Below are 72,089 nucleotides of genomic sequence, written 5' to 3' on the forward strand. Positions count from 1 at the left end.
TTGCACTTGCTCCTAAATCTGCGAGTCCATTATATACAGCACCATCATTAAGTAAGCAAGAAATGATAAATTTACCCGGGTCTCCTGCTTTAGTAAGTCGAGTTGGTTTGTAAACCTTTTTCGGGTGTTCTTTCCTTGGTTCTTTCATTTCTATTTGAATTTCTTGTTCACATTTTTCTTCGTTTCTTGGAATGGGAGGTTTGTATAGGAATTCTTCTTCATCACTCAAATTTGAATCCTCCCTATATTCCAGTTTTGATTTTTCATATGTTGTTGATAACATATTTATGTTTTCATTTTGAAGGTTTTCTTGGGTGGTGAAATTATGATTAACTTCATTGTCAACTTCCATCGGACCATGTATGTAATGTTTAACTCTGTGACCATTAACTTTAAATTCAATCCCATTTGAATTTATCAATTCTATCGTTCCGTATGGGAAAACTCTTTTGACTATGAATGGTCCAGACCATCTTGATTTCAATTTTCCAGGAAATAGCTTGAATCGTGAATTGAAAAGAAGAACTCTGTCTCCTTCTTTAAATTCTTTTGAACTTCTGATTCTTTTATCATGCCATTTCTTCGTTCTTTCTTTATAGATTAACGAATTTTCGTATGCTTCATGTCTTAATTCTTCTAATTCGTTTAGTTGACTTAATCGTAGACGTCCGGCTTCATGTAAATCAAGATTACATGTCTTCAAAGCCCAAATGCTTTGTGTTCAATTTCTACTGGAAGATGACATGCTTTTCCATAAACAAGTCTAAAAGGTGTAGTTCCAATTGGAGTTTTGTAGGCTGTTCTAAAAGCCCAGAGTGCATCCTCCAATTTAATGGACCATTCCTTTGGATTTGATCCTACGGTTTTCTCTAGAATACGTTTTAAAGCTCGGTTGGTATTTTCAACTTGTCCACTTGTTTGTGGATGATATGCGGTGGAGATTTTATGAGTTACTCCATATCTTTTAAGAACTTTCTCAAGTTGATTATTACAGAAATGAGAACCCCGATCACTTATTAAAGCTTTCGGTGTTCCAAACCTTGCAAAAAGACGTTTTAAAAAGTTGACTACAACTCGTGCATCGTTAGTTGGGAGAGCTTGTGCTTCCGCCCATTTAGATACATAATCAATGGCTACGAGTATATATAGATTATTATGAGATTTTGGAAATTGACCCATAAAGTCAATACCCCAAATGTCAAATACTTCACATACTTGGATGACATTTTGTGGCATTTCATCACGTTGACTTATTTTTCCGGCCCTTTGACAAGCATCACAGGATTTGCAAAGAAGGTGTGCGTCTTTGTAAATTGTAGGCCAATAGAATCCAGCATCATAAACTTTTCTTGCTGTTAGATGAGGCCCATAATGCCCTCATGTTGGTCCTGTGTGACAATGGTTTAATATTTTACTAGCTTCATCTCCAAATACACATCGGCGTATTATTCCATCTGGACAACTTTTAAACAGATGTGGATCTTCCCAAAAATAGTGTTTTATATCACTGAAGAATTTCTTTCGTTTTTGGTACGATAATCCTTTCTCAAGGAATCCACAAACTAAGTAGTTTGCATAGTCTGCAAACCATGGGATTTCATTATAATCTATCTTCAATAGATATTCATCAGGAAAGTTGTCTTGTATGGCCGATTCATTTAGAACTTCTAACTCAGGATTTTCAAGACGAGAAAGATGATCAGCGGCGAGATTTTTTGCTCCTCTTTTATCTCGGATTTCAATATCAAACTCTTGTAAGAGTAAGATCCAACGGATTAATCTTGGTTTAGCATCTTGTTTTGAAAATAGGTATCTAAGAGCAGAATGGTCGGTATAGACCACCGTTTTTGCTAGAACGAGATATGATCGAAATTTGTCAAAAGCAAAGACAATAGCAAGGAGTTCTTTTTTAGTAGTTGTATAGTTTGTTTGTGCTCCTTGTAACGTCTTACTAGCATAATATATAGGTTGAAATCGTTTTTCAATCCTTTGTCCTAAAACGGCTCCCATTGCAAAATCACTTGCATCGCACATTAGTTCAAATGGTAGATTCCAATTTGGTGTTATCATGATCGGCGCATTAGTAAGTTTTTCTTTAAGAATATTAAAAGATTTGATACACTCATCTGAAAAGATGAATGGAGCATCCTTTTCTAGGAGTTTATTCATAGGAGTGGCAATTTTAGAAAAATCTTTTATGAAACGTCGGTAAAAACCGGCATGCCCTAGAAAACTCCTAACTCCTCTAACATTGGTAGGATGTGGAAGTTTAGCAATTACATCTACTTTAGCTCTATCCACTTCAATTCCTTCTTTTGAAATTTTATGACCAAGAACGATGCCTTCTTTAACCATAAAATGGCATTTCTCCCAATTAAGTACTAGATTTGATTGTTCGCATCTAATAAGCATTCGTTCAAGATTAACTAGACATGATTCAAATGTATCACCGAAGACTGAAAAGTCATCCATGAATACTTCCATGCATTCTTCTATCATGTCATGAAAAATCGCCATCATACACCTTTGAAACGTTGCAGGGGCGTTGCAAAGTCCAAATGGCATGCGTTTGTAAGCAAAAGTACCATAAGGGCACGTGAATGTGGTTTTCTCTTGATCTTCGGGTGCTATTGGAATTTGAAAATATCCGAAAAATCCATCTAGAAAACAATAGTAACTATTTTCGGCTAATCTTTCCAACATTTGATCTATGAAAGGTAAGGGAAAGTGATCTTTTCTGGTGGCGTCATTTAATTTTCTATAATCAATACACACACGCCATCCTGTTACAGTCCTAATAGGAATAAGCTCATTTTTCTCATTTGTAATGACAGTCATGCCACCCTTCTTAGGCACGCATTGAACTGGGCTTACCCATGGACTATCAGAGATTGGATAAATTAAACCTGCATCTAGCAGTTTAATAATCTATTTCTTAACTACATCTTACATATTAGGATTTAGTCTTCGTTGGCGTTGCACATACGTTTTATGACCTTCTTCCATAAGGATTTTATGTGTGCAATACGAAGGACTTATTCCTTTAATATCATGAATCTTCCATGCAATGGCTGGTTTATGAGCTTTCAACACAGAAATGAGTTGTGATTTCTCATTTTTAGTAAGAGAGGACGATATTATTACAGGTAATTCAGATTCACCATGTAAATAAGTGTATTCCAAATGGTTTGGAAGTGGCTTTAACTCTAATTTCGGAGGTTCTTCTATCGATGATTTGTATCGATATCTGTCTTCTTCTTTTAGCATTTGAATTTCTTCTGTTGTTGGTTCATATCCATTAGCTATTAGTGTAGCTAACATTTCAGCTTCATCAATTGGTTCATTACCTTCTCCTAAAGAACATTCTCCTGTTCCTTGTAATTCTGGGAATTCTTCTAATAATTCTGCATGTGCATCTATAGTTTGAATATAATAACATGTATCATCTGCAGATTGTGGTTGTTGCATTGCTCTATCAACTGAAAAGGTAACACTCTCATCCTCTATACTTAGGGTCAATTTCTTACCGAACACGTCTATCATTGCTTTAGCCGTGTTTAAAAATGGTCTTCCTAATATGAGAGGAACTTGAGAATCTTCTTCCATGTCCAGAACAACAAAATCTACTGGAAATACTAAAGTACCAACTTTAACTAGCATGTTCTCCATTATCCCTCTAGGATATTTTATTGATCTATCGGCTAGTTGTATGCTTATTCTGGTTGGTTTCAATTCTCCAAGGTCTAGTTTAGCGTATAGTGAATACGGCATTAGATTTATACTAGCACCTAAGTCTGCCAATGCTTCTATTGAACTAAGACTACCCAGAAAACATGAAATTGTGAAACTTCCTGGATCAGATAGTTTTTCTGGTATCTTATTCAACAGCACTGCTGAACAATTAGCATTCATAGTAACAGCCGAGAGTTCTTCCATTTTCTTTCTATTTGAGATTAGATCTTTCAAGAATTTAGCATATCTAGGCATTCCTGAAATCACATCAATGAAAGGAAGATTTATATTTATCTGTTTAAACATATCCAAGAATTTGGATTGCTCGGCTTCAAGTTTCTCTTTCTTCATTTTACTCGGGTAAGGAAGTGGTGGTTGGTATGGTTTAACATAAGATTTAGCCTTAACTGTGTTATCTTCATTAACCTTTTCAACTACCGGTTCTTTTTCCTTATCTTGATCAGGTTGTGGTTCTTGTGGAGTAGGAATAGCTTCATCAGAAGTTACAGGTATTTCCGGTGGTTTAAGTGTTGTACCACTTCTTGTGGTAATGGCTTTAGCTGTTTCATTCCGGGGGTTAGCATTTGTATCACTAGGTAGACTTCCCGGTTTTCTTTCACCTATTAACCTTGCTAGGTTACTTACTTCTTGTTCCAGATTTTGAATAGAAGCTTGTTGATTTCTAAATGCTTGAGCATTTTGTTCATTGGTTTGTTTTTGAGATGTGAAAAACTGCGTTTGAGTTTCAACTAGCTTCGTCATCATATCTTCTAAATTCGGCTTTTTATCATCGGTTTGTTGTGGTGGTTTGTTTTGAAAATTAGGTCTTTGCTGATTGTAAGTATTACTGGATACTTGTTGATTGCTAGGACCTTGTTGGTTGTTGTATGGAATATTTCGGTTATAATTCTGGTTTTGATTGTAAATTGGTCTTGGCGGTTGATAATTATTCTGATAATTATTTCCAGGCCTTTGGTTTATATATGAAATATTTTCTCTTTGTTCCATTGTTAATTCAATACTGAGACAATCTTTTGTCAAATGTGGTCCTCCACACTGCTCACAACTAATTCGTATTGAGTGAATATCTTTAGTCATCTTTTCCATTCGTCTCTCCACAGCATCTATCTTTGCGGAAATGGAATCTAAGTCATGGCTAGAATCGGCTCTAGCTGCTTTAGATGATCTAACGATATCTTTTTCTTGGTGCCACTCATGTGAGTGGGAAGCAGTGTTATCAATAATTTTGTAAGCATCCATTTCGGTTTTCTTCATAATAGAGCCACCAGCTGCTATATCTATGTCTTTCCTTGTAGTGATGTCGCATCCTTGGTAGAATATTTGTACTATTTGACAGGTGTCTAAACCATGTTGCGGACATCCTCTTAATAACTTTCCATATCTAGTCCATGCCTCATATAGAGTTTCATTTGGTTTCTGTGTAAACGTAACAATTTCTGCTTGAAGTCTTACGGCTTTAGATGCCGGAAAGAATTGTTTAAGAAATTTGTCAACTAAAACGTCCCATGTATAGATCGCCCCTTCAGGTAACGATTCCAACCAATCTTTGGCTTCTCCCTTTAAAGTCCAGGGAAATAACATGAGATATATCTGTTCATCCTCCACTTCTCGGATTTTAAATAGTGTGCAGATCCTATTAAAGGTACGTAGATGTTCATTTGGATCTTCCTTCGGCGCACCACTAAATTGGCATTGATTAGTCACCATGTGTAGAATTTGTCCTTTGATTTCATAATCTGGCGCATTAATGTCTGGATGAGTAATTGCGTGACCTTGGCCAGTGCGTTTAGCTCTCATTCGGTCTTCCATACTTAAAGGTTCCAGATTCTCCATAATTGAATTTGTTGAATCGGTATCACTAGATGATTCTGATTTAATGGTTCGTTCCTCAACAATCTCTGTTTGAATGATTGGTGGTTCCGGAGGAAAGTTTAGTGGTTCAGGATCTACGAATCGTTCCTGAATATTCTCCGGATTCTCAATTGTGAGGTCGGGTTCAAAAAATGGATTATCGGAAATTTGTACTGAAGTACTTGGTCGACTGGATGACGATTCTAAAGAAAAATCAACGGCAGTAATATTTGCTAAATGTCTTGATCTAGTTACAGGTGGTGAACGTACAAAAGGTGGTGATCGTCTTGCTCGGTGCATTCACTGAATATCCTATTAGTTTTTAAAAGGAAAGAAAAATTATAATAAGTTATCCAATCAATAGACTTTTATGATTTTGCCCACGTTTCGAATAGCCAAAAGATGCAGCAGAGGGGCAGGATTTGTTTGGTCTCAATATAATTGAGGACTGTTTGGCTCCAATAACCCGGTCCACGTACAAATCCAACTATTACTACGAACCAGAAAATTTTTATGTCTATCAATTTAACCACTTAAAATAAATTTTTGTAATTTTAAGAAATTTAGATAAGAAGTAGAATAAAAATCTATGTCCTAAAAACTAGAATAGCGAGAAATAAGAAAGAAAAAGAGCGCGTAGGAAAAAAATCAAAAAGAAAAATGGTTGAAAAATAAAAGTTGACGGAAAAATAAAAGAAACTTATAAAACTTAAAAATACTTGACTAACCTAACCTTATTACTACAACTAGCTTAAAATTATAATCGCAAATTGAGATTACTAATTGGAATGATAATTGATACATAGGTAAAAGTCGTCTAAAAATATTAAAGCTTACAAGGAAAACTAAATCCCAAATGGAAATAACTTAAAAAGAAACTAAAACTTAAAAAGGCGTCGCAAAATTCTAAAGTACCTAAATCTTAGTCTAAAGAAAAAGCACCTAAGGGATTTTACGGCAAAGCCTAAAAATCTAGAAGTAAAAATAACTATGGCAAAAACTAAGTTTAAAACTAAATATGAGCTAAAAATACAAATATTACGCTAAAACAATTAAAAAGGGACAAAATATAAAAATATACAAAAAGTTGTAAAAATTACAATTTTTATAAATATATTATTTTTATATTATTTATTTTATAAAACTATTAATTTTATAATTTAATTAAACTAATTTACTAAATAAAACAAATTAAATAAAAAGTAAAACTTAAAATAAAACTAATTATAATAATAATAATAATTAGGGTTAAATAATAATAATAATAATTAATTACCCGTGATTAATTCAGTTTAGGGTTTCTGTCAGCGCGTCAGAGAAACTCCGCGACTTGCGGTATTCAAAGCATCAAACCCCGCGAGTCGCGGGGTTCCAGTTTTCAACTGACAGGTTATTTAAATTCGACGCGTTTTTCTTTATTTATTTATTTATTTATTTTTTTTATTTTCTGTTTTTAATTTTTCTGTTTAAAAAAAAAATATATGTGTATAATAAAAACTAATATTTAAAACTTAAATAAATAGAATTACTTTATAATTTTATAAATAAAAATCTTAAAACTAGATTTATATATATATATTTTTTTATATGTTTTTAAATAAAAACAAAATACTTAAATAAAACTTATATAAAAATAAAGAAACTTTATAAAACTTAAATATTTAACAAAATCTTAAAAATACATAAATTTTTGTTTTTCTTTTTTTTTTTTGTTTTATGTAGCGTTGCGCTTCCGGCTTTTAAGAGACTCCCCGGCAGCGGCGCCAAAAATACTTGATGTTTTAGCAGAGTAGTATATAAAATAGCTTATTTTATCAGAAAATACTATTAAATACGATACAATTTTACACAAGATATTTATTTATTTATAGAATGGATATACTTAAACCTTGCTACAACACTTATAGGCAGTGTACCTAATCGTACAGTAGTGTAGTTTTTAGTAAGTCCGGTTCGTTCCACGGGGAATCTTTTTAAACAAAGCTTAACGCTATATTAGTTTACTTTTATAAAAATACAAATATATATATATATAAGTAATATTATTATTATAAAGGGGGGTTTTTACCGTTTAATGACCGGTTTGTCGATTTTAAAACTTTAGTCGCAGTTAAAACCAAATAAATACAAGACTTTAAATTAAAGCATAAAGTAAATAACGATAATGAAATTGCGAATAATAAAAGTGCGATAAAATAAACTTGCGATAATTAAAAAGTACGATAATTAAAAGTGCAATTAAATACAATAACAATAAAAATGCGATAATTAGAAGTGCAATTAAATATAAAATAAAGGAAATTAAATATGAAATAAAAGAATTATGCTTATTTAAACTTCCGTAATCATGATGTTTGACGTGTTGATTTTAGTTTTATGCCCATGGGTTAATTGTCCTTTGTCCTGGATTATTTAATATGTCCATACGGATTTGTCCATAATAGTCCATCAGTCATAAATATAAAGAGCGAAAGCCTTCGTCAAATTATTCTTATTCCCGAAGTCAAATATTCCAACTAATTGGGGATTCGAATTGTAACAAGGTTTTAATACTTTGTTTAATGAATACACCAGGTTATCGACTGAGTGTAAACCAAGGTTTTACTACTTTGTTAACAATTACACCAATTACCCTTGAATGTAATTCACCCCTGTTTCAACAAGTCTATTAACTATTAATCCAGTTCCGTATCCGGTAAAATGAATAATTATTGGTATTTATAGATATCCCGCCCACCGTACCCAGTCAAGCGTATGTGGTTATATATAAATACGTCGAATTATAAGTTTGTATATTAAATTAACAAGGTATTGTTTAGTTAATATAAAACCCATTAATAGCCCATAGTCTAATTTCCACAAGTGTCGTTCTTTTGTCCAAACCCCAATTATGGTACAAAGCCCAATTACCCAATTTTAGTAATTAGCCCAATATCATGATTACTTCGGATTAAATAAGCATAATAATAACTTAGCTACGAGACATTAATGTAAAAAGGTTGAACATAACTTACAATGATTAAAAATAGCGTAGCGTTACACGGACAGAATTTCGACTTACACCCTTACAACATTCGCTAACATACCCTTATTATTAGGATTAAAATTAAAATTAAAATTAAAATTAAAATTAAAATTAAAATATAAATATAAATATATACGATATAGATAGAGAGATGGATATATTTGGTGATTTTTGCGATCAGAATTCGTTTGCTTTTATAGGGATTTTCGACTTTTGGGGCTCCGCGACTCGCGGCATTTTTGCCTTCAAACTCCGCGAGTCGCGGAGTTTGAAATTACAGCTCAGTCCCTTTTGGAGTCTTTCTTGCCGACGGTTTATAATATATATATAATATATATATAATTAATATAATTAATTATATATTATATTATATTTATATACATAGTTAACTTGTAATTTTTAGTCCGTTGCGTCGAGCGTTGAGAGTTGACTATGGTCCCGGTTCCGGATTTTCGAACGTCCTTGCGTACAATTTTATATTTTGTACTTTGCGTTTTGAATCTTGTACTCTTGTAATTTCGAGACGTTTCTTATCAATAATTGGAACCTCTTTGATTGTCTTTTGTACTTTTGAGCTTTTTGGTCGTTTGCGTCTTCAATTCGTCGAATCTGTCTTTTGTCTTCACCTTTTATTATTTAAACGAATATCACTTTTAAATAGAACAATTGCAACTAAAAGCTTGTCTTTCTTGAGGAATAATGCTATGAAATATATGTTCGTTTTTAGCATTATCAACAAGTGTAAAAGAAATGGTCATAGCGCGGTGAAGTGTGAGGTCTACGGACCAGGGGTTAATAGAACGAAAGGAACAAATAGTGTCGGAACTAGTAATGGCGGAGCAAGTAGTGTCGGAGCAAGTTATGCCAATGTAGTTTGTTATAAATGTGGAAAACCGGGCCACATTATTAGAAATTGCCCGAACCAGGAGAACATGAATGGACAAGGCCGCGGAAGAGTTTTCAATATTAATGCGGCAGAGGCACAGGAAGACCCGGAGCTTGTTACGGGTACGTTTCTTATTGACAATAAATCTGCTTACGTTTTATTTGATTCGGGTGTGGATAGAAGCTATATGAGTAGAGATTTTTGTGCTAAATTAAGTTGTCCATTGACACCTTTGGATAGTAAATTTTTACTCGTATTAGCAAATGGTAAATTAATTTTAGCAGATAATATATGTCGGAATCGAGAAATTAAACTGGTTAGCGAAACATTTAAGATTGATTTGATACCAGTAGAGTTAGGGAGTTTTGATGTGATAATCGGTATGGACTGGTTGAAAGAAGTGAAAGCAGAGATCGTTTGTTACAAAAATGCAATTCGCATTATACGAGAAAAAGGAAAACCGTTAATGGTGTACGGAGAAAAGGGCAACACGAAGCTACATCTTCTTAGTAATTTGAAGGCACAAAAACTAATAAGAAAAGGTTGCTATGCTGTTCTAGCACACGTCGAGAAAGTACAAACTGAAGAAAAGAGCATCAATGATGTTCCCATTGCAAAAGAATTTCCCGATGTATTTTCGAAAGAATTACCGGGATTACCCCCACATCGATCCATTGAATTTCAAATAGATCTTGTACCAGGAGCTGCACCAATAGCTCGTGCTCCTTACAGACTCGCACCCAGCGAGATGAAAGAACTGCAAAGCCAATTACAAGAACTTTTAGAGCGTGGTTTCATTCGACCAAGCACATCACCGTGGGGAGCTCCTGTTTTGTTTGTCAAGAAGAAAGATGGTACATTCAGGTTGTGTATCGACTACCGAGAGTTGAACAAACTTACCATCAAGAACCGCTACCCACTACCGAAAATTGACGACTTATTTGATCAACTACAAGGCTCGTCTGTTTATTCAAAGATTGACTTACGTTCCGGGTATCATCAAATGCGGGTGAAAGAAGATGATATTCCAAAGACTGCTTTCAGAACACGTTACGGTCATTACGAGTTTATGGTCATGCCGTTTGGTTTAACTAATGCACCAGCTGTGTTCATGGACCTTATGAACCGAGTGTGTGGACCATACCTTGACAAGTTTGTCATTGTTTTCATTGATGACATACTTATTTACTCAAAGAATGACCAAGAACACGGTGAACATTTGAGAAAGGTGTTAGAAGTATTGAGGAAGGAAGAATTGTACGCTAAGTTTTCAAAGTGTGCATTTTGGTTGGAAGAAGTTCAATTCCTCGGTCACATAGTGAACAAAGAAGGTATTAAGGTGGATCCGGCAAAGATAGAAACTGTTGAAAAGTGGGAAACCCCGAAAACTCCGAAACACATACGCCAGTTTTTAGGACTAGCTAGTTACTACAGAAGGTTCATCCAAGACTTTTCCAGAATAGCAAAACCCTTGACTGCATTAACGCATAAAGGGAAGAAATTTGAATGGAATGATGAACAAGAGAAAGCGTTTCAGTTATTGAAGAAAAAGCTAACTACGGCACCTATATTGTCATTGCCTGAAGGGAATGATGATTTTGTGATTTATTGTGACGCATCAAAGCAAGGTCTCGGTTGTGTATTAATGCAACGAACGAAGGTGATTGCTTATGCGTCTAGACAATTGAAGATTCACGAACAAAATTATACGACGCATGATTTGGAATTAGGCGCGGTTGTTTTTGCATTAAAGACTTGGAGGCACTACTTATATGGGGTCAAAAGTATTATATATACCGACCACAAAAGTCTTCAACACATATTTAATCAGAAACAACTGAATATGAGGCAGCGTAGGTGGATTGAATTGTTGAATGATTACGACTTTGAGATTCGTTACCACCTGGGGAAGGCAAATGTGGTAGCCGATGCCTTGAGCAGGAAGGACAGAGAACCCATTCGAGTAAAATCTATGAATATAATGATTCATAATAACCTTACTACTCAAATAAAGGAGGTGCAACAAGGAGTTTTAAAAGAGGAAAATTTAAAGGATGAAATACCCAAAGGATCGGAGAAGCATCTTAATATTCGGGAAGACGGAACCCGGTATAGGGCTGAAAGGATTTGGGTACCAAAATTTGGAGATATGAGAGAAATGGTACTTAGAGAAGCTCATAAAACCAGATACTCAATACATCCTGGAACGGGGAAGATGTACAAGGATCTCAAGAAACATTTGTGGTGGCCGGGTATGAAAGCCGATGTTGCTAAATACGTAGGAGAATGTTTGACGTGTTCTAAGGTCAAAGCTGAGCATCAGAAACCATCAGGTCTACTTCAACAACCCGAAATCCCGGAATGGAAATGGGAAAACATTACCATGGATTTCATCACTAAATTGCCAAGGACTGCAAGTGGTTTTGATACTATTTGGGTAATAGTTGATCGTCTCACCAAATCAGCACACTTCCTGCCAATAAGAGAAGATGACAAGATGGAGAAGTTAGCACGACTGTATTTGAAGGAAGTCGTCTCCAGACATGGAATACCAATCTCTATTATCTCTGATAGGGATGGCAGATTTATTTCAAGATTCTGGCAGACATTACAGCAAGCATTAGGAACTCGTCTAGACATGAGTACTGCCTATCATCCACAAACTGATAGGCAGAGCGAAAGGACGATACAAACTCTTGAAGACATGCTACGAGCATGTGTTATTGATTTCGAAAATAGTTGGGATCGACATCTACCGTTAGCAGAATTTTCTTACAACAACAGCTACCATTCAAGCATTGAGATGGCGCCGTTTGAAGCACTTTATGGTAGAAAATGCAGGTCTCCGATTTGTTGGAGTGAAGTGGGGGATAGACAGATTACGGGTCCGGAGATTATACAAGAAACTACCGAGAAGATCATCCAAATTCAACAACGGTTGAAAACCGCCCAAAGTCGACAAAAGAGCTACGCTGACATTAAAAGAAAAGATATAGAATTTGAAATTGGAGAGATGGTCATGCTTAAAGTTGCACCTTGGAAAGGCGTTGTTCGATTTGGTAAATGAGGGAAATTAAATCCAAGGTATATTGGACCATTCAAGATTATTGATCGTGTCAGACCAGTAGCTTACCGACTTGAGTTACCTCAACAACTCGCGGCTGTACATAACACTTTCCACGTCTCGAATTTGAAGAAATGTTTTGCTAAAGAATATCTCACTATTCCGTTAAATGAAATCCAAATCAACGAAAAACTTCAATTCATCAAAGAACCCGTCGAAATAATGGATCGTGATGTTAAAAGACTTAAGCAAAACAAGATACCAATTGTTAAGGTTCGATGGAATGCTCATAGAGGACCCGATTTCACCTGGGAGCATGAAGGTCAGATGAAGAAGAAATACCCGCATCTATTTCCAGAAGATTCGTCAACACCTTCAACAGCTTAAAATTTCGGGACGAAATTTATTTAACGGGTAGGTACTGTAGTGACCCGAACTTTTCCATGTTTATATATATTAATTGAGATTGATATTTACATGATTAAATATTTCCAACATGTTAAGCAATCAAACTTGTTAAGACTTGATTAATTGAAATATGTTTCATATAGACAATTGACCACCCAAGTTGACCGGTGATTCACGAACGTTAAAACTTGTAAAAACTATATGATGACATATATATGGATATATATATATATAGTTAACATGATACAATGATAAGTAAACATATCATTAAGTATATTAACAATGAACTACATTTGTAAAAACAAGACTATTAACTTAATGATTTTTAAACGAGACATATATGTAACGATTATCGTTGTAAAGACATTTAATGTATATATATCATATTAAGAGATATTCATACATGATAATATCATGATAATATAATAATTTAAAATCTCATTTGATATTATAAACATTGGGTTAACAACATTTAACAAGATCGTTAACCTAAAGGTTTCAAAACAACACTTACATGTAACGACTAACGATGACTTAACGACTCAGTTAAAATGTATATACATGTAGTGTTTTAATATGTATTTATACACTTTTGAAAGACTTCAATACACTTATCAAAATACTTCTACTTAACAAAAATGCTTACAATTACATCCTCGTTCAGTTTCATCAACAATTCTACTCGTATGCACCCGTATTCGTACTCGTACAATACATAGCTTTTAGATGTATATACTATTGGTATATACACTCCAATGATCAGCTCTTAGCAGCCCATGTGAGTCACCTAACACATGTGGGAACCATCATTTGGCAACTAGCATGAAATATCTCATAAAATTACAAAAATATGAGTAATCATTCATGACTTATTTACATGAAAACAAAATTACATATCCTTTATATCTAATCCATACACCAACGACCAAAAACACCTACAAACACTTTCATTCTTCAATTTTCTTCATCTAATTAATCTCTCTCAAGTTCTATCTTCAAGTTCTAAGTGTTCTTCATATATTCTACAAGTTCTAGTTACATAAAATTAAGAATACTTTCAAGTTTGCTAGCTCACTTCCAATCTTGTAAGGTGATCATCCAACCTCAAGAAATCTTTGTTTCTTATAGTAGGTTATCATTCTAATACAAGGTAATAATCATATTCAAACTTTGGTTCAATTTCTATAACTATAACAATCTTATTTCAAGTGATGATCTTACTTGAACTTGTTTTCGTGTCATGATTCTGCTTCAAGAACTTCGAGCCATCCAAGGATCCGTTGAAGCTAGATCCATTTTTCTCTTTTCCAGTAGGTTTATCCAAGGAACTTAAGGTAGTAATGATGTTCATAACATCATTTGATTCATACATATAAAGCTATCTTATTCGAAGGTTTAAACTTGTAATCACTAGAACATAGTTTAGTTAATTCTAAACTTGTTCGCAAACAAAAGTTAATCCTTCTAACTTGACTTTTAAAATCAACTAAACACATGTTCTATATCTATATGATATGCTAACTTAATGATTTAAAACCTGGAAACACGAAAAATACCGTAAAACCGGATTTATGCCGTCGTAGTAACACCGCGGGCTGTTTTGGGTTAGTTAATTAAAAACTATGATAAACTTTGATTTAAAAGTTGTTATTCTGAGAAAATGATTTTTATTATGAACATGAAACTATATCCAAAAATTATGGTTAAACTCAAAGTGGAAGTATGTTTTCTAAAATGGTCATCTAGTCGTCGTTCTTTCGACTGAAATGACTACCTTTACAAAAACGACTTGTAACTTATTTTTCCGACTATAAACCTATACTTTTTCTGTTTAGATTCATAAAATAGAGTTCAATATGAAACCATAGCAATTTGATTCACTCAAAACGGATTTAAAATGAAGAAGTTATGGGTAAAACAAGATTGGATAATTTTTCTCATTTTAGCTACGTGAAAATTGGTAACAAATCTATTCCAACCATAACTTAATCAACTTGTATTGTATATTATGTAATATTGAGATACCATAGACACGTATACAATGTTTCGACCTATCATGTCGACACATCTATATATATTTCGGAACAACCATAGACACTCTATATGTGAATGTTGGAGTTAGCTATACAGGGTTGAGGTTGATTCCAAAATATATATAGTTTGAGTTGTGATCAATACTGAGATACATATACACTGGGTCGTGGATTGATTCAAGAAAATATTTATCGATTTATTTCTGTACATCTAACTGTGGACAACTAGTTGTAGGTTACTAACGAGGACAGCTGACTTAATAAACTTAAAACATCAAAATATATTAAAAGTGTTGTAAATATATTTTGAACATACTTTGATATATATGTATATATTGTTATAGGTTCGTGAATCAACCAGTGGCCAAGTCTTACTTCCCGACGAAGTAAAAATCTGTGAAAGTGAGTTATAGTCCCACTTTTAAAATCTAATATTTTTGGGATGAGAATACATGCAGGTTTTATAAATGATTTACAAAATAGACACAAGTACGTGAAACTACATTCTATGGTTGAATTATCGAAATCGAATATGCCCCTTTTTATTAAGTCTGGTAATCTAAGAATTAGGGAACAGACACCCTAATTGACGCGAATCCTAAAGATAGATCTATTGGGCCTAACAAACCCCATCCAAAGTACCGGATGCTTTAGTACTTCGAAATTTATATCATATCCGAAGGGTGTCCCGGAATGATGGGGATATTCTTATATATGCATCTTGTTAATGTCGGTTACCAGGTGTTCACCATATGAATGATTTTTATCTCTATGTATGGGATGTGTATTGAAATATGAAATCTTGTGGTCTATTGTTACGATTTGATATATACAAGTTAAACCTATAACTCACCAACATTTTTGTTGACGTTTTAAGCATGTTTATTCTCAGGTGATTATTAAGAGCTTCCGCTGTCGCATACTTAAATAAGGACGAGATTTGGAGTCCATGCTTGTATGATATTGTGTAAAAACTGCATTCAAGAAACTTATTTTGTTGTAACATATTTGTATTGTAAACCATTATGTAATGGTCGTGTGTAAACAGGATATTTTAGATTATCATTATTTGATAATCTACGTAAAGCTTTTTAAACCTTTATTGATGAAATAAAGGTTATGGTTTGTTTTAAAAAGAATGCAGTCTTTGAAAAACGTCTCATATAGAGGTCAAAACCTCGCAACGAAATCAATTAATATGGAACGTTTTTAATCAATAAGAACGGGACATTTCAGTGGTGGCATGGCTTTTCTTGCCCATGTGGTTGATACTCGTGAAGAGCCACCATCCATTCATGAAATTCCGGTGGTTAATGAATTTGAAGACGTTTTTCCGGATGAATTACCGGGTGTTCCGGCAGAAAGACAAGTTGAATTTCGCATCGAGTTGGTTCCGGGGGCTACTCTCATTGCTAAAACTCCTTATCGTTTAGCACCAACGGAAATGCAAGAGTTGTTAAATCAAACCCAAGAGTTGCTTGAAAAGGGTTTTATTCGACCGAGTGCTTCGCCATGGGGCGCTCCAGTTTTATTCGTGAAGAAGAAGGATGGTAGTATGCGGATGTGCATCGATTATCGGGAGTTGAACAAAGTGACGATCAAGAATCATTATATGTTGCCTCGGATTGACGATTTGTTTGACCAACTCTAAGGTGCGACGTATTTTTCTAAAATTGACTTACGGTCCGGCTATCATCAAATGCGGGTCTGTGAGGAAGATATTGAGAAAACGGCTTTTCGAACGCATTACGGGCATTTTGAATTTGTAGTTATGCCTTTGGTCTTACGAATGCACCGGCGGCATTCATGGATCTTATGAACCGAGTGTGCTAACCTATGTTGGACAAGTCAGTGATAGTGTTCATTGATGACATACTTGTCTATTCGAAGAGTATGAAGGAACACGAACATCATTTGCGTGGTGTGTTAAAGGCGTTGCGAAAGGAGAAATTGTATGCAAAATTCTCCAAATGTGAATTTTGGCTAAGGGAAGTTCAATTCCTTGGCCATATTGTGAACAAGGATAGTATTCAAGTAGATCCGGGGAAGATAGAGACGGTGAAGAGTTGGGGACGACCGACTACGCCTACGGAAATCCGAAGTTTTCTCGGATTGGCCGATTATTATCGTCGGTTTATCCAAGACTTTTCTAAGATCGCTTCCCCATTGACGAAGTTGACGAGAAAGAACACGAGATTTAATTGGGAGAACGAGCAAGAAATTGCTTTTCAATTGTTAAAAGAAAAGTTGTGTCGAGCTCCGGTGTTAGTATTGCCGGAAGGTGTAGAAGACATGACGGTTTATTGTGATGCTTCTTTAAATGGGATCGGGTGTGTTCTAATGCAATGAGGTAAGGTCATCGCTTATGCCTCTCGACAATTAAAGGAACACGAAAAGAGATATCTGACTCATGATCTTGAATTGGCGGCGGTGGTTCATGCGTTGAAAATTTGACGCCACTACTTGTATGGTGTCAAGTGTATGATTTATTCGGATCATAAAAGTTTAAAACATCTCTTTGACCAACGAGATTTGAATTATCGTCAACGTAGATGGATGGATGTGGTAAAGGATTATGATTGTGAGATACTTTACCATCCGGGTAAGGCGAATGTGGTCGCGGATGCGTTGAGTTGAAAGAGTCAACATCCGGCGATACGATTAGGATCATTGCGCATGATTATTACTAATGATTTTCTTGTAAAGCTTGGTGAGATTCAAATTGAAGCTTTTGTTAACAACAAGTATGAAGAACGAATTGTGGGGTAAACGAAGTCTATTACCTTCGGCCTGCATGGTTTGTTGTCCTTTTAAGGAAGAGTGTGGGTGCCTAAGATGGGGGATTATCGACGAGTACTACTTGATGAAGCACATAAGTCAAAGTATTCCATTCATCCGAGCGCGACGAAAATGTATCTTGATTTGAAGAAAGAGTATTGGTGGTCGGGCATGAAACGTGATGTTGTTAAGTATGTTTAGCAATGCGTCACGTGTTTGCAAGTTAAGGCAGAGCATCAAAAGCCGTATGGTATGTTACAACCGTTAGAAATCCCGAAATGGAAATGGGAGCACATTACCATGGATTTTATTACAAAGTTACCAAAGAAGGCAAGAACCCAATTGGATACGATTTGGGTGATAGTTGATCGGTTGACGAAAAGTGCTTTGTTTCTTCCCATTCGGGAAACGATATCGTCGGAGACTTTGTCAAAGTTGTTTATCAAGGAGGTGATATCGAGATACGGGGTTCCTATATCTATTGTTTCGGATCGGGATACTCGTTTCACATCTCGGTTTTGGAAAAAGTTTCATGAAGATATGGGTACACAATTGAGAATGAGCACGGCGTACCATCCTCAAAAGGACGGTCAAACCGAACGTACGAATCAAACATTGGAGGTTATGTTACGGGCGTGTATTATCGATTTCGGTGGTAGTTGGGATGAGCACTTGCCCTTGGTGGAATTCTCGTACAATAATAGTTATCATGCTAGTATTAGAATGCCACCTTATGAGATGCTTTATGGGTGAAAGTGTCGAACTCCAATTTTTTGGGGTGAAGTGGGACACAGGGAAATCGGGAGTACCAATTTGGTTTTAGAGACGAATAGTAAGATTGAGATGATTCGGACTCATTTGAAAGCGGCTCAAGATAGACAATAGTCGTATGCCGATAAGCGTAGACGACCGATTGAGTTCCAAGAAGGTGACATGTTGATGCTTAAGGTTTCTCCATGGAAAGGTATTATTCGGTTCCGAAAACGGGGAAAGTTAGCTCCTCGGTTTATTGGAACATTTAAAATTTTAGCTCGTGTTGGTGAAGTTGTGTATCGTTTGGAATTACCCGAAGAACTTGCGGGGATCCATAATACATTTCATGTTTCCCATCTCCGTAAGTGTCTTGCGGATGATTCTTCATGGGTGCCATGGACGAGATTGAGCTAAACAATAAGTGAGAGTATGTTGAGGAGCCGATTGCTATACTCGATGAAAAGGTGAAAAGGTTGAGAAATAAAGAGGTGAGAACCTTTAAAATTCAATGGCGTCGTAGTAAAGATTCCGAGTTTACTTGGGAGCCCGAAGAGTTTGTGTTAGTTTATCTTCCCTCTTGTCATGCGGCTTGGATAGCGAGGACGCGCTCCGATTCAAGTGGGGGAGAGTTGTAAGACCCGAATAATTATTGTACAGAAGTGTAAATAGGGTACATAAAGTGTGGAAAGCGGTGTGTAATTAAACAGAGGTCAGAGACTACCCAGGCCCTTGTGCGCGCCGTGCAGGGTAAGTGTGCGCGCCGCGCACTGATGCTGTTGACAGTTTCTGTTTTTAATTTAAATTGAACGTGGGGCATTTTGGTCTTTTCACTTGAGGCCGGATTTAAAGCCACTAAAAGGCTGGTTGGAGTCTTTAGTTCACATCCACCAACCTTATCATCTCTCCCATTCAATTTTAGAGTGAGAAACACTTTGAGAGAGAGAAAGCTCAAATCAAGGAGGAAGAAGTTGATTTTGGGCCAAAGCGCGTGTATTAAAGTTGTTCATCTATCCACTAGCTACGTTTTGATTGTGGTGGTATGTCCTAACTTTGATTTCTTTACTTTAATTTATAAAAGGGTTAGGGTTTGGGTAAATGGTGAACATAAAACCCATATTTGGTGATTTTGGGTGTTCTTGGGTAAGATTGAGTCATGAGGACTCAATAGTAACTAACCTAGGGTTTCAAAGTGTTAATTGGTGGTTATGAGTCTTAAAAGGTTAGTTAATCACTAGCACACTTGATTGTTATGTGAATGGGTGTTATTTGGGTTAGTGGATGACCCGAAATGGGTGTGTTGACTTTAAAATGGTCAAATGGGTAATGATTGACCTAGTTGGGAAAGATGGGTATGAAATACCCCAATTTTTGCATTAGTTAGTGTTGTTGGACCTTAATCATTAGCTTTTAGTGATAATTGATGGTCTTGACCTTAAATGGACGGTTTTGGCATAAATGGGTCATTTAATGCATTTAAGTCATTAAATGCACAAAAGTGTATTGTTGGTGTTTAGTCCAACTAGTTTGTGTGTTGATTGAGTACTTAATGTATTAGGTACTTTGCTTTGAAGCTTGCGGAAGTATAAAACCGTCACCGAAGCGTTAAGGTGAGTGGAATAATTATATATGTATGTATATGATTTATTTGCTTGTGGGGTATGGGTTAAAGTTCGATGTTGATGATATCATATCCTAGAGTATATTGTTTGATTTGATGAGGGCTTAAAGTTCGATGTTGACGATACCTCATGTATGGATTTAAAGTACAATGTTGACGAAGCCATACCACTATTGTAGTGACATCCGATGAGGGTTTAAAGTTCGATGTTGAAGATACCTCATATGTGTGGGTTTTAAGTTCGATGTTGACGATACCATATTAATTGGGACGGATGGGATTTAAGTTCGATGTTGACGATGCCATTCGTAGGGCTAGTCTTGGAATTTGAATACTAATGGATGTTGTGAACATCAATGTTTGTGTATTGTGGTGTAGCATATTATATTGCTTGTGTTATATGCTATTGTTATACTAGCTTGTGTTATCGAGGATTTTAGCGTTATACTTTATGATGGTATGCTAATTATATTGCTAGTATTTATGTGGAAATGGTGTAAGTGATTGCAAGTAAGTGAGTTATATATGTATATGTATAATTATTGTATTCACTAAGCGTTTTGCTTACCCTCTCGTTGTTTACCTTTTTATAGGCTCAGGCGTGGAGAAGGGAAAGGGTATTTGTTTGGACTAGTGATCCCGCTTTGTGTTGATAGGAGATGCTTTTTGGGACGTTTAGCGTTTGAAGTTTGACCAAGAGTTGGGTAGTTTAACCCCCAAACATCATGCTCTAGTGCCGTTTGGAATCTAAACTAATTTGGTCGAAACTTATATTTTGTACGAAACTCGTTATTCGGGACGATGTGGGCTCGGTGTCGTAAAACTTGTTTTATTATTGGAACGTGTTAGTTTTAACTATTATAATGTGTTGTGAAAAGCATTTCGTCTAAAAGTGTCGGGAAGTGGGAGATCTTTAAGCGAAAAATGGCAAAACCGGACAGAAGCTGCCAGGCAGCCTGCGCGCCGCGCACAGGTTGGGCTGTGTGCCGCGCACCCAGTCTGGGCAGTGCAGTTTTAAAAAAAAATTATGGTCTGTTTTAAGTTGGTTGACGGGTTGGGTTGTTACAAAAATGGTAGAAACAACAGTGAAAGGGACCAGAGGAAAAGGTTGATGCAATTTCTAATGGGCTTAGATGAATGCTATTCTAATGTCAGAGGTCAAATCTTGCTAATGAATCCACTTCCAATTGTTGCCAAAGCTTATGGCATGGTAAGGCGGGAGGAGAAACAAAAGGAAAATTCCACACCTAAATCCATCACATCTGTTGCGTTATCTGCTTATAACAGCAACTACAGGAACAACAACAACACTAATTCAAGATGGAATGCAACCAAATTCACACCAACATAGAGGAAAAGTAGCTTCAAGAAAGGAGTCTTTTGTGACAACCGTGGGTTTGAAGGTCATTTAAAGGTTGAATGTTATAAATTGGTTGGCTATCCCATTGGGCATCCACTCCATGGCAAGTTTCCAGCAAACAACAAGGTTAACCAGCCTTCTACACAAACCACAAGGAAGGTCAACATGGTGGTAGGCAATGAATCCTTCAACAACATGGACTTGGCAGTGGAGGCTAGAATGGATCAACTCCAAAACCAGCTCAATCAAGTACTCATCATGCTCCAAACTTCTCAAAAAAACTCAGAAAATGGTATGAATCCTCCACAAGGTAATCAGAGAACCATTGCTTCTCATATCAATAGTCAAAAGTACAGGTTTATTACTTCCATAATTTCTCATTGAAAGATGTTTGGATTGTTGATAGTGGAGCCACTGACCATGTCTCCACCTCCTTAACCTACATGCATAACATTCAAACCTATACTACACCTATCTTTGTCACACTACCAAATGGACCCAACACAACAGTCACCAATTATGGCTCAGTTACAATTAATCCTAACATCACCCTCCATGAAGTCTTATACATTCCCACCTTTGCTTACAATCTCTTATCTGTAAGCAAATTAGGTACACATCTCCCACTTTCTGTTCTATTTACACCACTATCCTGTCATTTTTAGGATCACAACAAACAGATTGCTCATGGCACCCTCTGTAATGGCTTGTATACCATCAAACAGGACAAAACAGCACATACTCACACCATCAACAACATCTCTACAACTCCAACCATCAACAATGAGGAAGCTAATCTTTGGCATTCTAGATTAAGTCATCCTTCTATACATGTAATGAAACAAATTAAAAGCATTCCTTCTGTAACAAAGTGCAATGACACCATAAACACTTGTAATATCTTCCCTTTATCAAAGCAACATGCTTTACCTTTCCCTGTTAGTCTCTCTCATGCTAAATCTTTATTTGCTTTGATTCATATTGATGTATGGGGTCCGTACAAACATTGTATAATGAATAACTGCAAATATTTTCTCACAATTGTGGATGACTATTCTAGGGCAACCTGGACATATATCATTCCTAGCAAACACCATGCTATCACCCAAATCAAAACCTTCCATGCATACATTCAAAATAAATTCAACACCACAATTCAAACCATTAGAACAGACAGTGGAACTGAATTCACCAATTCTAACCTAACAGAATTCTTTAATCAACATGGTATTACACATCAAACCTCATGTCCTTACACTCCCTAACAAAATGCAAGAGTAGAAAGAAAACACAAACAACTTTTAGAGGTTGCTAGAGCTATAAGATTTCAATCTCACATACCTATCCATCTTTGGGGTTATTGCATACAAACTGCCACATATCTTATCAATAGATTACCCTTAAAACGCTTACAAAATAAGAGTCCTTATGAGCTTGTTTACAGCACACCACCAGACCTAACACATCTCAAAATCATAGGTTGCTTAGCCAATGCCCATCAACATTCCACACACAAGTTTGCAGCTAAGTCCATACCATCTGTTCTACTAGGCTATCCACTTACCCAAAAGGGTTACTGAAAGGACCCGTCCTAATCCATCTGGACGAAGTCACCAACAACTGGTTCCATTGCGATGGTCGACTCCAAGTACTGTCTTTAAAATGAGCAAATGCACAGCGGAATGTTTCTTTTATACCTGAGAATAAACATGCTTTCAAGTGTCAACCAAAAGGTTGGTGAGTTCATTAGTTTAACATAAATAATCATTTCATAATTTTTAATAGACCACAAGATTTCATATTTCCATTTCATAAACATACGTCCCATGCATAGAGACAAAAATATCATTCATATGGATTGAACACCTGGTAACCGACATTCACAATATGCATATAAGAATATCCCCATCATTCCGGGATCCTCCTTCGGACATGATATAAATTTCGAAGTACTAAAGCATCCGGTACTTTGGATGGGGCTTGTTGGGCCCGATAGATCTATCTTTAGAGTTCGCGTCAATTAGGGTTTCTGTTCCCTAATTCTTAGATTACCAGACTATAAAGGAGCATATTCGATTTCGATCATTCAACCATATAATGTAGTTTCAATTACTTGTGTCTATTTCGTAAAACATTTATAAAAGCAGCGCATGTATTCTCAGTCCCAAAAATATATATTGCAAAAGCATTTAAAAAGGGAATAATGAAACTCACCTAATGTATTTTATAGTAAAAATACATATAACGACATTGAACAACTAAACAATGCAAGGTTGGCCTCGGATTCACGAACCTATATCATTCATATGTATATTAATACATATATTTGTAATCGAACAATTTCATATATTATATATATATTTTATTTGTGTATATATTCAAAAAGGTTAATATTTATATGATTTTATTAATATATATCACTTATTATTTAAAAAAAATACCTAATTTGTTATATATAAATATTTATATATAGATTGTTAATATGATTAATACATATTTATATGTAATATCACTTTTAAGTATAGTTTTGTATAAATAATATTTATCTGGTAAAATAACGCTTATAGCAGTAATAAAAATCGTATTTGGTTATGATGATAACAATACTTGTAAAAACTAAATCATAAGTTTTCTACTAATGATAATAATAATGATAATTGTAATAATAATAATAACTATATTATTTATAATAATACTTTTACTACTAATAATAATAATAATAATAATAATAATAATAATAATAATAATAATAATAATAATAATAGTCATAATATTTAATAATAATACTAATACTTAATAATAACATAACAATAATAATAATAATAATAACAATGAAGATAAAAATAATAATAATAATGAAGATAGTAAAACTACCTCAAGGATAAAGCCTTTTATAAAAGCAAAATGTCCCAAGTCAAGCTCGAACTTGCGACCTCTCAGATAAACCAACTATGCCTAATCATCTGTCTGAATCTTAACTTTCTGTTTTAATATCCAATATAATTTACATAACCCATCTTCTATGTCAGGCCTGAATAGCCCAACAGAAAATCCTAGACTTTGGACCTCGGCCCAATAATTAAAATAGTCCACGACCCAAATTCCTTCGGCCCACCAGCGTTTTCACAAACCCAACGTACCAATTGGTGATCTATGGCCCGATACATAAAAAGTTTGATAACTTAAATCGAGAAAAAAAAAATGCCTGTTAGTACATGGGATTAGTGCTCCATTATTTTATGTTATTATCAATTCCCTTTCATTATCACCTTTAATTATCAATCATCATCAACTTTATTTATCATCAGCATCTTAATCACAGCAATAGTATCGGTAATAATGAGTAGCAAAAAAAATAAAAAAAAAATAAGAAGAGTTACGGTTTTGATCTTGCTTAAACACTAAATTGAAACGAAACAGTAGCAACAATAAAAGTATTCGAACAAGGAACATGAACATTCAGCAGCTCACGATGGTTGTTTTTGGGTTCGGTTGGAACAAGATAGTTGTTAGTGGTGGTGATGAAATGGGTTTCGATTTACATGGGTTCGACAATGATGATGAAGCTTACGGTTGAACCGATGATGGTGGGTTTAATGGTTGTTGAGATTTTGATGGGTTGATCGTGATGAATTCGAAAATGATGATCATGGTGGCTTATCGATGTCGATTGAATGGGTTTGAAGTGGGTTGATGATGCCTCGCATAGTAGTGATAATAGGGTCGTTCAATGCTAGTTGTAACAAAAAAAAAATAAATAGAAAATTGAAATGGGTTTCAAGTTTAGTACCATACGAAGCAGGTTGTAGAAACCATGGTAATGGAGGTGGGTTTATATGGCTTGTTGTTGCAAGGAGGATACGCACATCATGGGGGTGTTTAGGTTTGATCTTGTTTAACAGAAAAAGGGAAACACCATTGGTGATATGGGTGGTGGTTTGGTGTTTTTGGTTAGTAACAGTATCCTATACGAGTAACAAGGCTAACGAGCAGTAACATTGTTTATGTTTGTGTGATCGAACAACAACACACATAAAATAACAAGTAGCAAGTATTTTAAATGGGTTTTTGATGGTAGTAAGGAGGTGGTGTATTGAGGTGGCGATTATTGGGATTCCATTAGAAACAGAAAACGAAATTTACAATGATGATGGTGGTGGTTCATTGTTTATGGTGGCCGTGGTTGTCGGTGAAGATTGTAGTTCGAAAGTTGTTGTCTAGAATGACAGATAACAAGAATGAAGATGAAAGATGTTTTCCATTCTTGCATATCTATCTGTATTATATATCTATATAATAAATATTTATTATGTATATTAGATGTACTAGTGGATGAGAGAAAAAAAAATAAATATCAAACACAGTAAGTCAAATAGATAGCATCCTTCAATTTTTGGAATCACATAGTCGACATTAATTTAATATACAGTAATATGTCATGCTCCAATGTTTAAATAGAAGAGAAGATAGATAGATAGAATTAGTTATAGATAGATACAGATAATCATAACAAGAGGTATCAAACGTAGAAAGGGAAAGGTGGTTTGTTATAATCGAATAAGCCTCTGAATATAGCTATCACAGGTGATTTGGTAGGAAACAAGAAAGATTCAATAAGAAACGAAATAAAAGTAGATGGGATGGAAAACTGATTTCCTAAATATCTATATCCATCTATTTTATTTAATTAATATTAATAATTAATAATAAATATATTAATAATAATATTGATAATATAATTAATAATAATAAATACTAATAATAATAAAAATAGAAATAATAATAGTACTAATAATAATGTTAATGATAATGATACTATGTTGTATCTTATTTTACATAGTTAAATCTAATGTTTAAATTATATTTTATAATTTCAAATTATTATATATATTTACAGTTATACGTCTACGTATTTATTTACAACAATCGTTCGTGAATCGTCGAGGTTTGGTCGAGGTTAAATGAATGTATGAACATAGTTCAAAGTTTTTAGGATTTCAACATTACAGAATCTGCTTATCGTGTCAAAATCAAATAAAGATTAAGTTTAAATTTAGTCGGAAATTCTCGGGTCGTCACAGTACCTACCCGTTAAAGAAATTTCGTCCCGAAATTTGAGTGAGGTCGTTATGGCTAACAATAAATATGTTTTCCTGACGGATATGAGCTGATAAATAGAGTTTTCATCTTTACCGAATAATACAGATAAAATAATTAGATTATTCGAAGAGCACGAATGAAACTATCATGAGAGAGGTCCCAACGGGCATCGTCCACCTTCGCCCAAAAACTTGCCTAAATTTTTAGCCGTTAGTAAAATAATAAAAAAAAAATTCAACGGTTATCCCAACGGTCACTTTTACACTATAAAAATAAATAAAATAAAAAAAAAAAAAAAAAACACCAACCATATACTTCATTTTATACACTCAAATATATATTTCTTTTATATTTCCACCTTTCTCAAAATCAAAATCAAACACTCCCAAACTGCAAAATGTTACTACTTCCCCCAATGATTGTTTCATTCGATGTTCATTACGGAGGTGATTTTCGTAATCAAATAAAGGAATATGAGTGGGGCGACAGTATTTCGTTTGAAGATATCGACATTCGTGATGTTGGTTTACAAGACTTGCTATCCTTTCTGAAGGAAAAAGTTCCGTGTGAATTCACGTCTGTGTTCTTTTATAAAGACGATTATGATGCGAATTGTAGGGCAAGTTTTCTGTGTACCGATGATCAATGGTACTTTATAAAAGATACCATTGAAGATCGCGGTAAACGCATTTCTTTGTATGCGGTTCTTGAAGATGAAGAGACGTTAGGTTATCGTTACCTTGATGAATCAGCTGAAGTAGCAGTTGAGGCATCGAGAGAAACACCGATGTCTCCAGAGTACCTCACGGATGGTGAAATGACTGGTGAACGTTACTTTGCAGATGACAATTGACGACGATGAGTAGTTTGATTGTAATCTTTTAATTTTCAATTGTCATGATGTTTTAATTTTTAATTATTGTAATTTCAGTGTTGTTGTCGAGTTTTATATCTTCCTTTATGTTTCGGAGCTCTTCGTCTTTTTAATCTCCTCTCGATCTCTAGTAAAACGAATAATGGTCTAGAATTTGTAAGTATGGAGTTTCGAATGAATTTAATGTTATAATCAAGAAAGAACGTAATAGCACGATTTGATTCATCAAATTACCAGAATCATTGGGAATAGAGCTATCAAGAATATACTTTCTTGATATGTTCAGAAGTTAATTAGAATGAAAGAGTTATGTAACATGACACATGATGGTGGTATGATCTACTGTGAACCATCATGTTCCATTAGAACTCAGCATGACTTACTGTAATATAATCACGTTGATCAAGTGTCATTATATTATACTAACTCATGCATCAGTTCCCAACATTACTTCAATAACATTCATATTTTAAGCTCGAAAGTTTACAGAATATAGAAACTAACAGTTTCTATATGATGCAACACTGATTGCACAAAAAAAATAAATGGTTTCAGATAAGAATAGTTATGAAAATATCTTCAGAAATATGGAGGATATTTATAAATGGATATACGATGATATCTTGGAATTTCTAATATAGATGAATGATGAAGGAGATTTATCCGTAAGGGTTTAGATTCGGAAGCAAGGTATTCGCTAAAGATTTCATCAGAAACAGAATCATTTGGATTCTTTGAAGTCAAACTTATTCCTTGTGATTTGTCCACGGCTTCCTTCATAGTTTCGCATGATCCGCTTTTCGGTACTAAATTTTCTATTGAATGTTTCCCATATAATGTTACACAGGAAACACGAAGAGGTATATAATTTCGGACGAGAATATTTATGAAAATATCCTTAGAAATATCGAAGATATTGATGATGATATTTTGGAATTTCTAAGTTCGATGGTTGATGGAGAAAGATTTTTTTTTTTTTTTCGCAAGATTTTAACATGACTTCGGAGCAAGATATTCTCTAAAGATTTCAACGGATCTAGATTTATCTGGGTTCTATGAATTTAAGGTATGTTACTTGTATTTCTCCTTGGTTTCCTTTATAGTTAGCTCAATCCGCTTTCCAGTTCCAACTTTTCTGAGCTTTTCCAACATACTAATCTTTATCATCAAACTTTCGATGATTATGGTCGTTTACGGTTATCTACAGTTTCTGCTGCTTCATTCAGCTTTTTCAACATTCAGAGTATTGATTTGTGACTGAGTGCTTTTCAGAATTTCAGAATGAGAGATCATAATTCTAAGAGATAAATGTCATATATATAACTGTTGATGTAGATATACTGTGAGTTTTCAAAGTACTGATTGTTGATTCCCAGTAATTGTTATGGCAGTTCTCGTTATAAGATGCGGATGAGTATATGATAGGGTTTCAATGAATAACTATAATGATTTATCAGAGAGATTTAAGCCAAAAAGCAACGAGGTTGCTGGTACGTCTGCTGGTAATATGGTGGAATATAAAAGAATTCTCCGGTATCAAGAGGGTAATTGTATATATCAGGATTATAGTAAGGTTACTTCGAATGAAAAGTCGAAGTTGACCTGCTAGAGCTGTGACAAAATTGGCTACTTTGGAAAGGGATTACAAAGTTATTTTCGATAATAACAATGTCAAAGGAGCTAGCACAAATACGTGTTATATGTTTACTCAGGTTCCGAATGTTTTCAGGTGTATAACTATATGCATAAATCTTTCCTTCTGTAGATGAAGTGTCGTTGGTTCATCCTCTCGATTGAGGTGTTTTCAAGAATCATGAAAGGTTTGTACGCAGAATTTGATTGTCGAGATACAAATGAGGTTTAAGATGAAATCAAGTGGCAAACTTGAAGAATTGTTTAGTTTCATATGTTATAGTCAATATTTTAATTCATTTTAATTTTCCAATGTTATTAGTCTACAGTCGATAGTCCACAGTTGACAGTCCAATAATTCATTTTCATATATAATATTCGAATTAATTAATACGTATCGTGACCCGTATACGTCTCAGACTCGATCACAACTCAAATTATATATATTATTGTAGAATCAACCTCAACCCTGTATAGAGAACTCAATCATTACTGCATATAGAGTGTCTATGGTTATCCCAAATAATATATATAAATGCGTTGATATGATATGTCAAAACCTTGTATACGTGTCCCGATATTTAAGGTGCGAAAAATAAATACAGAAATTAAATGACAATAAATAAAGTGCGTCAAGTAAATAACAGAAATTAAATGACGTTAAATAAAATTGCGAGAATTAAAATTGCGATAATTAAATTGCGATAAATAAAATGTAATATGGAATTAACAGTTAGCTAGGAACAGTTAGCTAGAATTTGGTTAGCGTGGTTTCTTAACAAAATTTCATATTGTCAATTAGTCTTTTTCTAATCAATTTTTATTGTGTCCATTATTTCTTCATTATGCCACTTGTTGGATTCTGATATGTCAAAATCCAAATTTAAAATTGAATGAAAATGGTTATTCTGCGGTGAACAGATACGTATCTCTGTAGATGTAAATAGGATAGTAAATGACTGTTGAATCAGCTTCAAAGAATGTACAGTGTAACTTATTAAAGTGAAATTTAAATGTTCCTCGGGTATTACCTACCCGTTAAAATATTTTCACCATTAACAGTTTGTACAAGAGAATTTTTAATTACAGTCTTTATGAAACAATATATATACATATATATTTTCTTCAGACGTAATCATGGATTTAATGAGTCAATGCCATATTAAACTCATTAGGCTTACGGCTAGAACTAGAGTACATAATATCTAAAACATTAGTGATTACGTAATCGCCATGATGGACGAAGATAATCGATGTAGAACGATACGTAGAACGATGATTATACTCGAGGTACATAATAAGATGTTGAGGCATGGATTATTGATGGTACTGGTGCTGTTACTGATGGTACTGTTGGTGCCGGTGATGTTGTTGAAGCTGGTACATTTTGCACCACATTCTCCGAATTGATTATTCGAGCGCGAAGTTCGTTGACTTATTACTCCAGGATGATTGTCGGTCGGAACGAGCGGATGAATAAGGTTCAGAATTTTGGATAGAATATAATCTTGTCGAATTACCCTGAAAATGAGACTGAAAATGGTGTCTCGAACAGGTTCGCCGGTAAACGCTTCAGGTTCATTGTCAAGAGGTGAATCCGGTTGGTGGAAGGGATTGCCTCCTGCGCGTTTCCATTAATTAAGTCGACTACGAACCCATCAGATGAATTGATAATGGCTGATTGGTTGATTCATGCCGATGACGCTGTTTTCGGATCTTAAGTGAACATTTATGTCGGAATAGCTGTCGGAATAACTATCAGAATAGCTATCGGAATATGAGGGGCTCGAACAGGTTGCAGGATTCTTCTTGTATGATCAGATGAAGGATTTTTGATAAGAAATAGATTATGGGATGTAGATTAGTACCCTGCAATACATAATTTACATATGCATATATAATACTAAAATCCCATAAGTTACGGAGGAATCTACGGAAGTTGTCAAGCAAAGTTACAGTAACAGATACGCTAAGATATGAAGTAGCAGATACGCTAAGATATGAATTTTGTCTATACACTATTCATGCAGTCAATGCAGTAAAACGTGTCTAGACTAAGAATGATAAGCAAGTGATTCTCTAAGAATGATAAGCAGATAATTTTTGACACAAAATGATAAGCAAAACTTTTGACATGCAGACACGGTCGAAGTCCAGACTCACTAATGCATCTTAATGACTATTAGTTAGACACACTAATGCAAGACCTGGTTCGCTAAGACCACCGCTCTGATACCAACTGAAAGGACCCGTCCTAATCCATCTGGACGAAGTCACCAACAACTGGTTCCATTGCGATGGTCGACTCCAAGTACTGTCTTTAAAATGAGCAAATGCACAGCGGAATGTTTCTTTTATACCTGAGAATAAACATGCTTTCAAGTGTCAACCAAAAGGTTGGTGAGTTCATTAGTTTAACATAAATAATCATTTCATAATTTTTAATAGACCACAAGATTTCATATTTCCATTTCATAAACATACGTCCCATGCATAGAGACAAAAATATCATTCATATGGATTGAACACCTGGTAACCGACATTCACAATATGCATATAAGAATATCCCCATCATTCCGGGATCCTCCTTCGGACATGATATAAATTTCGAAGTACTAAAGCATCCGGTACTTTGGATGGGGCTTGTTGGGCCCGATAGATCTATCTTTAGAGTTCGCGTCAATTAGGGTTTCTGTTCCCTAATTCTTAGATTACCAGACTATAAAGGAGCATATTCGATTTCGATCATTCAACCATATAATGTAGTTTCAATTACTTGTGTCTATTTCGTAAAACATTTATAAAAGCAGCGCATGTATTCTCAGTCCCAAAAATATATATTGCAAAAGCATTTAAAAAGGGAATAATGAAACTCACCTAATGTATTTTGTAGTAAAAATACATATAACGACATTGAACAACTAAACAATGCAAGGTTGGCCTCGGATTCACGAACCTATATCATTCATATGTATATTAATACATATATTTGTAATCGAACAATTTCATATATTATATATATATTTTATTTGTGTATATATTCAAAAAGGTTAATATTTATATGATTTTATTAATATATATCACTTATTATTTAAAAAAAATACCTAATTTGTTATATATAAATATTTATATATAGATTGTTAATATGATTAATACATATTTATATGTAATATCACTTTTAAGTATAGTTTTGTATAAATAATATTTATCTGGTAAAATAACGCTTATAGCAGTAATAAAAATCGTATTTGGTTATGATGATAACAATACTTGTAAAAACTAAATCATAAGTTTTCTACTAATGATAATAATAATGATAATTGTAATAATAATAATAACTATATTATTTATAATAATACTTTTACTACTAATAATAATAATAATAATAATAATAATAATAATAATAATAATAATAATAATAGTCATAATATTTAATAATAATACTAATACTTAATAATAACATAACAATAATAATAATAATAATAACAATGAAGATAAAAATAATAATAATAATGAAGATAGTAAAACTACCTCAAGGATAAAGCCTTTTATAAAAGCAAAATGTCCCAAGTCAAGCTCGAACTTGCGACCTCTCAGATAAACCAACTATGCCTAATCATCTGTCTGAATCTTAACTTTCTGTTTTAATATCCAATATAATTTACATAACCCATCTTCTATGTCAGGCCTGAATAGCCCAACAGAAAATCCTAGACTTTGGACCTCGGCCCAATAATTAAAATAGTCCACGACCCAAATTCCTTCGGCCCACCAGCGTTTTCACAAACCCAACGTACCAATTGGTGATCTATGGCCCGATACATAAAAAGTTTGATAACTTAAATCGAGAAAAAAAAAATGCCTGTTAGTACATGGGATTAGTGCTCCATTATTTTATGTTATTATCAATTCCCTTTCATTATCACCTTTAATTATCAATCATCATCAACTTTATTTATCATCAGCATCTTAATCACAGCAATAGTATCGGTAATAATGAGTAGCAAAAAAAATAAAAAAAAAATAAGAAGAGTTACGGTTTTGATCTTGCTTAAACACTAAATTGAAACGAAACAGTAGCAACAATAAAAGTATTCGAACAAGGAACATGAACATTCAGCAGCTCACGATGGTTGTTTTTGGGTTCGGTTGGAACAAGATAGTTGTTAGTGGTGGTGATGAAATGGGTTTCGATTTACATGGGTTCGACAATGATGATGAAGCTTACGGTTGAACCGATGATGGTGGGTTTAATGGTTGTTGAGATTTTGATGGGTTGATCGTGATGAATTCGAAAATGATGATCATGGTGGCTTATCGATGTCGATTGAATGGGTTTGAAGTGGGTTGATGATGCCTCGCATAGTAGTGATAATAGGGTCGTTCAATGCTAGTTGTAACAAAAAAAAAAAATAAATAGAAAATTGAAATGGGTTTCAAGTTTAGTACCATACGAAGCAGGTTGTAGAAACCATGGTAATGGAGGTGGGTTTATATGGCTTGTTGTTGCAAGGAGGATACGCACATCATGGGGGTGTTTAGGTTTGATCTTGTTTAACAGAAAAAGGGAAACACCATTGGTGATATGGGTGGTGGTTTGGTGTTTTTGGTTAGTAACAGTATCCTATACGAGTAACAAGGCTAACGAGCAGTAACATTGTTTATGTTTGTGTGATCGAACAACAACACACATAAAATAACAAGTAGCAAGTATTTTAAATGGGTTTTTGATGGTAGTAAGGAGGTGGTGTATTGAGGTGGCGATTTTTGGGATTCCATTAGAAACAGAAAACGAAATTTACAATGATGATGGTGGTGGTTCATTGTTTATGGTGGCCGTGGTTGTCGGTGAAGATTGTAGTTCGAAAGTTGTTGTCTAGAATGACAGATAACAAGAATGAAGATGAAAGATGTTTTCCATTCTTGCATATCTATCTGTATTATATATCTATATAATAAATATTTATTATGTATATTAGATGTACTAGTGGATGAGAGAAAAAAAAATAAATATCAAACACAGTAAGTCAAATAGATAGCATCCTTCAATTTTTGGAATCACATAGTCGACATTAATTTAATATACAGTAATATGTCATGCTCCAATGTTTAAATAGAAGAGAAGATAGATAGATAGAATTAGTTATAGATAGATACAGATAATCATAACAAGAGGTATCAAACGTAGAAAGGGAAAGGTGGTTTGTTATAATCGAATAAGCCTCTGAATATAGCTATCACAGGTGATTTGGTAGGAAACAAGAAAGATTCAATAAGAAACGAAATAAAAGTAGATGGGATGGAAAACTGATTTCCTAAATATCTATATCCATCTATTTTATTTAATTAATATTAATAATTAATAATAAATATATTAATAATAATATTGATAATATAATTAATAATAATAAATACTAATAATAATAAAAATAGAAATAATAATAGTACTAATAATAATGTTAATGATAATGATACTATGTTGTATCTTATTTTACATAGTTAAATCTAATGTTTAAATTATATTTTATAATTTCAAATTATTATATATATTTACAGTTATACGTCTACGTATTTATTTACAACAATCGTTCGTGAATCGTCGAGGTTTGGTCGAGGTTAAATGAATGTATGAACATAGTTCAAAGTTTTTAGGATTTCAACATTACAGAATCTGCTTATCGTGTCAAAATCAAATAAAGATTAAGTTTAAATTTAGTCGGAAATTCTCGGGTCGTCACAGTTACATTCTCTACAATCTCCTTACACACAAAATCTTTGTTACAAGAGATATAACTTTCAATGAAAAAGTCTTTCCATTCAAACTCAACCAATCATGTCAATCATACTCTAACCCTACATTGTCTACAAGTTCTACTCAAACTCAATCTGACAACACATCTACAACCTATCAAATCCCACTGCAGTCACCAACCATATCAACACCTTCCACTACTTCCACACCCACCAACAACACACCAGAAAACCAACACCTAACAGAATCAACTGAATCCACACCTCCACATCACCATACAGAATCTCAGGACACAACTCAAACTACACAATCTCTACCTCAACCAACTACAACTCCACAACCTTTAAACCCTAGAAGATCCAACAGAACACATAATCCACCCATCAAACTTAAAGATTATCAATGTCAAATCCCACAAATCAGTTAATTCCATATCCAAATTCCAATATTCCAAATACATAAATTACACCAACATTCACACACCACCCACCAGAAAACTCATTTGTACAATCAACTCCTTAATAGAACCACACACATACAATCAAGCATCCAAGAATGAGAAATGGAAAGAATCAATGAACATTGAACTTAAGGCTCTTGAAAACAATGACACTTGGGAGATCACAACTCTGCCACCTAATAAATCTGTGGTTGGCAACAAATGGGTTTATAGAATCAAACTCAAAGCTGATGGATCTGTAGAAAGATATAAGGCAAGTTTAGTAGCAAAAGGATACACTCAGCAAGAAGGATTGGATTACAAAGAAACCTTTGCTCCAGTTGCAAAAATGGTTACCATTAGGGTTCTTCTAGCCACAGCAGTACATCACAACTGGCATGTTGAACAATTAGATGTCATTAATGCTTTTCAACATGGTGATTTACATGAAGAAGTTTATATGCAAATCCCTCAAGGTTCTAACCAACAAGTTCCACCCAATTCAATCTGCAGGCTAAAGAAATCATTATATGGACTCAAGCAGGCAAATAGACAATGGTTCAACAAACTCACTGAATTCTTACTCAACTTTGGATTCAAACAAAGTTATGCTGATACATCTCTCCTTACTTATCATCATGGTTCAATCTTTCTATATGTAGTCATCTATGTAGATGATCTTATACTCACAGGCAATGACAATGCAACAATTAAAGCAGTCAAACACCAACTTGATGAGACCTTCAGCATAAAAGATCTTGGAGCAATTCATTACTATATGGGAATAGAATTTCTCAGAAACACCAATGGTATCACTATGACCCAACAAAATTATGCACTTGAGCATCTAAATTTGGCAGGGGTTTTAGATGACAACCCTTCTAATATCCCACTTGATCCCAACATTAATCTTTTAAACAATGATGGTGAACTCTTACAGGATGCTACACTATACAGGACTTTGGTAGGTAAATTAATTTACCTTATCATTACCAGGCCAGATCTGTCTTATGCTGCACAGGCACTCAGTCAATATAGTCAAAATCCTAGAACAAGACACCTACAAGGTCTTTACAAAGTGCTTAGATACATCAGACTTTGTCCAGGTCAAGGTCTACATTTTCCCAGCTCAACAACACTTACTCTTCAGGCATTCTGTGATAGTGATTGGGCTAAGTGTACCACTTCTAGAAGATCTGTAACAGGCTATTGCATTTACCTGGGTTCATGTCTTATCTCCTGGCAATCTAAGAAACAGAATGTGGTTTCCAAATCCTCCACAGAAGCAGAATACAGGGCACTTACAGATACTACTTGTGAGATTACATGGTTACAGAGTTTGCTTCAAGATCTACGCATATCAAAAACAACTCATGTTCCAATACTCTGTGACAATGCCTCCTCCATTGCCCTAGCAGCCAATCCAGTACAGCATGCTAGGACAAAGCACATTGAAATTGACTGTCATTTTGTAAGGGGCAAAGTTAAAGCAGGTCAAATAGCTACTCATTTCATTCCTTCGCAATCCCAAGTGGCTGATGTCTTCACTAAACCACTCGGCAAGTCACCTTTTCATAGTTGCATCTCTAAGTTTGGCATATGTGATCCATACACATTGCCAACTTGGGGGGGGGGGAGGACGACCAAAGTCAACGGTGCAGTCAAACCTATGGTCAACATGGTCTCCTCTCAATATCTCCAAAGATACAAATACCTTATAACTTGTAATTATATTTAACAAAAGGTAGTTAGTGGATGGTTAGGAGGTTAGAAAAGTTGTTAGTTAGTTAATTGTATTTTGTCTTTTTGTATGGCATATATATAGACGGAGTTTGTACAGTTTTCATGTAAGCTTTTCAATTCAATGAAATTCTATTCAATTTGATCTCTCAGCTTCATAAAATGTTTAGAGTTACATGGATAGATCAATAGAATTTGAGGACAACCATTTATATCAACTAAACAAAATTAAGCACAAACTCCATTCATTTTGTGATTGTGTTCCCTAAGTAACATGAAAATGGTAACTTTTGTGTTCATCGCTAAATTGATAATGATAATAGGTCAATGTCTTCGTTTATATAGTTAATATAATATGATAATATCTAAGTTTATGTATCGTCGGACTTGAGTTTATTTTTTAAGAACGATGAGTTTGTTTGTTTTATAGTTATACTTAGACTTGAGTTAATAATAAATGTAGTGTATATGCAGCATATTTGAATACTGGTAATAGATAAGATAACATTACTAAATTTTTAAGAATTTCACAACTAATGTATAATGATCTTTTTCGAGTGGTTGTGCAATGCACGGGCCTATAAGATGTATTAATAAAAACCAAGGCTAATTACTGTCATATGTTGGGTTGTTTCTCTAACGACTGGTATTTACTCAAGGTCAATTGTAATTGTATGTGGCGCTTTCAAGGTTAAACAATAAAAGAGGGCTGAAGGTACTCATTTTACATACGGATAAACAACTTTGCATTTCAAAAAAAATAACGTCGTCTACAAGGAAGTTTTGCAACGCAGAAGGTCCCGTCGCTTTTGACGAAGCTTATAGAAAGTCGATTACTACATAGAGAGATCCATATACCAGTCATGAGACTTTTCTACTTTGAAGAGTAGTTTCATCCGTAGAAGGGAGGACCTTCTTTTTTTTGATTCTTTGATCGGTATACACGGATGAGATCACAAAGACTATCATTGAAGCAAATGATGGAATAGCTTTGGTTAGAGCAATGTCCTAAATGACTTGACCAAATGATTTGGGGAGGTGATTCTCACACACTACATTTTGATCCATGTACACCTAATTATCTAATCTACCCTTAATTATTATACTTATAATAATAATATAAGTTCAAACTTTCTAGGGGCATAACTGTCAACTTATGAGACAAAAGTGTATAGGGATCAAAAAGTAGTGTGTGTGAGAATCAACCTGATTTGTAGTAAATTTATTTATTAAAAATGATTGTTGAATTTATAAAAATTATTTATTAAAATAATGTGTACAGATTGACTCAAATCAAAGAAAAAAAGATGTACTGTGATAACTAACAGTAAACATAAAGAGTAGGCGAGCAGCAAACTCAGATTCACTTCCATTTCAACTGAATTACAACAATAATAAGCAAAACGGGACCGGATCCGGGCCGGATAATGGATCAGGAATCGGGTTGGGAAGAACTGAGGAAAGAAGCTCGAAAGATCGAAGGAGATCTTGATGTTAAACTCTCTTCGTATGCTAAACTTGGCGTTCGTGTTACTCAAGGAGGTTCAGTTTTCAATTTCAATTATAATCTGATAAAATCTAACTAAACGTTTATATTCGTTGACATTCTTATTATCAAAACCCTAGAATTCTTAATTTTCGAATTTCAGATCAATTTTGACCGCTAACTATATGTATTCGATATCAATTTCATCAAAACACTCCGTGTATGTATACATATGTGTTATGTATGTATTAGTAGTGAAGGTTTGTTGATGTATAGTTAATGAAGATGATGATTTGGGATTAGGTTACGCAGATGCTGAGACGCCAACTTTGGGATCGAATCGTTCATGGAAGTCAATGGAGATGGAGATACAGTCGTTACTTGAGAAGTTATTAGATGTTAATGATTCTATGAGTCGTTGTGCTGCGTCAGCTGCACATACTACTTCAGTGACTCAAAAGCTTGCTAGGCATAGGGATATACTTCATGAGTTTAGTCAGGTTCTTACTTTGCTTGCTCAATCGTTGTGCAGTATGATGTATTTTTTTTTTTTTTTTTTTCCACCTGGAATGTTCAAGCATTATGCTGTTTTCATGGATCATTTGTTTACTTATTGTTTTATAAATGCTCATAACTGAAAGGTGACTTGGTGTTAATTTAACTGTCTTTGCTGCACGAATTGCGATCAACTCATTTGCTGTGTTCATTAAGATTCAAGATATCAAGCGAATTTTTCTAGTTTTTAATCTTACATTTTGATTTCTAGGCTTTTAGCTTTCAGTAAAACTATGAACTTCTGAACTGTTAGTTAATTTGTTGGTTTTGATTTTATACGAATTTCAGCTCTATTACTATATCAAGTTGTAAGTTCATTATCATATCATATCATATAGAAGTTTAAATCACAGTACAATAACTTAAAAATATACATCACTTTGATCTGTCAACTGGTAAATCGAAATGATAATCTAATTTGATAGATATATCGATTGTAAACTGACCGCGCATGAAACTTACAAGCTTGTTATTTGAAGACCTTGTTTTTCCTAAGCTATTCTGTCCAGGGGTGGACCAAAGAAGGGGCAGGGTGCCCACCCAGTGGATTTGCAATTTTTAGTGCAAATTTTTTCGGTTTTTCGATTTTGCCCAAAAAATCTACAAATTTTGCTCAAAAAACTCTATATTTTACCCCAAAACCTCCATATTTTGCCAAAAAAATCCCTACGTTTTAAAGAAAAAATTCGCCCCCGGTAAAAAAATTCCCTGGGTCCGCCACTGATTCTGTCCAACATCAAATTCTATCACCTTATCAGGGTTGACTATATGCTTACTGTATATGTTTTCTCTCTAATTTTTTCTTTTGTTTTTATTTTATTAATAATTGGCTTTTGTATTCATTTTGTAGGAATTCAGACGAATCAAAGGAAACATAAGTGCAATGACGGAGCATGCTGAGCTCCTAAGTTCTGTAAGAGATGATATCAGTGAGTATAAGGTGAGAAATGAATCTTTAAACCTCTATCAAATCTTGTCAATAAATATATGCATTATTATTTTTTGTCATTCTTGAAAAATATAATTTTGAATATATGCAGGCATCTGGGAGCATGTCGCCAAAAATGCAATTACTAAGGGAGCGGGCTGCTATCCATGGAAACATAGCACATGTAACAATTAATTGCCACATCATTTGTTTTTATCATGTAAATAGATCGATCCAAGCTTGCCACTTTTTATTGAACATATATCGTGTTTATTGCAGATGGATGATGTAATAACTCAGGCTCAGACAACAAGAGCAGCATTGGGCTCTCAAAGGGCCATGTTTGGTGATGTTCAAGGAAAGGTTAAACAACTAAGCGACAAGTTTCCTATTGTTCGTGGCCTAATCGGTACTGCTCCTTAACATTTTTCCGTTTTCTAAATTGACACCTCTATTTCGAAATTGATTGAATAAATATCTGTTTTAATCATTTCATTTACAGGCTCTATAAGAAGGAAGAAATCAAGGGATACTCTCATCCTATCTGCTGTTATTGCGGCCTGTACACTGTTTCTCATTATATACTGGCTTTCAAAGTGAAAAAGGTTATGTTATTATTATCATACAAGTGAAAAACGGTGCTGTAATCTAAAGAAATTTTGCCCAATTTGTTATAATGTTCCCTACATGATTGATGATTACAGTTGTTTTTCTTTTTGTTTGTGCAAATCATGCTGTAAGCATCTACACGACTACACTGATCTTGAACCAAGTGTTCACCTGATGTTCGTATATTACTATCTTCTATCGTTTATAAGCAGAGATGACATAACACAAAACTGGATGTAAACTAATGGTGCGTTTGGTTCACAGAATACTACTTGTTGGCTAACTCAATTCACAGTCTCAATCCATCTCTCTGCAGACACAAATCAAATTGTAGACCCTAGTGCAATTAAGCCAAATTCTATGAAAATTAATCTTATGACTTTAGTGAAGACCTAAATTCAATCTTCAATGATTGCAATTTTGGGGCTTGTCTTTAAAAAAAAATTAAGAGTTCTTTAGAACATTTTTATTAAATCATTTCAAATTATACATATTAAATTTTAATCAAGTTCACACACCATCTATGTTAAGAAGATAACAATAGTACTACTAAATACTAGTGCAATTAAGTTACTATACATGATCTTTTGATTGAGCGTAGTGGAAGGATTTATTGTGACAGTGAGGATCTCTCGTGTGAAGGTTTCTGTAAGTCGTGGTATGTTCTAAATAGGAAGGTTCCTAGGGATCTATTCGAAGGCGTGAATTTGCGATCAAGAAGGAATGTTGCATCTACCTCGGGATCTTTTAAACTCGTGGATCATGATGAAGATTTGGAGTATGGGGACGCCATTCAAAACTTGTTTATGGCGGGCAAGATAGATAACAAGAGTGGTTTTACGGACTCGGAAAATTGCGTTTCTTCGGGGTTGACAAATCATGGTATGACCGCTGAGGCTTTTGCGGCTTTTGATAATATGATGACGCGTATGGCCGAGAGTGAACCGGTTTCGGTAAATCTTATTAATGCTAGTGAAATCCCACGTCCGTCAACTACGAACAAGAATAAGCAAAAGCGTAAGGAGAGAGTGGTTCAAGGTGCCGAAATGGCTAAATTCGGCGTATTCATTAAAGACATTTGAGTTCTTTTTATCGGTATCATGTTTCTTGTTTCGTTGTAATCTTTAGAGTTGTAATCCATTGTATCGTCTAACATTAGTTTTGGATTGGTTTCGGTTTAGCTTAGGTGAGACTCGGTATAGATAGTTCGTTGGTAGCCGTTTTCTAGGTACGAGCCTCACCGGGGTCCTCTTTTGTACTTCTTGTTGAATTCGTTTTCTTTTCGAAAACGTTTTCCGTTTTATATAAGTTCTAGTTATTTCGCCGAAGAAAAAAAAAATAAGGCTATTGATCTTACGGTATCTTGGTGACTCTTTCAACCATGAGGTTGAGGGTTCTGCTATGAACATGTTTGTAATTTATTGAAATATTTGTCGAATGGGTATGTGAATTTGTCTTAAAAAAAGCATAGATGATTTTTACCCTAAAATTACATTATCGAATCCATCTAAATTAAAACTTTGCAAATAATTACAAGATGCAAAACTAATACTCCCTCCGTCCCATTACAAGTGTCCACTTACTTTTTGCACACAATTTTAGGAAATTCCACTAACTTCATTCTCCACCAATCAGAAATCTTCTCTCTCCAGAATAACCTCTTTTCATTGGTTGAAACACAAAGTGGACACTTGAAATGGGACATCCCAAAATAGAAAGGTGGACACTTGTGGTGGGACGGAGGTAGTAACTTGTTACTACATGTAAAAGCATGAAAGTAAGTTTTTTGTGTGTGTCATATATCCACTTTTAATAGAATACGCCTTAACATGTTGTGAACATGTTAATACACAGTTAGATGTATTAGAAATGATGGTGGATATATGAATGCTCTTTTCTCTAAAACGTTACATGGAAGTCTCTGCTTTTACCCCATATTTCTTGCCGCATCCTGTACTTTTTTTTTTACGTGGGTCACCGTACTTTCAAGTTACGTGGGGGTCCCTACTCCCTATCACTAACGTCTGTTACAACGATTCCATTTACTCATGAAAAACCTCATCCTAAACTAGAAAAACTTCCAAAACAAACGGTGTGAAAAACCCCAACCTAAAGTCTTAAAGTCAACAAACAAATAAACAACATACAAGATATAACGAAACATCCATAACACTGTCTTGAACAACACAAATAAAGCAACCCAACTACCAAAGGGCCTTAAGCCCACCGAGAGGCTCGACTAGAAAGAATAGGCAACCCAACTCAAGTCCAAGCAAAACGGTCTTGTCCTCATCTTCCGCAGCCATTAAGATTTGGTGATAACCCTTGTATGCGTCCAGAAAACACTTGTACCTAAATCCCGATAGTGATTCTACCTTCCAGTCTATCTCCGGGAGAGGGTAATTGTCCTTGGGACATGCCTTATTAATATCTTTGAAATCAACGCACATCCTCCAGTTACCGTCAGCCTTTTTTACCAATACAGGATTTGCAACCCATGTCTGATAACGCACTTCCCGCAGAATGCTTGCTTTGACAAGGTTGTCCACCTCTGCGCACAACCAATCACTGCGGTCTAGAGCCATATGCCGCTTCTTTTGCCTAACGGGTGTCAATGATGGATTAACATTTAACTTATGTTCCGCAATATCACGCGGAACCCCAGTCATGTCTGACTCACGCCACGCGAAAACATCTGCGTTTGCGGACAAAATTCCATGCAATTTGGCCTTTGTTTCGGCTGACAAGCCTGCGCCGATTTTAATTCGCTTATCCGGATGCAAGCGATTTGCTATGACTGCACAATTTGCCAGTTGTTCTCCCACGCTAGGAGTGCTTATAGGCGCAACTGAGCCACACAACTCGGTTGTTTGATGTGACGCAACCGTGGCAACGCCTCCTACTGTGGGAAACTTGATCAAACCATGCACTACCGATGGTATGATGTTGAAACGCCGTATGAAGTTTCTCCCTAGCAGTGCGTTATATCGTGAAGTTGAACGAACCACATAAAAATCGACCAATTCATGCCTGATCATCTACGGGTTCCTGTCATCCGCAAGCTCTACCATTAATTCTATTCGGCCTAGCGGCCACGAGTTTTCTCCGGAAAACCCTGATAGCGTAATATCAGGCTGGCGTAACTGCGCTTTGACTTCTGCCGGAAGGAAACGATAACAATGCTCATACATAATATCGACACCGCTGCCAGTGTCAACATGCATGCGCTTAACCTGGATTCCGCAATCAGGGATGCGACACTTGATGATAATGGGCTCATTAATAGAATCAATTGACATTACAGGAGGGAAAGTGATTGTGAGAAGCTCCCAATCTTGGTGATCATTGTACTTCCTCTGCTGGCTGATTTTCTCTGCGTCAACCATGTTAATGGTTAAGTCGGCATTTTTCGCTTTGTCAACTTTCTGCCACGCGAAAGTCTTAGACTTCTAAGCCTCTTCTGCGGCCTTTCCCTTGTCCTTTTTAGGTGGTTTTAGATGATCCAATTTGCCCACGCGAAGCGCCTCCAGAACCCGTTCCATCAAGTTTTTACACCGATTGGTGTCGTGACCATAATCGTCATGAAATTCACAATACTTTGTTTTGTCCCGCTTACCAAATTCCGTAAGCGGAGTTGGGACCGCAAAGGTCGCGCACACCGGTTCGGTTGCCAAAATTTCTTTTGGCGTTTTGGACAAACTTTTAAGCAGCGCATAGTTCTGATTATTGATGCCGCGCTGATTATTGTTTCGATAATTGCCACTTGATTTCCCTTTATCATTCCTGATGGGACCACCGCTAGGATACCTTCCACGAGAGTTGTTACCACGATTTTGATCGCGCGAACGATCATCATCGTCCTTCCTCTCGTTGCGTGAGCTAGCTGTTGGAATGTCATTATCTTCGCCACTCCGCATATAGTCGTGGCATTCATTAAGCGCCTCAGCATAAGTTGTTGGGACTGTATGGCGCAGACGCCTTACCAGTGTTGGATGACGTTCTGAGTTTATACCATGTATGAGTCCGGAAATCTGTTGCTCTGGTTTGAGATCTGGTATACGCAGGCACTCATTAGTATACCTTGTGAGAAATTCGCCCAAAGATTCCTTGGACTTCTGCACGATGTCATGGCATTCAATGTGAGTGCGCTTGCGTGGTCTCTGATTCTGATATTGCAGCAAAAACTTTGTCCGCAGATCCATAAACCCGGAAATACTACCCGCCGGCAACTTATTAAACCACTCACGAGCAATACCCTGTAGTGTCATAGGAAATATCTGACACGCAACCGGATCCACCCAGCCTTGAGTGCGCATTGCGCCTTCGAAACGCTGTAAAAAATCATCTGGATCGGTCAGGCCATTGTAAGTACCCAACGTGCTAGGTATCTTTGGTACTGATGGAAACGGGTATGCGGATATATGCGGAGGAAACTTGTCAAAGGTAGTCGGTAGCTCGAAGGGTGGTTTAACAGGATCCCCTTTCAAGTTTGCAAAGAAACGCTTCATCATGTCCTGAACAAAGTCAGGTTGTGAAAATAAGTGAACCATATCAGGAGGTGCGGCCTGCATGAATTGACTTGCAAGATTTGCCTGCCCTTGAACATTTTGCCAAGGTTGACCCTGCGTCTGCGGATATAACCAAGGCTGCTGCGTTGGAAAAGAGGGATAACTTGAAGACGCAGAGTACACAGGTGGCTGTAAAGGAAGCGAAACCTGTGGCGCAGATATCTGCGAAACTTGAGGATACACACTTAAAAGCCCAACTGTATGCGTTGTGCTTTGCTGCTGCGCTGTTATCGGCGCCCAATGAGAGTTTGCATCTGGGATGATACCAAATCCCCAACTATTAAGTAACGCATGCGCATCCGCAGGAGTTAAAAATTGTGAAACTGGGCGCGGTGGTTGCCAAGGTTGCAACGGTGTAAATGACGAATTCTGCTGAATGCTCTGCGTATGCAGAGGTATTGAAACAGTGGTACTGTAAATAGGTACCTGGCCGCAGCAAACCACATGCGGCCCCGTTGTTCCACCGCTAGTGCCTGCAAAGATGACCCTTGGATCCACTGACGAAAAGTCCAGCCGCGTGGTTGTGACTGGTGAGTTGGCTCTTGGCGGTGTGACCCCGTCTGAATATATCGGCTTGTACCTCTGAAAGGGTTCGCCGGATATAGGTGGAGGGTATATCGTGTACCCCGCCTGAATAGCGGCCCCCGTAGTCATAACCGGTGTATGTTGACTACCAGACGGTGAGTTCTGAACATCTGTTTGGGTATGTTCCGATGATTCCTCGGAAGTCATGATACTGTTAAAGAAAAAATTCAAAAATTTTGTAAATAACGAGTCATACAATTCAAAACCTTAAAAGAAAAAGCAATTAAACAGTCTTGAATTAATTCGACTCTCAATGAAAGCACCACTTGATCATGCATATTTTAACCGTGGGGTTTAATATGCCTGCTCAATACATAAGGAGGGGTTTAAGGATCTTAGAACGTGGCTCTCCGGTCCGGCTACCGTGAATAACTCTGGCCGACATGATGATGTCGGCGGGGTGGCCAAGTGATTAAGTCCACCTCTGATAACGGTCGTCGATCAAGAGGCCCCAAATAAGGTCGTAGATACTAGCTTACGAAAGACTAACCTGTTAACCTTGAAGAGATGCTGAATGATGCTGTTTTGCGTAATGTATCTCGTGTGCGATAGTTACGTAATATGCCGTGTCTGGTAAATGATGATTAGGGTTGTATTTATAGGCAAACCCTAATTCTAGAACCGTCCCAGATCACGTTAATCTCATCCATAACTGACTCCCCCGAATCACGGATATAATTATGGAAAAGATATTTACTTGACAGCTAAATAACCGCCGTACCGGGAACAAAGGAATCAGATACAATCCGCATACCGCATACCGCACACAAGCACACGCATACGCACACTATTAAGCGCCCGCATGCATATGAGGTGCGCATGCGGGTTGCGGTATCATTAACAACATACAAATAAAAAGAAAAGCATCCCAACAAAGTAAGTGATTAGCTTTCAAATGAAGGCATTCAACATGGGCCAAACTTGTCTAGTTCACAACAAAAGACAACCAAACAGAGTCATAATAATTTAGATGAAAAAGTTGATAAACTACTGCATTCATTCATGATAAACCAAATAAAGACAACTAAACAGAGTCATCATCACTCCTGTAAGAGATTTTCATTCAAGCTTTCATGGGGAAAGTGCCAAATTTTTGAAGTAAAGCACCCGCCAATTATAGTATTACTGTTTTCATAACAATAACACTCTTCGTATTGCATTCCAGGGTCCACCCATGTCTTAGGTTTAATAGCTGCACCACACATAAATTCGCTGATAAATACTGCATATTCACTTAACGTGTTTGCAGCCGGCAGCCATTTCATATTATCAAAATATAGTTCGTATGCCTCGTGCAAATCTCCTCTCATGTAATACAGCAAATATAACTTCTCATCTGAACTTACAAATTTTGGTAGTAAGTGGTCCGCCTTTCGTAAAATCACTGTATCGAGTATTGGAAATTTAGGCTTTCGAACATCCTTCATATCGAGTAGCGAAAATGTAGGCTTTGGAGCGAGTCTCATTTCACATAAAATATTATTCTCATGCAGTGTGTATATTTTACCCTTAAACGCATATAAGTCCACAATTTGGAGATTAGAGTAAAGTTTCTTCCAGCGAGTTTGTTTACCAGCAACCGAGTACCAAACCCAGTTCCATGATCTGTACGCGAATAAAAACACCCAAGCAGACATGGAACGTGAATAGACAAGAACACGCCTGACGAATTTTGGATCCATCAATTTTCTATAAAGAGGGACATTAGGGAAACGAAGTTTATGCCTCGTGATAGGATTCACAAGCAAAAAATCATTGGTTTTCGCCCTGTACAAAATTAAGTATCCGCAAGAGACACCGTAACAGATTCGGCCGATACAATTACGAACCATCACCTTCAACTTTCTTCCTTCGGAGTCCTGTAAATAGCAGTCTCTGGAAGATATCAACATCGGGGGTCAGGATTTAATAAACTCGTCTCTGTTTGCGAGTGCGCATAACCTCCATGATTTACAGACCCAACTAAACGAAAAAAAGTCACTAATTCCGAGGATCATCATGATTAGAAAAAGGGCATGTTGCATCAAATCTGACCATGGTGCTTCACAAGTTTTAGACTTCTTTCTGGTTATGCTTCTTGTGACAGCCATTTCTACACTACCAAAAATAAAATTCCGCGTAAGATACACAAGTTGTAAATGGGTGACAACGTATGCTAAATACAATTACTTGCCATCTTCATATGAGCCGTGACTGTTTGCGACCCTTCTCTTGACAACCCTAAGAAGTGAGGCAAGTGAGGTTCTGTTATTGGAAATGGTTTCCAAACAAAGAAGCAAAGCAGTGAAAAAGATCCGAGTTCTATTGTTTTGAACTTAAAGAAATTATTGATTAAGTTTCCTAAATTAGTTTACAGAGTTAACTTCGTATTTAGGAACTCACAATATAAGATTTGAATCAAAATCATTCAAACATCAAATTTAGTTCAAAGGAGCAGATATTGGGAACTCTAATTTATGAATCAATTTAGTCAAGTGAACCATGAGTGTTCACTTAAAACCATTGGCCAAAATCTAATATCGGTAAAATAAACACCCCTTTTAAATTGAAGCATATCGCTATATGAGGAAGAAACTAAAGCTTTGATGAGAGAATCCCAAATCCTAAAAGCGTCAAGACATCACAGAGTTCAGAACAAATGGGTTTTAATAACCAAATTGACCCGATATAGCCAACTGAATCAATTAAGGATACACTCAAATCAAGTCGGATAATGTCAAACCATATTAAATCAAACTTTAGAATTTTTGTGCAAGAAAATTAAATTTGTAGACTAAAATCCATAACAAAGTGACACATATTTTGTAAGAGCTATATTAGATTTTTAAGCCTGAACTCTAAAGGAAACTAAGGCAATAGAAAGCAATTAAGCGAACGGCCGACAACTTAAAGGCTAGACTGTAAAAACTAAAAAGGGTGGTTACAAACAGAGAACAAAACACATAGAACAAAAATATGAAACATTAAAACAAAGAAGCTAAAGAGGAAATATACCTATAATCGCAAAGTCACGGCGCTAAGACTGGAATTGGGAAATGAGGGATGGCATTAGGGCTAAAATGAATTTAAGGGAGTGAAATGGGGAATTAGGGCTAAAATGAATGAGAAATTACAAACATACCCCTTCACAAAAAAAATACCGTGAATGCACGTGCGATCACAGTTACTCCACTGCTAAACCCACAAGGAGTGGAAATGTATAAGTTCTTGTACGGATATGTACAGCAAGAAATCTATTTTCCAAAATCGAGTGAACATACATTATACATATAATCGACTTACCATATATACTGATCGAGAACATTTCTTATATAAGACTTTCATGTGATGTGATGTTCGCATGTATTAACTAACAGTTTGACTAGTAAAAAGGAAGAGTTTATTTCAGGACTAAATTGTACAAGATGTGCAATAAATTGTAAGATTTCCATAACAAATATATCGGACTACAGCCTGTAAACTAAGATCGAATGAATAAGTTAATTACATTTCATAATGCACACACCTGGTACATGATGGGATTCACTGCAGGAAACAAACCGCACAAGCTCTCCATCATAGTACACAAAATCATAATATGTCCATCTGAATACCCAAAAACAAACTCCATCAAACAAAGACCAGAATGCAAACATGACACATCAGTAAGTTATTTAGAATCAATAATAATTGGCAAAAGTGTAAATTATAACAAAGGGACAACCTGAATATGGATTGTTTTAACCAAATAGATTGGCGGTTAAAAATGTCACTCGACTCCCAACCCACTTCTCCTTCATGCTTACTCATTCTTTTTGGAGTTGATTGCTTCTATCGTTCATCACTTCATTTGTTCCTTTTTAATACAAAACAACAGTTAAGTTTGCATTTTTGTATACATAGCATGACCAAGAGAAGAGTCTGATCATTTTCAGATAAACAATATATTGCAATAACAAAACCTTATTCTTCTTCGTCTTGAGAAAGATAATCCATAGCATTAGAAAAAAAAACTTAGATATAAGCATAAATGTAGTAGTACTTATATATTCATCATTGAAACATAAAAATTTCAACAAAGTAGTATATAATGATATCCATATACCTAACCGAAAAACAACCAAACGAGTGAGTGACCAACTGACATCCTTAAATCACCCTCAGTGTTCAATTTACCAAGACATCCTTAAATCACCCAAACAACAAAAGCAAGTTGCGACATGGTAATAAACCTAAAGCCTAAAGACTTTGTTTCCGATTCAAAGACATAAAAATAGTCAGTCAATCTTCAAACCTTTTCAAAAGAAAAACTTGAACTGTAAAACAAACATAATATGAGATCATAAATGAAGTTTATAACCTGGTGAGTACAGGTTACTTATATTTGGCTCTGATTTTAAAAGACACTATTATGGATACTTTTAGTTTTCCAACTATAAAGACTTGGTGAATTCAAGTTAATGATACAAATCTAATTTGCAGCATAATCTCACTTGATTTCAGAACTTATTCAGAACAAGATTTCAAAAATCCAATAATTCAATCATCAAGAATGACAAAACCTCTAAATTCAAGTTTTCAGGTCAACATGTTATGAACTTCTTGACTTCAAACGCATCGAAGAAGCTCTCAAATCAACATGAAGACATCGAACAAAGAATCAGTCTCGAAATTGAATCAAAATGAACTTTTATTAATGTTACTCAAATGATAGTTCAAGATTACAAGAGAGAGGGAGAGAATAGTGTTTACACACATACAAATCAAACCTATTTATTCTTAGAACTGAGAGAGTAGCATTTATACAAGATACGAATAAAAGGGAAGAACTAATTTAGTTGGAGTACCAAAGGGCTTCTGGCCTAATGGTATCAAGGGAACTCATACCTTGAGGTTGTGAGTTCCAGTCCCATCATGGACAAAAAGTGTGTGTGTGTGTTTGCTATTCCCAAAAAAAGATCAGTTAAGAGTCTGTTGCAGTCTGTTTGCGTTACTTATGTTATAGCCATTGTGTATTTCCTTTAAAGCCACGTGCTCGGCACAAGCTCTATTAATAGACTCATAACGATTCTTCCTCCTTAAAAAGTAACAGCAAACTCCCGTCCATCAACTCTCGACACTGACCTTATGCTTACTTGAGTATCACATGCAATATTCTCACAAGTTTCATCCCCCTGGATTCCAAGCTCCCACTAACTCATTGCTTCCTTATAACTTGATCCCACAATTCAGTAGCGCTGACCTCTGGATTTGACCCTGATCTAGTAATCAGGTGCAATGTTATTATGTGGTGGCAATATTCTTCGAATCCCTAATAGCTGACAGTCGATAGAACTTAATGAATCAAAATTTGTTTGTTTCTTTAACGACTTGACCGGGTTGTCACCTTCTCGGGTGATTCCATTCGACGAACTTGTCTGCCTCCTTGATTCACTTACAAGATACAAATAAACTGGACATGTATTGCTAATTATGTTACTTCTTAGTGAATGTAATGTTCTAATCATGGTCAAGAACTTCAATGGGACTATCATCATGAAGTTCCTTGTATGCAAAAACCAAAACACATAACACAGAAGAGTACATCTCTTTCAGGTTATCTAAAATAGTTTGGGCCCCGCTGTCAAGTTCCACAAAGCCATCAAAAAACTGAATGTAGGAATTCTTTTGGCAAAGTTGCTACACAAATTTCAAAGGCTATCCGTTTATAGATTAAACTTGCGAACTATGTCAAGCTGAACAACTTCATTTCTAGCATCCCCTTCTTCGACCGTGTTCTTCAAATCAGTTGTGCTTAGTTCTGTAAATGTCAATGGGCAGACCAACTTTCTTTTGTCTCCTTTGCAATGGTGGCAGCTGATTCTGATCATGTGCAATCGACTCTGTATACACCTTATGACCTAGGTTAACACGAATGGTATTTAGATATTCATCTTTTAGATCATTCCTAACCACAACTACTTCACTTGAACCTTTAGCCCATAAAGAAGGTAGTGATTCTAAACAATGTTTGTCCACTACTTCATATGACTTATTCAAACAACTACGGCCATTACTCACTTCATTTGGAGCATTATGACTAGAAGTACGTAGCACTGATGGACTGTGTTTCCTTAAAAACTTGTCAGTCAATTCTTGCACAAAAGCCAAACAATAAGCATCGTAAAGGTTTTTAGGATTGAACATGCTAATACTCTTCTTAATTTTGGGTTTCGACCCCCAAATGAAAAAGACTAATAACGTACCATCATTCATCAAAACCATCTTGCTATTCAAAGATTGAAAGGCACCATTATATCCTTTCACCGTGTTCTCTTGTTTCAAGCCTTTTCTCTTGGGCATTACATCAAACACTTTGTGCGCATATTTCTTATTCTTAATTTTATCATTGCCATTACTATCCTTTACCATCGACACTTATTACAAATTGTAACAAATTCTGAACTATGCCCTGATTTCTTAGAAACATAACTTGAAAAATGAAAATTTCGATCCTTACCTCCTCCTTCTTTTCTTAATTATTTGCAAACACATCCAATTTAGGGGTTATATCCATGATAGAATCTCATAGTTCCTGAAGATACTGTTTGACAACTTGATTTGGTTTTGTAATTTCAGTAGTAGCCATTGAATTTACACAAACATTAATTGATTTATTGCACAAAATATTGGTTGATGGATTTACCGTGAATGCACGTGCGATCATGGTTACTCCACTGCTAAACCCACAAGGCATGGAAACGTATAAGTTCCTGTATGGATTTGTACAGCAAGAAATCTATTTTCCAAAATCGAGTGAACATACATTATACATATAATAGACTTACAATATATACTGATCGAGAACATTTCTTATATAAGACTTTCATGTGATATCCGCATGTATTAACTAACAGTTTGACTAGTAAAAAGGAAGAGTTTATTTCAAGACTAAATTGTACAAGATATGAAATAAATTATAAGATTTCCATACCAAAAATATATCGGACTACAAACTGTAAACTCAGATCGAATGAATAAGCTAATTACGTTTTAAAATGACACACACCTGGTACATGATGGGATTCACTGCAGAAAACAAACCGCACAAGCTCTTCATCAAAGTACACAAAATAATAGAATATCTGCTGAATACCCAAAAACAAACTCCGTCAAACAAAAACCAGAATGCAAACATGACACATCAGTAAGTTACAATTTATTCAGAATTAATAATAATTTGCAAATGTGTAAATTATAACAAAGGTACAACCTGAATATGGATTGTTTTAACCAAATAGATTGGCGGTTAAAAAGGTCACTCGACTCCCAATCCACTTCTCCTTCATGCTTACTCATTCCTTTTGGAGTTGATTGCTTCTGTTGTTCATCACTTCATTTGTTCCTTTCTAATGCAAAACAACAGTTAAGTTTGCATTTTTGTATACATAGCCTTATTCTTCAGGTTATCCTGAAAAAGATAATCCAAAAAAAAAATGAAAAATAATAATAATAAAACAATTAAAAAAAAAAAAAACTTAGATATAAGCATAAATGTAGTACTTATATATTCATCAGGTTATCTCTTTCAGGTTATCTAAAATAGTTGATTGGGCCCCACTGTCAAGTTCCACAAAGCCAGCAAAAACTGGATGTAGGTATTCTTTTGGCAAAGTTGCTAAACAAGTTTCAAAGGCTATCCGTTTCTGGATTAAACTTGCGAACTATGTCAAGCTGAACAACTTCATTTCTAGCATCCCCTTCTTCAATCGTGTTCTTCAAATCAGCTGTTTTTACTTCTTTAAATGTCAAGGGGCAGACCAACTTTGTTTTGCCTCCTTTACATTCTTTGAACCATTTAAACTAGCCTCAAGGTATGACATGGTCCCCAGCTTGAGCTTCAATTACCCCTTCACCAACACATTCTACAATCCTAAACAATGACAACTATCACTTTCACATTGACTTTACTAGAAGCCAACTCATCTAGATGAATTTTGAACTGATTAAAATCATGATACTCTCACAACATTTGATGTAATACCATCATCATTCTGATAAGCATTAACTGGCCAAATATCATGCTTCAATGGCAAGAGACTATCCACATGATTATACTCTTTTTGGAAAAAGAAAGTACCCCATTGCATCTTTGCAACGATGGCAGCTGATTCTGATCATGTGCAATCGACTCTGTATACACCTTATGACCTAAGTTAACACGAATGGTATTTACATATTCATCTTTTAGATCATTCCTAACTACAACTACTTCACTTGAACCTTTAGCCCTTAAAGAAGGTAGTGATTCTAAACAATGTTTGTCCACTACTTCATATGACTTATCCAAACAACTATGGCCATTACTTTTGTTTGGACATCATTTTGGGATCACCCAGGGGAACTTAACCACCCACGCGTTCATCTCCCGTAGTTGCATAACCCGCCCCCAACTACTACCCTGGAGGAAACCCGGACCAATCTGAGGGCATGACCGCTAAAACCCCCCTCCCCGCTGCCCCCGCACTAAGCGAAAGGTGACCTGGGTGGATACTTCAGGTCAGGGATAACATTGAGTGCAATGTTGTAGCCCAGCGGAGTCAAACTCCTGACCTCTCGCTAAGAGACACTACCAGCTGAGCTACAACTACGGCCATTACTCACTTCATTTGGAGCATTATGACCAGAAGTACGTATCACTGATGGACTGTGTTTCCTTAAAAGATTGTCAGTCGATTCTTGCACAAAAGCCAAACAATAAGCATCGTAAAGGTTTTTAGGATTGAACATATGCTAATAATCTTCTTAAATGAAGAGACTAACGACATACCATTCATCAAAACCATCTTGCTATACAAAGATTGAAAGGCATCATAATATCCTTTCACCGTGTTCTCTTGTTTCAAGCCTTTTTCTTTTGGGCATTACATCAAACACGTTGTGTGCATATTTCTTATTCTTAATTTTGTCATTGCCATTACTATCAGTTACCATTCGACACTTATTACAAATTGTAACAAAATCTGAACTATGCCCTGAATCATTAGAAACATAACTTGATAAATGAAAACTTCGATTCTTACCTCGTTCTTCATTTCTTGATTGTTTGCAAACACATCCAATTTCGCGATCAGTTCGTTGGTCATATCCTTGAAGAGATACTGTTTGACATCTTGATTTGGTTTTGTAATTTCAGTAGTAGCCATTGAATTTACACAAACATTAATTAATTGATTTATTACACAAAATTATGGTTGATGGATTTACCTGCAGAAGATACTTGTAGCTTAAATCCTTCATGAAAGATAAAATATGGACTATAATCCGTTCCGAGTTTAAAAAAGAGCCACGTCAAAATTTGCAAGAAACCCTTTTTAGGCCAGAGCCACAGACCGAGTTTCGTGTTTCACAATTCTTAATTCATATACACGTACTTGTACTTGCAAGACATTTATATAAATCAGTTGTTAGTTGATAATGTTAATATTAATGTTAATTATGGTTGATGTATTAATGTTTATCTAATATTAATTAATATTGAATATTGATTGATATTGATGTTTATTAAATGTATAATATAATTACAATATAAAAATAAATCTTTTATTGCTGATAACATTTGTATTGAAAACATTAATACTAACGCAATTATGTGCCCGTACGTTAAAATTGTTTTAATTTCAATTGACAAATAATCGATAAAACACCAAACATGAACTCCGAAAAAATTGTTTTGAACTGATCGTTAAGAATAATATTTGTTGTATATCTATAATTGTATATGTTTATAGTACAAACTAATTTTATCATGTCAAAATCTCAGATGAAGCAGAGCGGACATATATCTGAATATCTATAAGGATTAACTAATAACTATAGTAACGTCAGTTAACAAACATGAGCCCGTGTATTTATATAATTCTACAAATATTATATTAACTTAATTTTTTAAATTTATGCGCAAAGTGTAAAACAAATTTATAATATATAAAATATCATTCATAAATAATATTATAAAAATGTTAATAAAGAAATATCTATTTAATAAATTTTTTTGTTACAATAAGAAAATTGTAAATAGTTTTATAACATTACAAATATATTATTAATATAATTCTAACATCTATGGTTGTTAATATTAATATAATATTATATACTAATAAAATATAATATTTTAGTTAATTACATATGTATATTAAATTAAATTAGGAAATTTAATAATTTAATTAATATATGAAAATAAGTGACAGACTGACACATGACATAGATAAAGAAGGAGTTGACACGTGGCAAAAATTAATCAGGATTTAACACGTAAGATTATTGTCACGCGCTTTATATAATGTATAGATACTAGTACTATAAATTAGGCTTAGATAAGGTTAAAACGTGTCGAGGTGGTCGACTAGGAGTTCGACTCGTTTAATATCAAAGAAAGAGCTCGAGTTCATCTCGTTTCGAACTCCAGCTCGGCTTGTTTAATATATATATATATATATATATATATATATATATATATATATATATATATATATATATATATATATATATATGGGCAGGATCAATGGGGAAATAACCAATCGGGGGGAAGCAAAAAAAATTTTTTTTTCGTTTTTTTTGGAATTTTTTTTTCCGGCATCAAGATCACACGAAAATATGAACATTTAGAAGAGACACTTTGTGATGAATGTTATTATTTAGGCGGGAAAACGATCGACAAAAATAACATTCAAGATAATATTGTTCGTGAAGAATATGAACGTTTTTTTTCTTCATGTTTTGTGAAGTAAAATTTAGCCCGATTTAGAGTTTAGGGTTTAGGGTTTGGTGTTTTGGGTTTATTCCATAAACCCAAAACACCAAACCCTAAACCCTAAACTCTAAACCGTTCGTGTTAAAAACTCAATCTAAATCCTAAATCTAAACCCTAAACCCTAAATTTCTAAACCCTAATATCTAAACCCTATAAACCCTAATATCTAAACCCTAATATCTAAATCCCAATAGCTAAAACCTCAACATACGCTCGAAAAACACGATAATTGTTATATATTACTTCTTCGAGCGTTTTCCCGCCAAAATAAAAACATTATTCACAAAGTGTCTCTGCTAAATGTTCATATTTTCATCTCATCTATAATGTTCGTGAACAAAGTTTTTTCAAAAAACGAAAAAAAAAAAAAAAATTTGTTTCCTCCCGCTTCCCCCGATTGGTTACTTCCCTCTTGATCCTACCACTATATATATATATATATATATATATATATATATATATATATATATATATATATATATATATATATATATATATATATATATATATATATATATATATATATTATGTTTGTCAAAGAGTTTTTTTGTTTTTTTTTAGCTTTTACCTTTTAATAAAAAAAACCCCATATTTCACAAAAAAAACTTCGTTTAATTAAATAGGTTTTTAGCTTTTAGAGGTTGAAAAAAGCTCATTGAATAAACGCTTCTTCAACCAGCATTTCAGTTGTTGTAAAGAGCTTTTTGTTTTTAAATCAAAAACCCTTCCTAAAAGTTTAGCATCCTCACCAACGTAGCAATAGCTCAATGGTACCCGGTACATTTGAAGCTGGGATCTACCATCTGGAAGCTTGGACTTGAAACAATTGCAGGTTCAATCCCACTCGCGGCAAGAATTTACAACTCTTGTGGCAGTGGGATAATGATTGCTCCTGTCACATGCGTAGGGACCCATTAGAGGTAATTTTCCGGCATCCGACTCTTCGAGGTGAGTATGGTGGGTTTCTAAAAGGAAAAACAATGTCATGGTGTCCCTGCCTTTTTTGGACTTAAAGTTTAGCATCCTCCCACCTTTTATAACCCAACTGCCATAATCATATCCCACATAACATAACCATATTCCATTCGGCCATAATAACAGCATATGTCTTTGATCAGTCTTCAAAACCGAAATAAATGTTAAAGAACTGGGGATGATATAAGTGATGAACAAGCATGAACAAGTGCTATGAATTGTGCTTGATCTTGTTTATGTTAAAACCAAAATAAAAGTTAAAGAATAAACTAATTCGTGCTTGATCTTGTTTATATTAAAACCAAAATAAAAGTTAAAAAACAGGGGATGATATAAGTGATGCACAAACATGAACAAGTGCTTGATCTTGTTTATGTTAAAACCGGAAAAAAAAAAAAAAAAAAAAAAAAAAAAAAAAAAAAAGAAGAAATGATATAAGTGATGAACAAGGATGAACAAGTGCTATGAATTGCTTAATGATTTCTTGCCAAATGATTATATTTAGCACAACATTTTTGAACTTCAATAAACATTTAAAAGTGAGGTAAAACAAAGATTGATAATGGTGATGCTACGGTGAGTGGTGGTGGTTAAGGGTGGTGTGTGTTGATTGTGATCAAGGGAGGAGGAGTTGGTGATTTTGGATTGGAGGATTTGGTGTCTGTTTTTTGGTGAGATTATCAGTTCACTCACGAATTAATGGGGTGTTTATATTGTTATATAGAAAACTGAATGAAAAGAGGTGAGGTCAAAGAATTAGTGTAAGCATGGGTATAAAAGTATATTTGTTTAAGAGTGTGTGTCACTTATTCTTTGATTGTCAACCACCTTTCTTGTTGTTTTTTCAATGGTAATAGGAGTAAGGTGTGTAAAATAGTGTGTAAAGGAGTACAAGAAAGTTTGTTGGCTATTAGCTAACTTGTAACTAGGATGTAACATTCTAGTTAGGTTCTAAGATAACTTACAGCTATCCGTATGTTGACCGGTAGTCAAATTCCGTTTAGCTTGACCCTAAACTAGTTGTTTACGGGAATCGGATATGATATCTAGTACGCGTATCATTATTTACTACAGTATATCGGAAGGCAAGATATGACCCATTTGCACCATTTAGGACATAAACCCAACTGAGTTTGGATAAAATCAAGGTAACGCCAACTAACGTTGTCAAAGGCTTTCTCGAAATCAACTTTGAAAATAAGAAACTTTTTATTCCATTTTTTTACCAGTCAATTAACTCACTGCGGATAAGAGGACCATCAACTATTTGGTGCCTTGTCACTTCCACAATCCCAAACCGCACCCATAATCTCTTCCATCGTAATGTCACGTTCAAGACGCATACAATCATCAGAGGAAAGGACCGAAGCTCGCTCCAACGACGGGTCTAAGATCAACCTGCAGGCATCTTTATCGTAGAGCTTCTCTTGGTAGAAATCAAGAAAAGCACTTTTAACCAATCCCCATTATTATGCATGATACCATGGTCAGATTGGCATCTACGTTTCTGTATAAGAATACCATGAATAAAAATTCTAGTTTTCACTCCCTTCAGCATCAGCATGCCAATTAACTATGGATTTTTAGATAATGTCATGAATTCAGCTTATCGATATCATGTTGCTCATGAAGCTGGTCTAAACAACGAGATTTGTCCAGCTCGGAGGCAATTCCTAAATCAATAATGCAACTCAATCTCGTATAAGATTGGAGATTTCACTACTAGAAGACACTATTATCAAAATAAATAAGTTAATTGAAAATCATAATAGATAAGTTGCATGTAAAAAGTTGATAAAAGTTGATAAACTACTGCTGCCAATCTTAGAAACCAAAAGAGACAACTAATTAAACAGGGCCATCACTCCTGTAAGAGATTTTCATTCAAGCTATCATGGGGAAAGTACCAATATTTCGAAGTATAGAACCCGTCGATTATAGTATTACTGTTTTCATAACCATAACACGTTCCGTATTGCGTTCCAGGGTCGACCCATGTCTTTGGTTTGATAGCTGCACCGCACATATATTCGCTCATAAACACTGCATATTCACTTAACGTCTTTGCAGCCGGCAACCACTCCATATTATCAAAATCTAGTTCGAACGCCTCGTATAAATCTCCTCTCTTGTAATTATAGAGCAAATACAACTTCTCATCTGAACTTACAAATGTCGGCACTATGAAACCCCGTTCTAGGACATTCTTTACATCAAGAAGTTGCAAAAACGCAGGCTTGGGAAAAATTCTCATTTCACATAAAATATCTGTTTGATGGAGTGTGTATATTTTACCCTTAAACGCATATAGGCCAACGATTTGAAGATTACAGTTGAGTTTTTTCCAGCCATTTTGTTTACCAGCTATCGAGTACCAAGGGAAATTGATCAAAATACACTTTTTTTTTAAGGCTTCAAACAAAATACACTTTTTTTTTTAAAATTGTCTTTTTACACCATTCGGTAGACGGGATTCCGTCTACCACCTTTATCTGTCGTCGACTACCATTTTTGCAAAGTAGTCGACGGTGAGATAAAGGTGGTAGACGAATTCCCGTCTACTGGCAGGGTTAGTAGACAGCGAGAACAAAGCAGTAGACAGACATTTACAAAGTAGTCGACCGTCTACTGCCTTGTTGTTGCTGTCTACTGCCTTGTTAGTGTCTACAAGGCAGTAGACAGCAACAACAAGGCAGTAGACAGCAACAACAAGGCAGTACCACCTTTATCTGTCGTTCACTACCATTTTTACAAAGTAGTCGACGGTGAGATAAAGGTGGTAGACAGAATTTACAAAGTAGTCGACCGTCTACTGCCTTCTTGTTGCTGTCTACTGCCTTGTAGACACTCACAAGGCAGTAGACAGCAACAACAAGGCAGTAGACAGCAACAACAAGGCAGTAGACGGTCGACTACTTTGTAAATGTCCGTCTACTGCTTTGTTCTCGCTGTCTACTAACCCTGCCAGTAGACGGGAATTCTGTCTACCACCTTTATCTCACCGTCGACTACTTTGTAAAAATGGTAGTAGACGACAGATAAAGGTGGTAGACGGAATCCCGTCTACCGAATGGTGTAAAAAGACAATTTTTAAAAAAAAAGTGTATTTTCTTTGAAGCCTAAAAAAAAGTGTATTTTGAACAATTTCCCGAGTACCAAACACATTTCTGGTACTTGCATACGAATAAAAACACCCATGCAGACATGGAACGTGAATAGACAAGAATACCCCTGAAGAGTCTTGGATCCAACGAATTTCTATAAAAAGGGAGATCAGGGAAATGAAGTTCGTGCCTCGTGATGGGATTCACAAGCAAGAAATCGTTGGTTTTTGCCCCGTACAAAATTAAGTAGCCGCAAGCTACACCGTAACAGATCCGGTCGATACAATTGCGAACCATGGTCTTGAATTTTCTTCCTTCAGAGTCCTGTAAATAGCAGTCTTTGGAAGATATCAACAACGGGGGTTGGGATTTGATAAAGTGGGCCCTGTTTGCGAGTGCGCATAACCTCCATGATTTACAGACGCAACTGAACGAAAGAAAATCGCCAATTCCAAGGTTCATCATGATTAGAAAAAGGGCATATTGCATCAAATTTGACCATGGTGTTTCACAAGTTTTAGACTTCTTTCTGGTTATGCTTCTTGTGACAACCATTTCTACACTAATAAAAAAAAAAGGAAAATCCACGTAAGAGTGGATATTTCACGTTCTCGCGGATCCCTTATTCTAATGGTCAATATCCGGTGTTTGTGCACCAGGGTAGTCCCTATGGCACACTATATATATACATATTTTCTAAGGAATCATAATTTTCCAAAAGATGTTTTAATCTTGTCGGATTGACCCAAAACTTTGCACGGCTCTCAAGGAAGATGAAAAGAATGGAGTCTCAAGGGTGTAATTTGTTTGTCTAATTGAACTACGGGAATCGAGAGAAACTCAGTTTTGAGGGATCGGGGTGCAAGATGATTTTAATTTGCGTGAAGTGATTTGGTTTTTTGTGAAAACTTGTATAGCTAGTATGTACGTTGTATAGTGTCTAGATGTGAAAACCGGATTTTGACGATCACATCGAACACACGAGTGACTAGTATTGACCAAACATTATCCGTTGGATCACACTAGAACAGGATCATAACTTTCCTTTGCCACCCCTAAAATGTGACTATGGTTGCTACAAAGAAGCAAAGGTGTAAAACATATAACTTATATTGTTACGAACTTTAAGATATTGATGATTAAGTTCCCTAAATTAGTTTGCAGAGTTATTTTTGTAATTGGGAACTCATAATCAACATTTTTGGAAAATATTTAAAACCATCCAAACATCAAATTAATTTCAAAGGAGAAGATATCGGGAACGACGATACCCTAGAAACTATCAAGTGACCATGAGTGTGGACTTCAAACCATAGGCCAAAATCAAACATTAATATAATAACCATATGAGAAAGCAACTTAAATTACAGCTTTACTACTAGTAATTGTAAAGTGAAATCACTAGTGTTAATTAACCAAAGACAATATCATATCATATCAAACCATATTAAAGCAAAATTAAGTACATTTAGGAAGAAAAAAAAAATAGATTTGTAGACTAAAACCCACAAGAAAGTGACACAAAATTTGGAAGATCCATATTAGATTTTTAATCCTGATGTTTAAATAAAACATGGGCAGTAAAAAGGAATTAAGCGAACGGCCGACAAGTTAAAGACTAGACAATAAAAACTAAGAAGGATTGTTACAAATTACAAACAGAGAAGATAACACAAAGATCAAAAAGGTAACATTTAAACAAAGAAGCCAAAGAGGAAGACATACCTATAATCGCAAAGCGGCGTCGTTAAGAGTGGAACTGGAGGGGTTCTGATAAATATAAGAAAGTGAAATGTGGAAATTAGGGATGGCATTAGGGTTAAAACGAATGAGAAATTACAAACATACCCTTCACAAAAAGATACTGTGAATGCACGTGCGATCACGGTGACTCCACCACTAAATCCACAGGGTATGGATTTGTATTAACAAGAAATCTATATTCCAAATAGAGCGAACATACATCATACATATAATCGAGTTACCATATATTCCAAGTAAGACATAGTTTTACAACATCATCCGAACGAGAACATTTCTTATATAAGACTTTCAGGTGATATCCGCATGTATTAACTAAAGATTTGGCTAGTAAAAAGGAAGAGTTTATTTCAAGACTAAAACGTACAAGATGTGCAATGAATTGAAAAATCTCCATAACAAATATATCTGACTACAACTTGTAAACCAAGATTGAGTAAATAATCAATAATAATTGACAAATGTGTAAATTAAAATAAGGGTCCAACCTGAATATGGATAGTTAAACAGGTCACTCGACTCCCAACCATCTTCTTCTTCTTCTTGCTTACTCATCTTTTTGGGGTTGCTTTCTTGTATTGTTCATTCGTTCCTTTTTAATCCAAAACAACAGTTAAGTAAGTTTCCAGCGTTACTATATACATTGCTTGAAAACAAGAGATTTGATCATTTTTAGATAAACAAGAATTAAAGCATCAAAGTAGTACCCACAAATGCTTCTATTGTTCTTTCTTCTTAAACAACAATAATCCATAGCATCATAATTTTTTTTAGATAAAAGTATTAAAGTGGCACCCACAAATTTGTCATATAAACATAATAAATCAGTTAATCAACATAAAAAATATGATGATATCCATATAGCTTACCGATAAAAAAACAACCAAATGATCAACTGATATGAAAAAACGGGACCCAGGTATTCTATTTACCCCCAAGCCTAAAGAGTTTGTTTCCTATTCAAAGACATATAACAACAGTCATTCAATCTTCAAAACTTGTTCAAAAGATACAACCTGGTAAGTACTAATTATTTAAATTTGGCGCTGATTTTAAAAATACTCTATTAATTATGGATACTTTTAGTCTATCTGATTTGCATCATAAACTCACTTGATTGTCTATCAGACTTGGGTCAGTAAGCAAGAATTAAACTTCTTCAGAACATAATTATAAAAATCCAATATTTCAATGTTATAGCACGTGCCAAGCACATGATTGATTCAGTTGCAACTATTAACAGAAATAACGACATGTGGATGAACTCAATTCATAACAGGTTCGGTTATTCCACTATATAGCTAGAGTAGTGTAATTATAATAATCATCTTTCAGTTGTTGTAAACATTTTCCCTCTTATTACACTGTCAAAATTCATTCAATTGAATATATCAATTACACTACAATTTCACAGCTAGTTCTTGAGCCCTAGCTGTCCGATTGTTGTGATTCTGTTTAATTGCGATTGTTAATCCCGAAAAAACCTATACAATCTGCATCATTCAATCATTAACAACTACAAAACCCCTAAATTCAAGTTTTCAGGTCAACGGAGTAACATAAACTACAAGGATAAGTTAACCCAGTAATAGTAGTTGATTGATTACGCAAAAGTTTGGGTGAGGAATTTACCTCTGTTGCAGAAGACAATTGTAGCTTGTAGCCATCCATCAAACATAATATCGGACTGTGATCAATTCCGAGTTTAAAAAAGCGGGGTCAATATTAATTATTATTATTATTAATCTTATATAAAAGGGGTGGGGATTCTTGTCCTTTGGAACCCACCCCACTCACAAAAATTGGTCAAAACTACATTGACCAAAACTCCATCCCCAAAACTGTAAGTCAATCTTATATACTAAAGGGAATCCTTGTCGTTTGGAACCCACCCCACTCACAAAACTTGCTCAAAATTACATTGACCAAAACTCCATCCCCAAAACTACATTGATCAAAACTCCATCCCAAAACTGTAAAATACCCCCTCCAACTATGAGTTGCTTACAAAAACTACCCTGAATTCTAGGGGGATAAAACGTAAATTATCTCAATTAAAATAAAAACTACCCACAAACTTCGATATATATGTTGGAGGTTAGGGGTAAGTCCTTTTAGTCACTAAAATGAAATTATTTTATTTGTTAAAGGGGTCTGTCAAGTTACATAATCGTATTCAAGTTCCTTGATCAGTTTCATTTGTCTCAAATAGTTCACTTTTTAGAGTTGTTCATGATTAAAGGTAGAAGTGGTAGAAGTGTTGGTGATACAGTTGTTCATGATTAAAAAAACACATTTTCAACCTTAATCTAATAATGTTTTCAAAATAAACTCATAAATGCTTTTTTGAAAGGCAAGCTCCTCAAAGTGTGGGTGGTAAGGATTGAACCTTGGTCTCCTTTTGAGATTTTCAAGCACCTAACCACTGTTATGAGAATTAAACTCATAAATGCTGTTTGTTAGTTTGCTTAAATTGGTTTTCATGATCTAAAGACAAAAAAGTTTATTTAATAGTATAATGTGCTTTTTATTCTTGCCAAGGTTAAAAAGAGATCGATTCTGTTTATTTGAGTACTTGTATCATGTGATAAATTAGAGTTTAATCATTCTTATATGTAAATTTGTTTCATTTTGTTAAGCTTTATGTGTTGAATTGTTGATTATTATTAAACTTTAGCCTTTAAGTATTGTTTTGTTATGGATTGGTTTAACATGCACTGCTATGTTCCACTTATTTGACCTGTTTCCATTCAAGTTCGTGTTTATATTAAGCCCATTTGTTTCATATATGTCTCTAACGGCTACGCTTCATCTGTAGAGACCCTCTTCTAATATTAGCATCCATGTCTCTATATTTCTATTAAAAAAAAAAGGGTCTCAGACCCGAAAAAAGAGGGTCTCGACCCGACCCAACCCGCTTTTGACCCGTTCAAAATTTCTGACCCGTTTAGACCCGGATTCGTTTAAACCCAAACCCGTTTCGACCCGACCCAAGCCGACCTAATTGCCAGGTATAGTTATATGGTTTGGGGGTTAGGGGTTGAAGTTAGGATCTGTTATTGATGTTTGAAATTGCTAATGATGTTTATTTAAGTTTCATAGAAAGTCAATTTTAAAAGAGTTTAGGTTGAATTTAGCTTTTTATGTAATTTGCATAATATATATATGTAGAATGTTTTACAAAGTATTTGAACAGGTTTTTTTTTTCGGGTAATGGCTAAAGAAAAAGTAAACATTCGAGTTATGGTCGCGGGACATCCTAACTCATGCAAATCAACGATCATCGCTAAGTTGATTGCTAGTAGTATGGATCAAAAAAAGAGAATTCGTTTTGAGGAAGAAGGTGATGACAAGTTGAGCGAATGGTTGATAAGTGAATTCGAAAAGGAAAAGTTCATATTCGAAACAAGTAGATTTATCTGCTCGTGGACGTTGGAATCAACGAAAACGTTTCAGGCAGATTTTGTTGGTCTATGTTTTTGATATGACTTGTCCATCACCCCTAGCTTGTTATCCTAATAAGGTTGAAAATGTGTTTTTTTAATGAACAAGGTACCATCTAATCTAGGTTGAGTTTTCTTAAAATAGTTTATACTAATAATTTAGATGTTTCATAATTTTTTACATCATTTTTATGTTTAGATGGATGTTGTGGGATATTTCAACAATGCTTTCAATGATGATGTGGGTTATGTGAAAACCCAGGTAAAGGACAATGGATGTGAACTAGAAAAAGTTAACGCTGATACGGGTATAAACTTAACTTTTTAAGAAGAAAGATCGTGTAACCAGAATCTCTCCTTTTAACTGATACGGGTATAAACTTAACTTTTTCTAGTTCACATCCATTGTCCTTTAATTGGTTTTTCACATAACCCACAGCATCATTGAAAGCATTGTTGGAATATTCCACAGCATCCATCTAAACATAAAAGTGATGTAAAAAATTATGAAACATATAAATTATTAGTATAAACTACTTTAAGAAAACTCAACCTATATTAGATGGTACCTTGTTCATTAAAAAAAAATCACATTTTCAACCTTATTAGGATAACAAGCTAGGGGTGATGGACAAGTCATATCAAAAACATAGACCCAACAAAATCTGCCTTAAACTTTTTCGTTGATTCCAACGTCCACGAGCAGATAAATCTACTTGTTTCGAATCTGAACCTTTCCTTTTCGAATTCACTCAGCAACCATTCGCTCAACTTGTCATCACCTTCTTCCTCAAAACGAATTCTCTTTTTTTGATCCATAGTCCTAGCGATCAACTTAGCGATGATCGTTGATTTGCCTGAGTTAGGATGTCCCGCGACCATAACTCGGATGTTTACTTTTTCTTTAGCCACTACCTGGAAGAAAAAAAAACTTGTTCAAATACTTTGTAAAACATTCTACATATATATATTATGCAAATTACATAAAAAGCTAAATTCAACCTAAACTCTCTTAAAATTGACTTTCTATGAAACTTAAATAAACATCATTAGCGATTTCAAACATCGATAACAGATCCTAAGTTCAACCCCTAACCCCCAAACCATATAACTATACCTGGCAATTAGGTCGGCATGGGTCGGGTCGAAACGGGTTTGGATTTAAACGAATCCGGGTCTAAACGGGTCAGAAATTTTGAACGGGTTAAACGGGTTGGGTCAAAAGCGAGTTGGGTCGGGTCGAGACCCTCTTTTTTCGGGTCGGGTCGGGACCCTTTTTTTGCAAATATAGAAATATAGAGTACATGGATGCAAATATTAGAAGAGGGTCTACAGATGAACCGTAGCCGTTAGAGACATATATGAAACAAATGGGCTTAATATAAACACGAACTTGAATGGAAACAGGTCAAATAAGTGGAACATAGCAGTGCATGTTAAAGCAATTCATAACAAAACAATACTGCTAAAGTTTAATAATAATCAACAATTCAACACATAAAGCTTAACAAAATGAAACAAATTTACATATAAGAATGATTAAACTCTAATTTATCACATGTTACAAGTACTCAAATAAACAGAATCGGTCTCTTTTTAACCTTGGTAAGAATAAAAAGCACATTATACTATTAAATAAACTTTTTTGTCTTTAGATCATGAAAACCAATTTAAGCAAACTAACAAACAGCATTTATGAGTTTATTTTGAAAACATTATTAGATTAATAAATCAAAAAAAAAAAAAAAAAAAAAAAAAATATATATATATATATATATATATATATATATATATATATATATATATATATATATATATATATAGTCATAATCAAGAGGGAAGCACTTTTAGGGGAAGGGGGAAGCAAATTATTTTTTTTTTTTTTTCGTTTTTTGAAAAAACTTTGTTCACGAATATTATAGAATAGATGAAAAGAGAAACATTTAAAAAAGACACTTTGTGATGAATGTCATTATTTTGGCGGAAAAACGCTCGAAGAAAAAAAAATAAAAACATTCAATGCAATGAATGTTTTGCTACCGAGTTTATTTGAATCGTTTTGTTTTCATCTTGTGTGAAGTGTTTTTTTCGAATTTAGCCGGATTTAGAGTTTAGAGTTTAGGGTTTAGGGTTTTCGGGTTTACTCCGTAAACCCTCAACCCAAAACCCTAAACCCTAAACTCTAAACCGTTCGTGTTAAAATATTCAATCTAAACCCTAATTTCTAAACCCTAAACCCTAATTTCTAAACCCAAAACCCTAATTTCTAAACCCTAATAGCTAAACCCTAATTTATAACCCCCTAATTTCTAAACCCTAATTTCTAACCCCTTAAGAAAAACTCGGCAGCAAAACATTCAAAGCATTGAATGTTTTTATTTTTTTCTTCGAGTGTTTTCCCGCCAAAATAATGACATTCATCACAAAGTGTCTTTTTTAAATGTTCATATTTTTATCTAATCTATAATGTTCGTGAACAAATTTTTTTCAAAAAACGAAAAAAAATTACTTCCCTCCAAAAAAGTGCTTCCCTCTGGGGTACAAACTGAATAAGTGAATATGGGCCTCTCATTTTGTAAATTTTAGTAAAAAGCCTGAAAAATACGGAAGGGTAATATGGTCATTTTATAATTATCACCTATTAATGTTTTCCTCCCTTTTCTTTCCTGCAAAACCTTCCCCCAACCCCCAAATTTCACTTTCACTCACGATTCCTTGTCTACCTTCTACCCTAATCTCAGAACCCTAATTCACACAATTGATTCTCGTCACCATGAACCACAATAGCTCTGTCTTCACCGTTTTTCACCATTTATAGATCTGTCTATTCTGTATCTGCAACTCACCATGAACCATAATAGTTCATTAAGGTAAAACCTCAATTTGTTAATGATTTATTAATTACTACTAGTATATATATCATAATAAAGTTTTTCATCATCCACTAACTATCATTTCGTGCATCTAATAAAAAATAAACTATTTATTATGATGCACTCAAAGTGTTTGATGAAATGCCTGAATGAATTTTGATGAAATGACTGGATGAATTTTGATGAAATGCCTGAATGAATTATGGTCACTGAAACCTAACATTTTTTGTACTTGTCCATTGAGAAGATTGGTTCGTTAATTTCCACTGAACTAGAACCAGATGGGAACTCAATAACCTTATTGAAGGATAAAGAACTTGAGAAGTTTCATACTAGCATTACAGAAAGTGACATAGCCAGGGAGGAGACCAAAACTTCTATGGTTACACATGAAAGGACACATATTCAATCTTGTCAGAAGGTCAGTGCTCATCATTTCTTATTAAGGACTCTAGAACATTAAAAACGTGAGCAAGTTGTAATCAGCCTTGCAATCCATCATTCTTTATGTGATATTTTATGCTTTAATTTGCTTATGCAAAGTTTGTTATGTCTACTTTTTACTTAGAAGCAATACTAGCAAGCCCAAGGCTACCTTATATAATGATCAATTCTCCCTTTTAAAAGTAGTTTGGCCAAGCTTTATATAATCTGATGATATAATATGAATATATTAATATTGATAATTATTTTCAAGTTTGTTTGACTCTTGTAATTCACGGTGTTCAGAATTTGCATGGTGAGTATGAATGTTTAAAATTCAGAATGAATGATAAAAAATGAGTATGAATGGTAAAAATTCAGAATGAATTAGGGGTGTTCGTTCGGCCGGTTTTGGGTTTAGATGGTTTAAACGTTTTGGTTTAATCGGTTTTTCAAAATAATTTATGAAAACCAATAACCAAACTAAATCTATCAAAACCAAACCAATCCAACCAAGTTCAAAATCGGTTATTTGGATCGGTTATCCAATTAAACCAAATTAAAAATATTTAGGGATAATAGTTGATACACAAATCAAGAATCAAAAAACACACTCAGCTAATAATGTGAATTTGGACCAACAATTAAGCTATCAGTTATAAAGCAAAAAAAAAATATTCATTGTATAAGCTGTTACTAGAAAACTTAGAGACAAATATTAAAATAATATCGTAACCAATAAAAACACCAAGTTCTAAACAAGATGGTTTCTGTATATTGTTCATACTTTAAATAAATATATTAGTTACAAAAAAAATAAAACGTATGTTTTCAAATTTAATCGGGTATTCGGTTAATATCCATGTTTTTATTTCTAAATCCAAAACCAATCCACAAACCATTTTGTAATTCGGGTTTCACCAAAAAATCGAACCATATCCGAATTAGCCAAATCCGTTTCACCTAAAAACATTCGGTTTTGTCGGTTATTTGGTTAAATCCATTTAATGAACACCTCTAGAATGAATGCTAAAATTTTAGTATGAATGATAAATATATGAGTATGAATGGTAAAATTTTTGTTAAATGACCATGATTGATTATATGAACTTTCAACTTTTGTTGTTTTTTTTTTTTTTACTTTTTTAATCATTTTTATGTACTTATTTGTTGTTATTGTTTCCTTTTTTAATCATTTATTATGTTTTATATTACTTTTTTATAGGTACTAGCTCAGTTTGTAAAAATCATTTTCTGGCTTCTTTTGAGGATGAAGGTCCTGGTGGTCAGAAATTATGGTTTCCTATGGTTCCAAATCGTCTTATGCCTGTTATTGGTAATGTCTTTGCTTCATGGCAAGGAAAAAAAGTTGTCGATTTTGAATTAGAAGATGAAAGTGAGGATGAGAATGAAGATGCGGATTTCGAAGAAGAACATTCTGATTCAGAATAATTTTTTCGTGTTTAAATTTTTCCAGTTTTTTTGAAGACTATACTGTTTGTAATGTTTTTTTTTTCCATTTTTTTTAATACTGTGTAAGAATAATTTGTAATTGTTCTACTAATACATTTCCAAGTTTTTTAATTTCGGGTGTTTTTTTATCATCCATTGATACCTTTTATCCTTCATCATGTTCAACCTTTTATTTTATTGTTATTTATCAATAATTTTTGTGTGTTTAGTCTATCAGAAAATTTGCAACTTTTTTTTTATCTTGTTACCTGCTTTTTTTTTTATCATTCATACCATATTTTTATATTCATACCATCGTTTTCATAATTCAGCATCTCAATTATTATCATTCATTACCTCATTATTACCATTCATACTGTTTTTTTTTATTATCATTCATACTGTTTTTTATTATCATTCATTCTATTTTTTTTATCATTCATACCCTATAGTGTACTTTTTATCATTCATAGTGTTTTTTTTTTATCATTCATAGCATATTTTTATCACTCATCATTCATCATGCATAGTATATTTTTATCATTCATAGTATATTTTTTTTATCATTCATAGTGTATTTTTTTTTTACCATTCATAGTGAATTTTTACCATTCATAGTGAATTTTTTATCATTCATAGTGTATTAAGTGTATTATTACATCGTTCATCAGTAACAAACAGTCAAATAATCATATGATTAAGTGTATTATTACATCATTCATCAGTAACAAACAGTCAAATAATCAATAATCGGTTTCGTATTTCATCATTCATCAGTAAAACACAGTCAAATAATCATACAAATTAACGTTATCATACAAATAATCGGTTTCGTATTTTATGATTCATCACGTTCTTTTATCATTCGTCGGGTACTTTTATCATTCATCAGGTATTTTATCATTCATCGGGTATTTTTTTTATCATTCATCACGTTCTTTTATCATTCTTCGTTTATCATTCATCAGCTATTTTTATTATTCATTGGGTATTTTTATCATGCATTGAGTATTATTATTATTTGTAAGATATTTTTATCATTCATCGAGTATTTTTTTATCATTCATCATTTTTTCATACAAAATAGTTTCTACTTCAATTCAAAGAATTGATTTTCATCATTCGTCATAATGCTTTTTTATCATTCATCATTTTTTTTTCATTCATCATGTTCTTTGATCATTCTTCGCTTATCATTCATCAGCTACTTTTATTATTCATCGGGTATTTTTATCATTCATCGGGCATTTTTATCATTCATCGGGTAATTTTATCATTTGTAAGATATGTTTATCATTAATAAGGTATTGTTTCTATCATTCATTAGATAATTTTTATCATTCATCGTATTTTCATACAAAATATAATATTTTGATGAATATTATTATCTTATGAATGATAAATGTTTTCTTTATGAATAATAATTGTTTTCAAAAAATCACACATCATCTGTTACAATCTAAAATTCAAACTCATATGGGTTGATCTTA

General features: G+C 34.6%; 2 protein-coding genes and 1 long non-coding RNA gene across 6 annotated transcripts in view; 1 reads left to right on the forward strand and 2 right to left on the reverse strand.

Annotated features, from left to right (window-relative positions):
* Positions 1-38,369: 38,369 nt before the first annotated feature.
* Positions 38,370-40,881, forward strand: LOC139897283 (Golgi SNAP receptor complex member 1-2-like). Of its 2 annotated transcripts, none has more exons than XM_071879981.1 (6): positions 38,370-38,608; positions 38,865-39,052; positions 39,958-40,047; positions 40,148-40,219; positions 40,315-40,444; positions 40,538-40,881. In XM_071879981.1, the coding sequence occupies exons 1-6, from the start codon at positions 38,494-38,496 to the stop codon at positions 40,633-40,635; spliced, it is 693 nt and encodes a 230-aa protein (XP_071736082.1). In that variant the 5' UTR covers positions 38,370-38,493; the 3' UTR covers positions 40,636-40,881. The 2 variants fall into 2 exon arrangements, with proteins under 2 accessions (XP_071736082.1, XP_071736081.1); XM_071879980.1 differs by having other exon boundaries at positions 38,371-38,608; positions 38,856-39,052; positions 40,538-40,875.
* Positions 40,882-50,438: 9,557 nt separating this feature from the next.
* LOC139902786 (uncharacterized) lies at positions 50,439-55,184 on the reverse strand. 2 transcript variants are annotated; one of them, XM_071885397.1, is made up of 6 exons: positions 55,023-55,184; positions 54,839-54,927; positions 53,319-53,688; positions 53,029-53,226; positions 52,022-52,900; positions 50,439-51,910 (listed from the first exon to the last, which is right to left on the reverse strand). In XM_071885397.1, the coding sequence occupies exons 5-6, from the start codon at positions 52,185-52,187 to the stop codon at positions 51,561-51,563; spliced, it is 516 nt and encodes a 171-aa protein (XP_071741498.1). In that variant the 5' UTR covers positions 52,188-52,900; positions 53,029-53,226; positions 53,319-53,688; positions 54,839-54,927; positions 55,023-55,184; the 3' UTR covers positions 50,439-51,560. The 2 variants fall into 2 exon arrangements, 1 of the variants encoding a protein (XP_071741498.1); XR_011777679.1 differs by having other exon boundaries at positions 50,439-52,903.
* Positions 55,185-62,175: 6,991 nt separating this feature from the next.
* Positions 62,176-72,089, reverse strand: part of LOC139897285 (uncharacterized) — a 12,498-nt gene continuing 2,584 nt past the window's right edge. The window contains exons 2-5 of one of the 2 annotated variants that reach the window (XR_011776495.1): positions 64,041-64,095; positions 62,897-63,000; positions 62,496-62,584; positions 62,176-62,417 (exon numbers count right to left, since the gene is read on the reverse strand). This is a non-coding gene — a long non-coding RNA (uncharacterized lncRNA). The remainder of the gene's footprint in view (positions 62,418-62,495; positions 62,585-62,896; positions 63,001-64,040; positions 64,096-72,089) is intronic. The other variant, XR_011776494.1, reaches the window with a different exon arrangement.

The sequence above is a fragment of the Rutidosis leptorrhynchoides genome, chromosome 3 (genome assembly GCF_046630445.1).
Source record: "Rutidosis leptorrhynchoides isolate AG116_Rl617_1_P2 chromosome 3, CSIRO_AGI_Rlap_v1, whole genome shotgun sequence".
NCBI classification, from domain to species: Eukaryota; Viridiplantae; Streptophyta; class Magnoliopsida; order Asterales; family Asteraceae; genus Rutidosis; species Rutidosis leptorrhynchoides.

What these genes read in the sequence shown, in the direction of transcription:
- LOC139897283 (XM_071879980.1), top strand. Translation starts at nt 38,494, where the DNA reads ATGGATCAGGAATCGGGTTGGGAAGAACTGAGGAAAGAAGCTCGAAAG. An exon ending in CGTTCGTGTTACTCAAGGAG is followed by an intron (nt 38,609 to 38,855) that starts GTTCAGTTTTCA and finishes ATTTGGGATTAG; the next exon opens with GTTACGCAGATGCTGAGACG. An exon ending in TCCATGGAAACATAGCACAT is followed by an intron (nt 40,220 to 40,314) that starts GTAACAATTAAT and finishes TGTTTATTGCAG; the next exon opens with ATGGATGATGTAATAACTCA.
- LOC139902786 (XM_071885397.1), bottom strand. Translation starts at nt 52,187, where the DNA reads ATGGTAAAGGATAGTAATGGCAATGATAAAATTAAGAATAAGAAATAT. An exon ending in GATGGTTTTGATGAATGATG is followed by an intron (nt 51,911 to 52,021) that starts GTACGTTATTAG and finishes CTTTTGTGCAAG; the next exon opens with AATTGACTGACAAGTTTTTA.